Below are 72,089 nucleotides of genomic sequence, written 5' to 3' on the forward strand. Positions count from 1 at the left end.
TTTTATTTACTTTTAAACCGTTTTTGATAGCTGCAAGATTTTGGTGGCGCTAGCTACCGCCTAATAGTAGGAGAAGATCCAGTGTTGGTCTAGTAGAGTCTTACTATCACTTATTTATTTATCCCACTGATCTCTACACTATTTATCCATACCGTTTTGGTTTTCCCGCTCGCGTTGGTCAACCGGCGGACTCTTGGGACTCCAATTGCAGACGGCAGCGCCAAATCTCCCCTAACGGGTGTTGGGTTTCTCCAAAAGTAATAAAAAATAGACAAAACAATACCCGCGCCGTCGTCATGGCAACCGCTTGGTTATGGGAGGAGGTGTGAGAAGTGTGGTCCCTCCTCTCCCCCTCTCTCACCCTCTGCGACAAAAGCGACAAAAGGATGCGAGTTCGTTCGGAGTTCGGAGCAGCCTCCGAACTCCGAACGAATTTGCATCCTATTGTCGCTGATACTGAGAGAAAAGGGAACTGCTTCCATTGCCGCCGTCTCGTTCTTCTACAATACAATGTGTTTACCTTTTTTTTGCGAATGTCCAACGCTCCGAAACGATTGCACTTGACTTTGCGTCGCTCGATTGATATCAGCTTGGCAACAGTGCATGTTCAGTGACAGCCAGTTCTCATAAAATGGTCGCTCAATGAATGCAAAGTACGCCCAGCCGCTGCTGTTTAGCGGCTTAAGATGGGCGCACATCGCCAGTCTGAGCACAAGTCCAAACTTCTTTTGGAAGTTCTCTTTTTATTAGGCACGCTCTTTATACAAAAAAAGAAAAAAAAGTGCACTGCACGGCACAGCAAAGTAACAAAATCTACACGAAACTACTATTCAAGTATTCACAGACCTGCAATAACACATTTAACTTTGCGGTAGTTAGCGACAGTGATTCGATCGCCACGGTCTCTCGCAGGTTCCTTCTGCAGCGAGCTGCTCCACGCACGAGCTGCGGTGCTATAACACCGATACCGCCCACACCGCTCATTTTAAGATACATGCGCTGTCCCTTGTGACCTTTTACAATAACTCTACCATAAAGAAACATGCACCAGCAAGTTTTCGGCAATCCGAAACTGTATAACCAAAAGTATAGCAGCCCGTCTTTGCCTTTCGTCACTCGACCGGGAACTCAAAGAACTTGGCAGAGATGTTGCCACTGGAATTAGAGCACCACTGAGTCGAGCAATAGACAAGGTTTCGTTTCCTCCGTGTTTTGGTAGAAGAAATAGACCGATAACTAGTAGGTCAACGCCACTGCCCGCTGCTGCAAACGAAAACCACCACCGCACCGTTGGCACACGCGCCGTCAAGCAGCCGACGCGCAACTGTCCTCAACGGTCAAAATACAAAAGAAAAAAAAAAAAAAAAAACGGCCAATGAGAGCAAAGTATGAGGGCAGAACTTTAGCTAACCAAAATATTTGTTTCATTTTACCAGGATAATTTTTGAAATCTGTAAGCAGCAACAATAACATGTATCTCATCCTATTAAATAAACTTTCCGGCGTAAACCGGAAAGACTTAAAAGAATACCAACGAATAAGAGATGGCGCTCAAATAGCTAAACGGAAGTCGCTCGAAGTGTCCGCCGGTTGCGTTGGTCTTCTCGCGGCCTCGCGCCTCGCTTTGACGTCCTCGGTGTTGAACCTCAAGATAAAAAGGCCGATCTGTTTCCGAAATGGTGAGTTCCTCCGCGTGTAAATATTGGTTTTGTACGTGAGGTACGGGTCCACCTTTCTGAAACTCGCGTTCCCATAGGGGTGAAACAAAACCACGGAGTCTTGCAGCCGAGATGTTTTGTATTTAATGACAACGGTCACACTTGTCAGTTCCCGTTCGCGTTTGACGTTCTTACGAAACCTGATTTAAGCCCTTGTGTTGTATTTCGTCGCAAGCCAACTGATAGCGCGGCCCGTCACTCAGAGAGCTCAAGAGAGCGCCTCTCGCGTATTCATGCCGCTAGAGGCTCAGCTGGCGCTAGTGTGCTGTTGCAAATTGAAGCAGACAGCAAGCAGTCAGAAATTGACTTCCGGTAATGCATTTGTATGGGTAAAAGCGAGTGCATTTTCTCTCTGCGCTCGATTATAAGAGCAAATATCACGAATAATTTGTACGTACTAGGCACATTGGAACGTTTCTCAGTCACGCAGACGACATAATTGGTCAGTTACAGCATTTTTATTTGAAATTCGTGGCATTAAAAACGGTGTTAAAACCGCTTCGTACGTGTATTTATGTGCACTGTCGGACACTGTTAGCGCGAGCACGGCGATGACGCTTTCCAGCATTGGGGATATACGTGCCAAACGAACGAACGACATGTGGAAAACCAAGAGAGACGGCAAAAACTACGCAGTAACACTGGGTAAGCAACTCCTTGTGCTTGTAGACGATCAAAATAAGTTGAAAGTCACGTAATATAGTCCGATTTGCAATAAATAAGTACTGCTTTATTTTTTCTACTCATGAATATGTGCGAAGATGCGTGTTCTGTGTTCAAATCATCACCCGCACGCTCCAAATCTTTGCAAATAGGGAGAAGCCAGAGGACAGGTGCGCGACAAAAACTGCCCAACATAGGAAATAATAAGGAAACACACCTTTCGTAGCCCACATACTTTATTCTTTACGTTTCGAACGTTTCTTTTAACCGCTCGTAGAGATACACGACGGGGTCATTTTCATATAGTGAGAGGACAGGCATATTAGCAATGTATAAGCACCAACGGAATGCTGGCTAACTTTGAACACACTCTACATTCCTTTCGATCGTTATTTTGCTTAGAATCATCGCTCGTTTCTACATACCTGCCATGGAACAGAGGTTTGGGACTGAAATATAGCGAAGTTTAGAATCGTTCAGTGGTAAAGGAAAAATGCTGTAACTAAAGCAATTACATTTTCACAATATCAATAAAGGTACATACTACCCAATACAAACGAAGTAACAAAAGTTATTAATGTTATTTTCCGGCCCCGAGACAAAATTCACGCGGGTTTTCCCATAGGAATACACAGGAAGACTGGAAAAGTAGACTGCATGCTGTCTGCTTCAATTTGCAACCGGAAGTCCCATAGACACTAGCGCCAGCTGAGCCTCTAGCGTTTATTGTAATAACTCTATGCCCGAAGCCCGCGCGCGCGAAGTCTTCTCCGGCAGTCATTCGAGTCGCTCTTCAGCAGAAGAGTGTTATTGCGCAAACTCCATCGCTCGCCGCAAGGCGCTGCTGTCAGCCCAGTCATAACAGAGCCGTATATGGGGAGAGTTTGGTCAGTCTATGATCTCGCGGCCGTAACGCTCTCCTCCCAAGTGAGCCAATCAGCACGCCGCGTAGAGCGAGAGGCAAGAGTGCATGCGCGTGAACTCCCGGCTGCTCCCACCTGAGTGGGGAGGGCCACCATCTTCGATCATTCTCCCGGCGGAATGCGTGGGGTCGGCATCTAAATCTCGATTATTGCCTTTTATATCGCTGGCTCTGGCAAGAAAGTGACATTCTGTTATTCCTCGGTGGGTTAAAAAGCTAATGTAGCTAAAGTAGCCAGAAAACACACCTCCTTATATCGAAAGGTTGCGATTCCTCCGCGTAATAGCGAGGCAAAACTTAGAATATTCCCCGACCTGCAGCCGCGAGCGGCGGCCATGAGAAACACGGCGTGACGTCAATGGGGGAATCTTGTAGAAAGATAGCAAGTTGTGCGAATATCTGCTCGATAAAAGGTAACTTTTCTATAAATCTTGTTCCAACATATATATAAATATGTCAAAAACCTGGTTTCATCGACAAAACTTTTATTATACGGAGGTTTAGTGGCGCCATCTATCCTAGGTCCACAAAACCGTCAGCACTCTCTGCTATCGCGAACAGCCGCCAGAAGCCAAAGGGGGAGGGGGACAGGGCCGGACGGGTATGACCGGACCCGGATGAGACTTTCCTCCTTTCACCATAATATTTGCACGGCGCCTAACAGCACGTGGTCACGCGGTCGTGAGCGGATGAGTTCTTGCTGCTCACTGATGGCTCTAAAGAGAGAACTTTTCCGGAACCCCGCGCCTGCCCCATCAACGTCACTGCGCGACCCGGAAGACGACATACGAGTTGAGAGGCGGCAAAATCCAGGATCTTTTTCATTTTTTAAAATGAAAACTAGGGTATCCAGGCAAAATCCGTTTTCTGTAGTTCACTTCAGAAGTGTCAGCCATCAACTTCCATAATAATTTAAGCAGAGCCCTGAAATTGTTGCACAGCTCCTTTAAGAAAGGGTTATTGATGCGGTCTGCAAATTTCCAGTCAAATCGAAGTCTATCAGAAATCGGTGGAGTTCCCCTTTGACCATAGCTATCTGTTTTTCTTCCATCCCCTCTGCCGCCCCCGCTCCGTTCTTTCCTTCCAAATTGCTCCCCGCAACCCGAGTCCTCTACAGCCAACGAGCCCTCGCCGCTCAAACCGACCATCTCTTCTCCTCGTCCTCAGTTCTACCCGTCGCCCAAATGTAAACACCAGCCAAGTCAACTTTGCTCGACAGCCCCGGCAGCCGACTTCTTCGCCGCAGCTGTAACCTTACGCCTCACCTCACAAACTAGCTCCGCTCTCGCCCTCGCCTCTGCTGGCTGACATCGCCTCTTCGCCTCAGTATCCTCCAAGCCAATGTTCCTAGTTGCTTTTGCCCATCCTACTGACTCAGACAGACAGTTCCTTTTCTGTAAAAAAAAACAGTTATATTTAACTTTAAACTTGTTCCTTCTTCCTGGGCCCTCACACTATCCATGCGTTGGCAGGTCGGCAGAAAGGATTGCCACAACAGCGATGCCACCGTGTCGTTTTTTCAACCCTAACAGAAGATAAGACTTTTGTTCCAGGATGCTTCAGATGGTCCACTATTCTCGAAAATTCCAAATGCAACTGCCTGCATGATCTTCAACGAGGTAACCTACAAGGAAAGTATGTATCGTCCTTTCATGCAGCAGCGTGGGCAAAGTTTCATGTTGAAGACCCCACCTTCAGACATAAGAATATCAGCTCATTCCACCGTGACGTCATGCGATCACTGTTGACAGGAGCACCCTTATTGAATAGGAGCGTGGTGACGTTTTGATGGGATTTAAGGTAACATTGAATTTATTTAGAGGTTGAAGTCTTTTCGCATAACTCGTCCGACAGACATAATGTCAGGGAAGGGACCGCAGTCAATCCTTGATGGAACGTTTCTTGAGCCCACTGAAGACTCCTCTTCGTCTGGAATCACTACCTTCAAGGCGAAGTGCAAAGTTTCCGGGCGAGTAATTTCGGGAACAAAAACTTCCGCTTCAAACTTCATCTTAGTTGGCGTCTGAAACAAATTTGAAAAATGTATTGCAGTACCAGTATTTCAGTATTTGTATTTCTGCCGTCCCTAAAATTTCTGTATTTGTATTTCTAAAGAGTTTTAGGGGCGACGCTCCTTAGGGTTTAGCCTTGTCCATCTGTTTGGCATCCGTGCTCACATCGATTGCACTGCCTCCAAAATCAACCCACTTAGAAAAAAAAAAAAAAAAAAAGAAAAAGAACTTAGGATTGGTTGTTTACGAGGCAGACATCTTAACCACTACGGTACACTCTTTTTTTTTCCTTTATTGAACCACTACGCTACACTCCAACGTTGCATGTAGCCGCTCAACGAGGAGAGGGCGCTGCGGTCAAATGTGTGTATAATCGCGTTAAACTTTGCATGCATTGGCTCAACGTTTATAGACGAGAGGGCGCTGCAGTCAAATGCTCAACTGCGTATATAACCACAATCCATATTACACATTCTCTTTCTGACATGGACCGCCGATTTAAGCGGTCGAGATGCGTAAAATAAAATCAGTATCATCAGCACCACCAGAGCTTCGCCCCAATCAACATCATTCACCACGTGGAGATGCGGCCTCTTTTTGCATATTTTTATGTGTATTTCTGACATGTATCGCAATACGATTTTACAGATATATTTTAGTATCAGTATTTTAGCTACTATTCTCATGAATCCTAGTATTTGTATTTCCAAATACATTTTTGAGTATTTCTGCCCAACCTTGCCTTATCTCGGCCAGGGATGTCTTTTGCTGCATCTGTGGCGGACTGCGGCTCCACGGCGATGGGCACGACCGGTCTCTGTTCCACCGGAGCCGGGCCAATGGCAAGAACGGTGACGTCAGCAGGCCCCGGCGCGTGGACGACCCGGCGGAACATCGAGACGCCATCCGGTGCTTCGGCACTCTGCTGGCCCAGGCCCTGTGTTTGCTGCCGCCGCCCTGGCAGCAGCTGGACTTCAAGGGGCGGCTGCTTCGGCCCCGGCAACTTGCCACCGAGACCGCCAACGTTGCCCACTGAAGACCAGGTCGGACCCAATGGACTCCAAGACCTGATCGACGTGGACATGGACTATTGACCTTGATCTGCTGTGGCCTGTAGACCGCTGGGCAGGGACGACGACTTCGAGCCCCTTCGGGCTCGGGTAAGCCTGCTGTTCCTTTTTTTTTATGAGTGTCGGTGGATTTGTTTTTGTATGTCCGGTAGGCCAACCAAGTGTTTTAAGGAGGGGGCGATGTGGGGACCATTGGTGGCCCTTCCCCGATGACCGGTATAACGGCCGTGGTTCGGAACGCTCTGCTCGGCTGCCGTGAGCCCCAACCTGTTAGTGAAGCGTAGGAGAGCCGCCTGGGCCTAGGGGGCTTTCCTCTTCACTCTCTGCAGGAGGAACCATTTTCCATCCCCCCCGCTCATCCAGGAACGTAGTTATTTTGGGTGAGGATGACACCCGCGGGAGGAGGAGGTTGACGCGTGATTAGGGAACGCAGTCTCCTCTTTCGGAAGCGATGGAGATCGGACGTGTGGAGAAGGAGTTTCTTGGCTCGCGATGGACAAAAGCACTGCACGGGCCCGGGCCAGCCCGAATGCCAGAGCCCAGGCCGGGCTCGGGATCGAACAAAACAATTTTTGGGCCGAGTTGGCCCGGACCATGACTGGGTCAGTTATGTGCCGCAAATTCTATTTTGTTAATAACAAAAAGTGTGCTCATTGATCTTTTAGGTTCAATTAAAAACAAATAAGCAAAATGCAAAATCACTACGACACCGTTAGAAAAATAAAAGACGTCTTGCACTTGGAAAGCTTTTACGTGGATTGAAGGAAACGTATATGATTCCACCAGGGTAGTGGGCGTGTCCAGTCAAGAAAACGAGGGACTTCAGTCGCAGGGTACAACATGAATTGTTTTTCCACTGACTTTCAAAATAAAAAAAAAACATGAGTGATTTTGGAATTTGTGGAGGGGGCATGCCACCAAAGATAAGCTAACTACCCTAGAGAATTCTATGCCTATAGAGTGTAGACCGCATATAACGTATGTCGCGGGAGTCGCGAAAATCCGCACTATAAGCAGTACCACGCTATAACCAAAACATCAGTTTTTCAGGCCAAAATACATGCCATCAGACAAATTACCTTTGTAAAAGAATTTATTTTATGCTAGATGAAAAATAAAGCTTAGTTTGAGGAAAGTCTTTATTTCACCAGGCTAGTACACTTCTCAAGTGTGTCACACATTTTGAAAGAAATGAACGACTTTTGCCTGGCACAGCCTTTTAATGGCGTCGTGGGTTGCGTACGGACGTTGCGAGCGTTCAGGATTGCTAACCCTAACCACTTTTCTCTGGCGATGAAAACGCGTGAAAATTCGCATCCTTTATACGGTACGCGCCAATAATACCTTCAACTTGAGCACAGGCATGAAATGCTCCAAATAAGAAAGCCGGGCGATGTTCGAAAACACAAATGCTTAGAAAGCACCACTGTAGTCGAAGTAAACAAACACGGACGTTTCTGCCGTCTTGAGAGTGCCGCCACAACATCGCCGCATGAGTAGGTGGATCTTCCCTTCTAGTACGTGCTGCTTTATCATAGCGACACACAACGTAAATTCACAGTCAAGGATAGCTAGCGCTTTTACGCGGAACGATGAGCTTCTACCACGCCGTCTACGTCGACGATCAAAACCGACGCCATGTTTGCGGATAGAAGCAGCCGGCCGGCCGGCCTGCGATCGGCATGCAATGCGTGCGAACACTTCTCCTCGACCTGCGATTGGTCTGTCGTTGCAGTTGTTTCCAACCAACGCAGCGGGGGGACGCACGCACGTGAACGACACGTGCATGCGTCCCTCCGTCGCTATGGCAACTGAAGCCTCTCTCTTCGCTTCTCCCCGCTTCTTCGAGCAACCTCCTTGCCCCGTAAGTGCCGCTTGCGGTTCGCGCCGTTATCTAGTGTCGCACAATGAAGCGTGCTTTCTGCGTCGGTCAGTTGGCACGGTTGCCGGGCTGTTTCGAAAACCGCACTATAACCGGTATTTCCCTTCGCGCGCCTGCATTTTAAGTGGTATGTAATTACATGGAGTTCTATGGGAGGCGAACCGGTGGTTTAAAAAAGCCGCGCTATACCCGGTCCTCCACTATAAGCGGTTACGTTGTAAGTGGTCTATACTGTACCACCTTTTGAAGATACACAAGCGTGATTGCGATTGTTTCTTCATAAAAATACATGTGGAAAGGAAAGTTCTCTATGAAACGAATTGAACAACGAAAAGTTCGATCTCTCTTCAAGAAATGCATACAGTAAAAAATATTGCCCACCTTTTTTTTTTGTCAGAATCACTTACGATGTGCATATTTCGCCCATATTCTCGAAAATACATTGTCGAAGTCAGGATATTTATCAAGTCGAAAAAAAAAAACTCTGTTAAAGTTTAAAATACATTTAAATCAAATATGCTCGCTTTATGCTTAGTGTTTTGGGCTCATGTATGTAACCTGTCTGGCCCAAGCTAGGCTCAGGCTTACATTTAAAAAATATTTTTTCAGGCTCGGGCAGTGTCCCTTCCGGGCCGCGCCGGGCCCGGGCCGGGCCTCTACCGTGCTGCGTCGGGCCGGGCCTGGAAATTTCGGCCCGTGCAGCGCTCTACTCTGGACTACGCTGTCGGAACGGTGTAGACAGGGTGAGCCTTTCATTTAACCTTTTCGGCGCTGGGGTTTGGGACAGTGTTTTTTTTTATAATAAACACTGTTGGACCCAGTCCTATTGTGGTACGTGTTGCTTCTTTTTAGAGAAGCGATCCTTTGTGCGGCTGACTTTCGGACCCGCCCATAGCGGTGTTCTCGGAGAGAAAGCTGCGGGGTGTGGGAGTAGGCTTGGCGCCTCCCGATTAGAGACGCCGCTGAAGTCGTCGGTTACCACCACCTGGACCATCTCATGTGTATGAAAACAAGTCTGTCAAGCAGACGACACGGAAGACTTGTTTCGTCGCGTGGTTACTAGCGGGATGCCGGGGTTAAACCATCTTCGTGCAGCATGGCAGACGAGAAAACCCGACTAACCTGGACACGCGCTAATAGTGGCAAAAAATTTTTTTTTGTTCTTTTTTTTTTTTTGTAGCGGCGGCGATAATGGACGAAGTAGAAATTTAAAATTGTTTTGCTGGCAAACTTATTTTGCCTTGATACTAGTACGCCGTAACGAGGGACTTGTCTCTTCGCTGAAGATGTGAAATTTAGCCAGTGCAGTGCAACTGCTAACCTGGGTTTTTTAACGTGAATTGCGTAGTAGCGATTACACGAGCGCGTGCCGTGACGAAACTCGTCCAGATTGGAACGGATACAAACCCATAAGATTCTGCAATGCAAGCCTTCTCTCTACGCTGCGGACTGAGGCCCATTAGACCACTCGGCCACCGATCCCCCTTCCGAAATCTCAGCAAGGTGTCGCCTGTAAAGTTACCGCTGTAAAGCAATTGTTGTCGATGGCTCTGGAGTAGAGTGCCTCAATGTTGCTTGCTGGCTTCGCCTCGCAAGAGTGGTGACATCCTTTGGGAGGGCAAGTGCCCCCTTTTCCCTACTGCGGCCACCAGTATGCCTCCTCCCTTCTGACAGACGCCGAAAGCAAACGCATACTTGATGGAATTTGTAACGCTGCGTGTTCTTGAGGTTACCCGGTGCCTTTTCTCGAGTGGTAATGTTCAATGACAATAACAGCGTAATGCGCTCATAAAAGACTGAAGACAAGATGGAGACTCCGTAAGCAGACGGAAGAGTTATTACCACTCTGTGAGGGCCACCCAGCAATATTTAGGCGTTCTACTGTGGAGCCACTACTGCCTTTTTAGCCTACACTGTTAGCAAGTCCCGTGTATATGGTAAACATTTGGGGTGAAAAGCACGCTGCTTACACAAATTACCATAAATTTACACGTTGAGTAATAGACAATTCGTTCAAAAATCATGCGAGGTTGTAAGAGACGTGTTTTGGTTTGGGCATACACGCCTAACCGTGTAGTCGACCTGGAAAACACGCGTCACCCCCAGCGACGACCGCAGCATTGCCGGCTATCGAAGCACCGGAATGCTTGGGGACACAGCTAGAAATGACCGTGGAGACAAATGCCACGAAAAGAAGCATGTCTCGGAGACAGACATGCACCAAAAGCAATTATGCCATGTAGCGGGGCAAAGCTCGCGCTCACCGAGCTTCTCGCCTCGCTGGCATTGATTATGGTCGATGGCACTGCGGCTTCCCTCATGTCGCCCATGTTTGTATTTATTTTAGGGTTCTGATAATAGTTTCCTATGCACCACAAATAAAGTTATGGGTCTAATTACTCGTTCTAAACAGTTAAAATGGATATAAAAAGCGTGTCCTCGATCTGAACACATGACATTGCAGTTGGTTTCGGTTTGGCTTTAACCCTTCAACTGCAAGCAAAATGGCCTTGTAACACCAGGAGGGGGGGAAGGTGCCGCCGCTTGCCATGCACCCTCCTCACAATTTAAGGCGCTCCGTAATGGTTGCCATATTAAAACTTTATACCAGTGTTGCTGCATCTGTAGGTCATCTTTAAAGGGGCACTGACACCCCAAAGGTCGTATTCTTTTTTATTGTCTAAAACGATGCAAGTTGTAGTCATAGACACGCAAAAAAAAAAAAACGCATCGCGAAAAAAAATTTTCCCGTGCGCGCGCGCCCTTTTATTTTTGGCGTTTATATCTCCCGCACTCACCTCCTTGCTTCTTTTGATTGGCGACGTCAAAAATCAGGAAATTTAGAAGCTTTGTAGGCGACATTTCTATAACATTTAATAACGGCAATCGTAAAACATGTTTTTTAATGCAATCGCGAACGCACAATGGCCTTTCTTTTTGAAATACCGAAAATCAGATTTCGGTGTGATGTCGCTTCCTGGATTTGTATCCTCCCTCGGAAAACTTGGCGACGCTTGAGCAAAGGATTATCGGCGAGTCGGGGAAGAAACCGGTTTTTTCCTGCGCCGGCACCCTTCTATCCCTCCCGCCTGCTCACCTCCTCCCCGCTTCAGGTCGCGGTAGCAACGGCGCTTTGCTTCATGGCGTGGAGCGGAGGTCCGAAAGAAAGTCGAGTCGCAGCAGACCGCAAAATTTGACTCACTGCACTGGCGCAGATCGCGCGGGAACTTCGAATTCAGCATTTGGAAATTGTTTTTTTTTTAAATTCAGAAATACTGAATTTCCAAGTTTTGAATTTCGAGGGTAATGTCATGGCATCATTTTCAATCGTTTCGGATAATAAAATAAATTATGATTTTGATGTGTCGGTGCCCCTTTAAGTTAGAGCTGACAGAGAAAATCTGATCACGGCAAACGCTGATGTGCGCTGGAAGGTAGAGCCGGTTTGCTCTCGTTGTTTTTGTTTGGCCGGGGAAAATCTGGCAACAACGCATGGCGCCGCCAGTGTTTTGCTTTGACGGGACGTGAGGAAGTTAGGAGCTTCGCAGTTTGCGAGCACATAGCGAAGACGTGACCGGAGAAGGGCCCCTGTGATGTTTCCGGAAGACGGAAAGCATCATTCGTAATCGTCGTGTGTGCTTTGAAATCGAAGGGAGTCGCAGGGTTCACGAGTGCGCAACCACAAGCCAAGGTTCACGACAGCGTTGCGTTGACTTCGGCGATCTCGTTCTGTTTGGTGCAACACGGCGATGCGACAAAGAGCCGAAACGTTCGTGGTATGTGATGCGGTGCTTGGAGGTAGAAACCTACACTAACACGCAGCTCAAATTGTTTGTTGTGGGGTTGAGGTTCAACGGGTTCAGTCCTGTCGTCATCAGCTGGTCTGGGAGGACACAGCGAGCGCTTTTAAAAGTAAATCTTCCTTTGTTCCGTTTCAAAATGGGGAAGATTCCTGACACATAGCGTGAGTAAAAAGCTGCGGGCGTTTTCAACAAAATTCCGTCGTTTTAATTGAACAATAGACTTCGGATTGTTGTCCTAAATCTACCGTTTTTATGCTTCGTGTTGTTGGACTGCGTTTGTACAGCGACGTGTTTGCACAGCAACGCACACCACTCGAGTAGATGATTTGGTCCTGCAAACGACTGGTTATACAGAATTTCAAGGAAACGTAAATTGCCACCGATATTTTCCTGTAAATCTCGTGTGAGCTTGTTGCGCTCATCATGCGGTGTGAATAAATTAGGGCAAGATTTTCTACTTGCCCACAGATGCATGAACTAAGACCATTTCTTTGTAGTGAACATAGTGCTTTTTTTTATTTTGGGAAGAGACGTTGGTGCATTTATTATGGTACAGTCACTTGAGAGTTGAGAAATTGGGGAGAGCGAGCAAGCTTTCCCAACTTTGTCCCTCTTCTCTCTGACACTGCCCCTTGTTTTAGTTTCAGTAGGCATGCCTACTAGCAGGTACAAACTGCTCTAAAACTGGTAAAAGACTGGTAAGACTGGAAGTCAGGACGGTGCGGACTCCGTGCTTCGCGATTTTTGCAAGGTGACTGGGTAAATGCTTTTGCGAGGTATGGAGAATATGCAAGATTTTGTTGTCAAAGTGTTGACGATGTCCAATGTGTACTGAGGGCAAAAACTAAGAGCGTTTTGCCTTGCTTTTACAATCGAAACCAGAGCAGCAAAATAACTGCCTTGCGTACACCAAAATGACGGAAGCAATAAGTTTGAACAGGTCCAGTACGTCGCCGCGGATGTAGGCGAGAAGGTGCACACTGTTTAAACGCTTGCAGTATCCACGAGTGCTACCAGAAAAACGGCGTCAACAGAGGAGGAGCTCGCGATTCAGCATAATGCAGTGCTACGGGCTCGTGAATTTTCAACGTTCGGGGAAATGGCGGTATAAAAATATTTAAAAATGCATCAGAGCCTCATTAGTGGTCACGAATAACACTGGTCCTAAACTCCCAAGCCCCGCCACTCCACTCGACACCGACACGACATACGACAACAAACTGCATCAAAACGCCCCAAAAGTGAAGGCGTCTGCTCCCGTACGCATACTGCAACTAACGGAAGTGAAGTGTTGGGCTGATGTCCTTCGCAAGAATATATAAAAAAATGCTTTGTGCAAGGATAATTTCCATTGATTATTGAATACATAATGATAAAATCTCAATAATTTGTTTCTCTGTCTGATTCAAGCTAGTCGGACCGCTCATAACACTGGTCGAGCATGAAAATAACGAAACTTTGAACTTTTTCGTGGCCGGTTTAAGATTTATCGTTAATACGTCGTTATTTTTCGCAACGAACTGACGTTGTAGATTTTGCCTCTATACTTTTTAAATGTAAACAGTTCTTACATACGGCTGTTAATTGTGCCATGTTTTGTGTCTTCTGCAAACCTGTAACAGTCAACGACCAAAGACCTCACCCGCACATGTCAAGCTTATATACGTCGCGGGGAGAAATGAATATCGAGTAGGAAGTGTCCGGCGCAGTGTCGTTTATAGTGTTTGTGTATATATCCATGTCAGTGCTGTGTAATATGTGGTGCTCGTGCTGTCTGCGATGCGATGTATCTAGGGTTGTGATCGTTCGCAGCATACAAACAGACGCGCTTATGTTTTTTATAGGCTGCTATAAATCTCCCTAGGTGGCGCAAGTTACCGCCCGACTCCAAATAGTTTTGCGCGAGTTATTTATCTATGTAAGTTCAGCATTCGTTTTTCGGTCTAGCACTTCCGTCGTAGCTAGCTACCGACGCCACTGACCGCTAACGACGCACGTACGTACCTTTGCACGTAGCTATGTCCGCCGCTTAAAGACAGTTTACTGTGTGTAAAAGACATTGAACGAGAACAAACGCGTCCTGTGTGCTTTCAATTCGGCTGGAAGGCGCGCGGCTCGCTGGGCTCGTCTCTTGCATGTTCTCGGCTGCTGGCCACCATGTTTCATAAGGAACACACTCGAAACGTGTTTCGCGGAAGGCAGACACAGTGTAGCGTGTTAAGTTTACACGGCACCTCTTGTGTAGACGAATAACACAGATGGCTGCGTGTAAAACGGACATGTTTTGACGTGTCCACTATGGGCGAACGGTTTACACGTCTGGGTGTATTTTTTTTGCTAACAGTGTAGTTGTCACGTTGTCGAGGACTGGAGCTATCAACCGGCAGAAGTAGACACCTAAGGTTATTCCTCTAGCTAGAAGGCACCACAATTTATTAATCTCATACATGATGTGTCTCTTTAACAGTCGGCCAAGGCAGTGCGGAATGACGAAGAAAAGAAGATTCACACTGCAGACATCGAAATCTCAACTACTTCTAAGAAAAAGAAAACGCTGGGATGACTGACACCCGACGACTGAAATGCAGCTATAATTCGTTTCATCTTCATGCACCTCAGTTCCTAACCAAGTTTTAATACTCATCCTGTTTTTGGAATAAGGCATGCCAAATTCACCTGAACAGGATTGCGATCACAGCATAATATAGCATGGGTTGAAGTGGACGATATATCTCATGTAGAGATTCGCTAGGTTGGCTCTGAACATGACCTGGTTGGGGTGATCAGTGCATAGTCATCTCATTCAAATCTAAAGCTTAAATTTACTCTTTCATGCATCACTTGACATACCTGTTTCTTTTTTCTTTTTTTTTATAATTTGGCACCCAATTTCAGTATTGCTTAACATGCGTAGTGAAAGGTACAAATAAGTATTGCCGCTTTCTGTTCTTTACTGTTTATTAACCGTCGTCTTTCGAAACCTTGCAGGACAAACTAGGCAGGAATTTTGACGCAGATGCGAACGACACTTCGCTGCTTTGCAAAGGTTGCCTGTCACCCGCCTAGTCCCCTTTCAGCGGTGCAAGGCCTTCACACAAATGCCACAAAGCCAGATCAAATGAGATGACTACAGTTGAGCCAGCTGCGCGCAAACTTTTCATTGTCTGCCTTACATTACTTTGCCGGCCAACCGCCCCTTCCCCCTCTTTCTGAGCCTATTGGAGGCTTTCATACATTTATTTATGGAAACTGTATAATCCTACTAGGTATGTCTTAACGCGGAGCAACTGAATAGTGTCTCTTACTTTTGTTTTATTATGTCAAAATGTCTGGAGGTGGAGTCTTATGTCTAAAACACTTAAACATGTGCCATATGTTTGTTTGTTTCATTCTATATTGAAAAATAGTGTGAATAACACACAGACATTAGAAAGTTGGGCATAGTTGGTCTTAATCCATATTGAAAAACAGCACGAATAACACACAGACAAAGAGAACACACAGGACGAGGCACTGCCTCATCCTGTGTGTTCTCTTCTCTTTGTCCGTGTGTTATTCGCGCTGTTTTTCAATATGGATTAGCCTCGTCCTGTGTGTTCTCTTCTCTTTGTCCGTGTGTTATTCGCACTGTTTTTCAATATGGATTATGACCTACTAGCCCAACTTTCTATTACAGCAGGTTTGATTTATTGTTTGCTCAAGTAAAGGCAGTTATATACACATTTCTTCCTGCCATGCTTACTGCCGCAGATGCTGAAAACACTGGCGACAACTTATGACCGGCAGCACAGCGGCCAGTCCCCTTACAGTGATGATCTTTGACATTTTATTGAAAATGTGTTGACTTCTTGTTGACTTTGATTCTTTTTTTTGACATTCTGTTGTCACGGTAAACAGAAAGTTTTTTCCTTTTGTGCTGAAACTTTTCTGGTGATTTTCTTCAGTCCGAGTCAAACGAAAAGCTGTTGGCTTTCTAATTAACTTTACGCTGATTTTTTTCTGCTGACTTCCTATTGACAGTGTCATCAGAATGGCTGGAGTTACGTTTACTCCGTATTGAAAATGTGCCGTTCACTCCCTGTAGCCAGTCTCTGGACTTTTTATTTGAACATAGTATATCTTGACTAGCTATGTCAAAAGTTTCTTTCTAAATAGTCTCCGACAAGGTGACAACGGCAGGAAGCAACGTCAGTGTTGCCGCCTCCAGCGCGAGCATCCTACCCTTGACAACGCGTTGGCGTTCGTGCACCTTGAATGCGCGCATGCAGTGAAAGCACGATGAAAGGCGTGGGGCGTGTGCTGGAGGCCAGGCGTTCGAAAGGCATGCCCTGCCATTAGGACTTTGTAAGTGACTAGTGACTTTAATGACCATATTAAAGGGGTACGGAAATGAAAATTGAAACATACAAATTTCGTTCTGAAATGGAGTCCAGCTAATGGATAATGAACGTGAATGATAATCCCACATCTGTATTTTGAATATACCTCGGCATACCTCCGTTTGCTGTTGGTGGCATTGTGGCGGCATCAATGTGCTACAACCGAGCCGTTCGAAGTACCCGTGGGGTGACGAGCGTTTCACGTGTGAGATCAGTCGTGCGCGTCGTGTTCGTGTGGCCCATTCTCAGAAGGCTAGCCACTCGCTCAAAACTCGGACAAAAATTGCTTCCTTCTAAGCTTACAGTGAGGTGGAAGCTATAAGCTTGGCAAATCAATCAGCCGCCTCCCTTTCATCACCTGCCGTATTCTCTGCGCGTGGGTCTGCGCGAGGGAGCGTGATAATGTGGCGAAAGTGTAGGTGGGGGTAATGATGCCGTAGCTTCTACGGCACTGTCAGCTTAGGGGTGAACGGGGAAGGGAAAGCAACTTTTGTCTGAGTTTTGAGCGACGGGCTAATTGGGAGAATGGGCCACACGAACACAACGGTAATTTTTACACGACGCGCACGACGTTCGTCACCCCACAGGTACTTCGAACGACTCGGATGTAACGCGTTGACGCCACTACAACGCCACCAACGGCAATGCTTGTAACCACTCCGGCCTTTCTACATCACAAATGCTGTGAATATATATTTATGTATTTTGTGCCGGATATTTAATAATGCATCGCGTCCTCCGTTTGGGACGAAAAATATAGCCAGTCGTTCAAAATACAAACGTGCGATTATCATGTACGGTTACTATCCGTCATGTTTCACTCATTTACGAACGAAATTTGTATATTTCAATTTTCGTTTCTGTGCCCCTTTAAAGTAGTAAACTGGTAAAGAAAACCAATATAACTATTTTAAAGTGGAGCAACTGCCTTTACTCCCTTCGTCCCGAGTGGTGCTAAGCAGGGAAGCAATAACATTTGTTCTAGGAGCTGTTTTTAAGGATGTTGTTTTTGCGACTGTGCCAAATTATTATTAGTTGTACCAATACCTTTTAGAAAGAGATAAAGACCACAAACTTTATAACACTGTTTTCCCTTTGACAGACTCCCGAAAAGGATATCGGACACTTGGAACCTTAATAAGTGCTGAGGTGGTCACCGGCAAAATGATTAGCTTCAATATATAGGCTATATAAGGCTCTGGAGCAGTTAACGAGACTGTGTATCTGGTGTTGAGTGCTTCTTGGTTTTGTGTTTGTTTCTAATGTGTATTTGTGGGATATGTAAAGTGCGTTCAGATGTCACAGGGACATTGTTTCCTAACAAAATCCAAAATATATATTTAGGAAATTATCGAGTCTCTTCTTTTTTAATGTTATTCTGCCATAGAATGCATGCCTTTTACCCTTGTTGGTGTTAGACTGGTGGCAGCTGATAAAAACTGTTTGCTCTACTGATGTCTAACCCCTGGTTAGCTCATTTCGTAGAGTTCTCCACTGAAAATGGAGAGGTCCCGGGTTCGATACCCGGACCAGGCGAATTTTTTCGGTCGCGCACCAGTCACCTAGTTGTGCTTGGAGATTTGTGTTTGTCCTTTGACCCTCTTCTTTCCTTCTCCAGGGATTATTTTCACCAGTTTTAATCAGGAAGTAAGTGAGTTGTCAAAATAAACTCTGGGAAACCTCAACAAAGTTTTAAACAAGTTTCAATACGATTCCAAAAAACGCTTAACAGAAGTTCAGAAGAATTTAACTACAGATTTTTGTCAGGGTCATCAGCAGTCACAAGTTGCTTCACGAGCAACCCCGGTCGTAAGCAGTCAAGTGTGTGAACTGCCAAAATTGGTTCCTTTATGACAGTACTCTCATATTGGGCCTACCAAAACTATCTACAGACGTGTTTGAAGCGCACACATATGTGCGCTTCGAACACGTTTGCATTCAGTTTGGTAGGCCTAATATGAGAAAGCACGAGAAAGAAACGTGCCTCGGACGGTGTTTGTGCACTGCCTTTTGCTTCTTGTATGAGTAGTGTGACTGGAACTTTACGGAGCGAGTCAAGAAAACGTCAGCAGATGGTTAGTCTGCTAACGTAAGTGAACAACGGAGTTTGTCTGCTATAAAGCGTCATTCGCAGACAAAAAGAAAACAAGGGAATACTTTCAAGTCTTTGGTTAACGGACCGAAATAAAGGCAGCCGTCTGCTAAAAGCCGAGTGCCACGATGAAGTGATACGGGACGTGAGCTAAAACTATAATGGCCTGCTATACTTCCCTTTCGGTGCAATCGACAGCGAGTGCTCTCTATGCAAATCTCAAGCTCTGCTGCAGTATATAGCTGAAATTCTCGTTTGTATGTAGCACACTTGGGACAAATGCATCAATTACCGCGAAACCCCTCTCACCGTTTGTGAGTTAGAAGTTCTCACCAGAAAGACTCATGAATCAACTAAAGATGTATCATTGGTCGATAACTCTCGCACACCAAAACGCTGGGATGTCGCATCCAATCACTGACTGGGAACGTGATCGCTCTCACCAGGGACAAAACACCGACCTTTAAAACTCGTTTTGAAAAGAAAGGACGTTATCTTGTGGCCTAGCTGGCGAAAAAGGCCTCAACAAGATCTGTAATAAGTGCCATGTTCCAGCCTGAACGATACCCTCAGGGTTCGGGACAATGTTACAGAGGTGGTGGAGAGAAGGTGTTGAAAATGCGTAAACAAAACCACAAACAAACTAATGAAGGATTAGAAAAGTGTTCAGCGATGGCGGTCTTGGAAATGAGACGTCTTTAAAGTGAAGCTGAAGCGTTTTTGTAGTTGAGGAAACACACTTAAATCGTCTTAATTTGGTCTTTAGGAACCCCAATGTCGAAAGTATTTTTTAATTTCGTTGTTTTCGAAGTACCGCTCAAGCCCCCCCTTCTCGGAGTGTGCTGTCATAAAAAGGGTTTTCAAAATCTCCTCTCTCGCGCATCTTCAGCGCCTATCGGAGTTATGCATGCACATTTTTGTTATTTTTACGAAAAGGTCAGTAAAAGACATCACGACTGGTGCCAGTGCCGGGTAGTGGTGAGATTGCAATTGCACGCGCTGCCTCACGATCGACACAAGCTTGCAGGCCGAAAGATACTCCTATGATGTAACGACTGGTCGGAGGTTTTTCGTGTTTCCTCGCGTTTAGTTATATCTTTGGGGAAAACAAACAGAAAATTCAGATTTGCGGGTTAGAACTACGCTAGAATCAACCCCTATCTAACTTTTTGGAAGAATTGTTCCAGCTTCCCTTTAATGGGGACGGAGGAGAGGGGATTGCCACTCTAAGCTTGTGCTTAGTCGGAAGAGAAAAAAAAACAAAAAAACATTGTAGAAGGGATGGTATATTTACACTGGTGATCAATGGTGATAAATTTATACTTGTGATCAATTAACTAAATTATAATGTTTTGTAGTCAACTTCTGTATAATCAAAAGGACTCTTTAACCATTAGAATCTCGGGGAAACTCGTCAACGTGAACCAAGTATCTCAGCTAAAACCAATTCTTCCTCAGTGAGCCCCGCTTATGAATTTTTGGCAAAACGCGAGATTGACTGATGGATCTACACTGAATATCATTTTATGTATGATAGCATCAGTCACATGGATGCAGCACTGACGGAACCGGCACACATTTCCCTTCTGCACTGCAGATGCGTGTTTTCTCGTTTGTTACCTTCTTTTTCTCGTCTCTACGTCGTAATTCGCAATCATTTAGTGCGCAGATTAATCAAGTAATGAATAGCCAACTAGACCAATTCCCAGCAATGGTACCCTTCAGTTTTCGTTTTGCTCATTGAATGCGATGATATTTGAGGTCAGGTAAAGTAACCTTGAGTTGGGGACTGTTTATTAACACTTATTGTTATAAACTTTGCAGGCTGAACTATCTGCAAATCCTCTTAACGCAAGTGTGAACAACCCTTCGCTGCCTGGGAAAGAGGGCCAGCCATCAGCCAGGTCAACCTATGGCAGTGCCAGATCTTTTGACTACATTTTTCCCCTGATGAATGGGATCGACTAGTCGGATCAAATAGGGAATGGCCACACCTCAGCTAACTACATGCAACATTTCCATTACCTTCCCTACTTTTGGTGGCCGACACGGCATGTCCATTTTGTTGATCTGTAATTCTCAAAACCTATGGCAGTGATACACCGTATAGTTTTTGCTTTTCAAGCATGCCTGCCTTTTTTCAGCACTACGAAGCAGGAGCGTTCTACTTAAACCACGCTCTTTGATCATACCCAGTTGTGTCTTCCTCGATTCGTGTGGGTCTCTATGGACGTAGTCCTTTACCACATGTCTAAAGGTGAAGTAAAACCTTCGAAGCACCTGCTTAATAGAGAATGATCGCTTTTATGTTTGGTTTTCAAACATAAAGAGAGAAATTAACTTTTTCAAGATATATTTAGTATCTAGTTAGGATGCTTGTTTTTTTTTGTGATGTGATTATTTTAGCTTTTGAATATTACACCGCAATACGAATGTAAACCCCTGAATTTCTCTACATTATCTGCACGATGTGTCGCTGTTTGCTTGTTCCTTGAGTTTGTGCTGGTTGGGCTTCTCTGTTGGTGTACTATATACGAAAAGAGAGCAACTAAGCAAAATTTAATCTCCATGCCTAATAAAAATTGTCCACGCAGCGTTCGACTACGAATGGCAGAGAACGGACTGCGAGAACAAGGGGGCGGAGCTCTCCTTCCTAGGAGCCGAATTGCAGAAGCAACCATGGAAGATGGACCAGGATAGGAGGACAGATGGCGGTGAGACTTCTGCCCCCAATCTTATGGTGCCCACAGAACTAAGAATACCAGGTATGAGAAGACGCACACTGGACAATACTCATCCAGCTTCATACTTTCTTAGTACACTCTCAAGGATTCGTGAGCGGTCCCACACGGATAGGAAACTTTTCTAGGCTAGGCTTCCCAGGAGGTTGAAAATGTGAGGAGTCTGATGTGGTACACAAGGGTTCCCTCACGTGGACAGTTCATTAAGTTTTAATTAGCAGCCCGCACCAGACAGAAAAGTTGTACTACAACAAAATTCAAAGTTATTTTTCTTAGGAAAGGTTGAAGGGGGGGGGGGGGGGATGAAGGGGTTATATTCCAAAGTACGAGAACTGCGACTCAAGTGAAAGTAAACAAACAAACTGGGTTCTACTGAAGGAACATTCACTTTGAGCACACAATCTCAATAGTTACATATTATTTGATATCAATGAAATGTACTGTGCCTCCTTGGTTATTTATATTACAAAACTGTCTTTTTTCCTTTAGTTTCGGTTGACCGAGTTGCTCTCACAAATACTATGAATTCTTTTTGACACGTGAAATAGCCCAAAAAATGTTTGGCTGTTCCAAATGACTGAAGCTTTTCTCACAACAATATTTGTGTCGCCGAAGTTTAGCTTTAGACTGGCAAATATCAATGTCGATTTAAAACATTGTTTTCTCTGTTTCAGATTATTTTACTAGCCTTTTGAATGCTATATTGTTTAATCTAATACCGTATTTGCACGAATATAACGCGACCACGAATATAACGCGAGGGCAGGTTTTGATGCTTCCCAAAAGAAAAAAAAAATATTATTACTATCATAACGCGAACCGAAGCAGCATCAATTTCTCGCACTCGGGGGCATAGCAGAAGTGAAAAGTCAATGGAAATAAAAGAATTATCAGTTTATGTTTTGACTGCACTCATCCTCACTGCTCAGGTCCTTCCGTTTACAATTTGCTTGGCCACTACGCAGCTTGTTTGGTAGTTACTTTTTCTTCCGTGCGAGCTCCTCGGCAGCCCACAATCCAAAAAGGCACAAAGCAGAAGCACCAACACACAAACACTAAAGGACTAGACCACCCTGGAGCAGAAACTAAACAATGCTCAGGCAGGAAAAAGACTGCTGAACCGATACACCATCACACTTCTTGTTCTGGTGCCTCTGCATAAACAAATGCCTCGTGTTGCACGATTGCGTAAACGCGGTCGGTGGTCTTGGCTTGGCTTGTGTTGACTTGACTTGGCCCGGCTTGGCTTGGCTTGAGTTGGCCAGCGCCCGCACTCCTGCATGGCGGGCGTGCGCTGAGTTTCTGCGGCGTGCGTGCGTTGTACAAACACAAAAGCGATAAAAATGCTTTTTTTATGTTTTCTATTCGCCCCTTCACGTAGCCCAATAGCTAATACATTCCCTTCCACACCCCCCCTTCTTTTCCCACCGGATCTTTTGCATTGAGCCGGAAGAATGGCTTTCTCCTCTGGCTTTCTCTAGACTCGCGTGCCTCGACTCCGGATATAACGCGAGGTGTGTTTTGGAGCACGTAATTTCGAAAAAAAAACTTGCGTTATATTCGTGAAAATACGGTAATCTGCACCCTAAAAGAAGCCAGTGTGACTACTTTCCTGTACAGCACTCGGAGAGCCAATCCCCACAACTTACAGGGGCAACTCGGCGAATGACAATGGCGAAACACAGGTTTAGACCAAAATACGCTGTCACAGTTGTGACATCAAGCATTGCAAAACGTCACGCTTGCATTGGTCAATGTCACAACTCAGACTGCGTATTTTAGTCTAAACATATGTTTCGGCACCGTCATTTGCTGAGCTGCCTCCGTAAGTTGCGGTGATTGGCTCTCCGAGTGTTGTGCGAGAAAGAAGATGCACGGGCTTTTCTTAGAGTGTGTGGTTGTAAGGAAGACTCTTCCAGTGTAACTTAATATACAGACGCAAACATTAAGAATGTCAACACGCTATCACCAAGAGCTCCGTACTGCCAGCGTTATGCAGATGCAGTAGGGAGTTTTAGTAGGCCGTTTCTGCAGCCCGCTAAGCACCCGCATAGCGCTCCGTAATCTGCCGCATGACCTTGAACTGTGTAAACAATGTTGCCGGCGCGCATGCGCAGTGGCGGTGTTTTCTTTACGGATACCGTAGCGGAGGAGAAAAACAATGTTTTACAACTCTCTAGTGTTCTAGGTGTTACCGTAAAAAAGTAATGGAACACGTTACTTGTTACTTGCAAAATAGAGGAACGCGTTATTGTTACCGTTATTGACAGAAAGTAATGCACATTGCTTTTGCATTACTTTTTATTTATAAATTGACAATAACAGCGTTTTTTGTTTTCTTTTTTTTGTGAGAGCATTTTTTGACAGTGGGATAACGGGAGCGGGTGTTGAGGTTTTTCTAAAGTGGAACTTTTTGCTTGGGGAACGGACAGCAAAATTTTGAAAATATGTAGAATGAGTACAATAATTAATGATTTGGATCATATTCTACGTTCCAGCTTAACTCCAGACGCAGCTAATGGGACCAGTAAAGCAGTGGCAAAATCGCAAGTCGCTGGGTCTTGTTTGTTTATGATTGATTCAGCGATGATAGAACACGTCCAGAGACACGGCGAGTGCCATGATGGCGCCCTTTTCACTCTTTCTCATTGGCCCCGTGAGCTTGTAACGTCAGCTGCGTATGGACTTAAAGGGGCCCTGCATTCCTCATTAAGCCTTTTTTGAGGTTTTCACGTCTCTTGTGGTTCGGGCAACCCAGCGGGCGCGGAGAGAGTAACTAAAGATGAGTGCGTTCTATTTTAACTGGACGTCGTGGAGGTCTTCTCCACCTACAGGGGTGCCCCATGGTGCTGAGCACGCTCAACATGTGACGACATCGTGACGTTTCAGGTCCTGGTTAGCTTCTGCCTTACGACTAATGAAAGCCGCTAAAAGCTTTATTATTATTTTTTTTGTCGAAATATAAAATATAAGTGGCGCAAACTGTTTCGATTATTTATGAAAGTAGTTTTTGTTCAGTATCTTAGATCAGAAGAGAAACAAAGGCAGTTTATAAAGTATGGAAACAACAAATGACCTGTCGACATAACCGCCACCATACGGTGGAAAAGGCGGCGCATACTGGGAAGGTGCAGTGGAATCGGGTGCCGACGCGTGCGGCGCACTGCTGTGAAGCGGCAAGCGTAGAAATGTCCTGCATGTAAGTGGCGGCGCTACAGAACTGTCCTTTACCTTGTGTTTGCGGTCGCTTGTGGCCAATGAAGTGTCATGCCGCCGCCTGCTTCATCCAGCCGATCCAGCACATGCTTTAGTGGCGCCCTATTGAGCCGTAGGCACGGAGTGCGGCGGCCGTGAGAGCTCGTTCAGCTCACTACCCCTCCTCTAGTTCACGGCCACCCAAGCCAGGACCAGGGACGTCATGAAGGAAGTTACTATGTTCAGTGTGCTCATGTTTGGTGCAAATTAAAAACCAGTCAAGAGGTCGTTGCAGGGCCCCTTTAAAGGGATACTTCAACAAAATTTGAAATATATCCGTCGTGTTCAAAAATACGTTGAATATAATCCACAATATCCGTAAATGACAATCGCACATTTGTATTTTGAGCCTGTTGGCTCTATTTTTTGTTATAAATGGCCCATTCTGGCAAGCGCTCGGAGAAGGCCCAGCTTAGAGCACGTGACATCCGACGCAATCGTGACGTAGGTCGTCTCGGGATGAGCAAAGCTACCGCGAGGCTGACGTCGAGAGGATGGCCTAGTCGTCCCAGCCACCGAAGCAGCTGCTTTTGTAAGAATTTTGAGTGATGGGTTAATCTCTTATAATCTTGTAGAGGGACAATAGCGACTTCTGGGACACACAAAAGGAATTCTCGGGAAGAAGTGAGTTCCTCCTTCCCCTCTTCTCTCGTCGTGGCCGGAGGCGAGACAATAACCGTCACTACCTCTCAAGGGTCCTAGATGGGCATTACAAACGAGGCGTTAGCGACAGCCACCAGGCGCTCTTTGCTAATCGTTTAATTTGTTTTAAAATTCCTTTTCGTGATTTTTTTAACAAGATATCGGTGTGTTTGATGTGATACTGCTCCTTTGAACACATATAGACCATAAAATAAGCGCTGAAATTTCGTTGTAGTACCCCTCCAAGGTAAAACCAAATATAGAAAGGCGCAAAAAATATAAGTACTTTTTTCAGGTTTTCGGAAGAATATGTATCGGGTAACGTCACTACGTTATCCGTTACTTGAAATAAGTAACGTAAATATGTTACCTGTTAGTGTTTTGGAAAAGTAACGATTACATTGCAAGGTTACTGAAAAAAGAAAGGTGTTAACGGTAACGACGTTACTTTTAACACGTTACCGCCAAGTATGGAAGGGAACTGAAGCCGCGGCCCCCCCCCAGCTTGAGTTCCCTTCCGTACTTGGTTAGCAGAACGCAGAAGCCACCACAGCTTTTGCACCATGGAGCTGCCAGATTAGTCTTTAATGATCGCCTGTAGACCTTTACAAGCATTACGAATGAACCTTTTTAACATCTGAAATGAAAAAATACCTTATTTAGACAGCACTGGCATGACGTAGGCATTCATTACTATGTTCATCTAGGTACTCAAAATTCATGTTCAAAGCGATAAAAACAGCTCCGACCTTTCTTGCTTTGTCGTGTCATCCCAACAGACTGGATCGAAGCATACTATGGCGACAAAGTGGATACCTTTGACTGTGACAGCTGCAGGGGCGACACCTTTCCCCCCACCAACTGGTCGGGCCCACAGAAGCCGCAAATGCACCGACAACTGGACAAGCACCCGTGCGGCTTCTGTCCTCACTCAAGCGATTCCGCAACGGCTGTCGGCATCCACGAGAGGACACACACTAACGAGAGGCCCTTCAGTTGCGGTGTTTGCGAGAAAACGTTTGCGCGTAAGGATTGCTTGACAGCTCACGTTAGAATTCACACCGGAGAGAAGCCGTTCAAGTGCAACACGTGCAGCAAGGTGTTTACTCTGAAACGCACCTTGGCAGATCACGAAAGAATTCATACAGGAGAGAAGCCGTTCAAGTGCAACACGTGCAGCAAGGCGTTTACTCTGAAATGCACCTTGGCGGATCACGAAAGAATTCATACAGGAGAGAAGCCATTCAAGTGCAACACGTGCAGCAGGGCGTTTACTGAGAAAGGCACCTTGGCAGATCATGAGATAACTCACACGGGAGAGAAACCGTACAGGTGCGAGACCTGCGGTAAAGCGTTTACGGCTAAGAGCGGTTTGCACAGTCATCAAAAGATACATCACAAGTGACCAAAACCCTCACGTGCATCATAGTTGTGGAGCGGGTTTAAACGAAATACTCGAGAACCGACTTGTGTTCATTTCGTTTGGCGATAGACCTGCAGGGGTTCTACTTGCGAGCAGTGCAGGTTTTGCATGGTTAAAAATTTTTCAGCCTGTCGTTTATTGTGTAAACACAAATAAAGATATGATTTACCTTAAAAGTGACCAGGGTTCTTTATTGTATACGAAAAATAAAAATACCGGAAGCATAGTATTTTTTATTCATTTAGTCATTAATCAAGGTGCTGCAACTGCAGTCTCTGGGTTGTCTGTAGGATCATTTATGTCCTACAGACAACCCACCTACAGTCGGCCTACTCATACACAAAGGGTATGAAATAATAAAATAACTAAGGTTTTTCAATAGCAATAATCTTGGACCATGTAAAAGTTAAGAAAGTAAGAAAAACCGAGTAATGTGGAGAGGCCAACACATTCTTAAGATATAAACAAAATGATATTGAAAACTGATTAACACACCGATCTGGAAACTAACGCTTTGCGCATAGTACTGGAATAGAGTATACAAGGCTCGAAGAATTTTTAACGCAATGTTATTTCCTATTTTATTTCTTAATAAATATTCTTCGTCCTTTTTTTTTCTTTTCGACCGGTTTGAATTGCTGAATTGCGATAACATTATTATAGGCACGTAGCCAAGATTTTGTTTCGGGGGTGAAGGGGTGGGGTGGGAAGGGCTTGCTTATGACAATGCTCTATGAGGGGGAGGGAGCAGAGGAGGTCCCAGCAAAATGGAAGATTCGGGGGGGAGGCCGGGCCCCATGGCCCCCCACCCCCTGGCTGCGTGCCTGCATCATTCAATGTGCTTGCTACATGATATACTTGTATGTATGGCTTTCTTTTGCATAATTTTACTCTTTTTTTTCACATTCACTAAGACAGTCCTTGATCATTTAGGATATTCATACTTTTAGTGCTATTCATTTGGTATTCATCAAGTTTCACTTGTATTCGTCAGGCCTTTCTTTGCTCGAAGTTCCTCTTCTAGTTGATGGGTCAAATATATTTGTTTTACTAAAGGCATAATTTACTTCATTGTGTATATCCATGGATGTAAAAACTGTATAGGCATAATCCATTTAAATACGTCTTAATCTACGCTGACTGTACATTGGTTTTCACTATTGTGTGGTGCGGCAGAGTTGCTGCGGGTGGAGTTATATTTCCAAGTGTATAAAATATTTGTTTTCACATATACAGGGTGTCTGCTCAAAAACGGGCAAAATTGCTACTGCAAAAAACTAAACATCACAGAAAAAAGCTTGATGCCATAGTGGTCTGTGTCAAAGGAAAATTGTTGGTGTTCAATATAATTGGATAATTAATAAGTACCTAAATTTTTTTATACCGTATTTATTAGAATATAAGTCTACCTTTTTTTTTTTTTCGAAAATGCCAAAAGTTAAGAGGTCGACTTATAATCGTGACCAAAGAATTTCGACCTGCATATGCGAACAAATTTTGCGACTCTACCGAGGGCTTGGAGCTATCGAGTCACTGAGCTGGCACTGCCATAGAGCCGCGCCGCTTCTTGCTTCAAAAAGCTTTTGATGCACGAACACAACCGATAGAGCAGCAACCGACAGCCCCCCCCCCCCCCCCCCCCCCCCCCCCACTGTGGCCGCCGCTCGCGCATATCGCTTGGGCGTCGGATTTCGCCATCGCGCCTGTAGCGTTCCCCTCGCTAAGCAAGGGGGAAGGGGAGGGAGAGGAACATAATGGGCAACGCACCTTGCCTACATTCCTCTCCTTCGCAAATGCGCACAAAAAAAGAAAAAAAATGGAGGTTACTTTAGCTTGTTGCTCGCGGCGCCTCGCGGCGTTGCTAGCTTCTTTGAATTTGGTCTTTCGTCGGTTCGCCCGTCTCCACCCTTCTTGTCGTCATTTTACAACAGTGTCAGTGAGGTATTGCTGCGAATTTGCGAGGATGTCTACCAAGCTGACGAAGCTTCGGACGACGATGACGTGTCCGGAAGTTCTGACAATGATTAAGTTTTTGGCATCGCCCTGTGATTTAGCTGAGAGGGCTGTAAATAAAGGTTTGTTTCTTTCTTTTGTCCTAATTTCCCCTGTTTCTAAAAAAAAAAAACACCTATATTTGAATTATAATCTTTTATTCTCGGTAGGTTCAATAAGTTGGGGTCGACCTATTTTCGTGTTTCGTGGTTGACCTATTTTCGGGTAAAACGGTAATAGTTTTAAAGGTGTGGTTTCAATTATAATTTTTCTCGGCATCTTCGAAAACTACTAATCACACACACATTACAATGGTATAAGGCCCGCGCAGCATTTTACGGCGTTCCGAGAAAATGCTCATATGGAACACGTTTCTTGGTTTCGGTTTCTTATCGGGGCGCATCTCCGCGTGGGCAATCTCGCCCCCCCCCTCGCAACGTGCGTCCGTTGCTACGCATTGCACGTGAGGTGCGTCTTAACTCTGCCACCGATGTCAAAAAGGCAGACCTCACTTGACAGTCCGGAGGCTTTCCTATATAGACTTCTCTATGTGCGATGCATGGCGCCACACACGTGCATCCTATGGTGAATTCCACTTGTAGATCCGGATCGCTTTCCAAATTCTGCAAAAGAGGCAAAATTCTGCTCCGTGGGACCCGCTCCTAAACGACGAGGGGAAGAGGAACTCGTGTTTTTGGAGCGACCTCCCCCACCCAACCCCCCCCCCCCCCCCCCCCCTCCCCGCCTGAACTTAACAAGCCCACCATCGCCTCAGCCGACTGATCTTTCCGACGACCAGTGACAGCTGTCAGTGCTTAGCTGCAGAAATAAAACACACGACACAGGCCGGGCAAAATTATACGTACCACCCAAGGAGCCCATGTCAAAAACAATGAGAAAGACGTCCGCGTTCGCCACGGTCGCATTCCTTTCGGCTGCCTCGAACCGGTGGGGCACGCACACCGATTGCCATTGGTAAAGTTAAAATTTCTGGTACGACTTTATTAAACACGGAGGTAACAAACCATCACTTGCACGGTTGTCGCCTAATCAGTTTTTGGTTTATTGCACGAAAAAATGCGGGGGCATGCAGTGTAAAAAAGTAAACAATCGGTGGCGGCAAAATGAACCGGCCTAACCTTGGATCCACCTCCTTCAGATTTTCGGCCTTTCTTTTTCTCATTGTTCCTCTCACGATCACAGATGACAGCGCTTGTGATTTGCCCCGCTTTAGTCCCGGCTTTGCATTTGTTATCTACGCAAGGTAGATAGGCTCGGGCCGTCACAATCCCGCATAAAACGACCGACGCATCCAAGTAGATCCAGCTCGACCGACTCAATGCTGTTGGCGGTGCGGCTGGTCGGCTCACCCCCCCCCCCCCCCCCCCCCCCCCCCCCCTGACCTCTTCACGCATGTGCCACGGCCAAATTAAAGGATATGATATGGTGCGTTCTGCCAACTTCAGCAAAGTTCCCTGAAATCCCACGGAGCAAGTTCTGCGGGGTTGGAGACGCTGCATGGAGCGGGCGCTGCCAGAGATGTTCGAGTGAAAGATGACCAACTCGAGCCAGATCTGCGAGCAGAATATGCGAGCTCCAAATGGAGCGGTTTTGGAGCGCTCGAGATCTGCGAGCGGAATTCACCATTAGACACGAGGGCGGGATTGTTTGCGAGGAGATGCGCTCCGATAAAAAACCGACACCATTTCTTCGGAACGCCGTAAAATGCTGCGCATGCCTTTTACCATTGTAACGTATGTAGTAGTTTTCGATGATGCTCACTAAGATTCTATTAGTAACCATGCCTTTAAAATCAGTCATTAACAATTTAATTACTTGGAATTACCCAATTATGCTGGCAGTAGTTTTTCGTGATGGCACGTGCAAAGGGCCTAAGCTGGCGGGGTGATGGTAGCTACGAGCCCATTGGAACACTCGTATCTCGATTTTTCACCGCATGCCCGCGCACCCACCCACATCCACGTAGAGATCGTGGTCGGGCGATGAAGGGGAAGTGGTTAGCTTCAAGGTGCATGCCACGATGTAGGGTATTGGGCTTTCTGGCACCAGTGGGACCCAAGCAGTGGTGCAGCCATTACAGAAGATAGTAACAAAATAGTGTCACTCTTCAGATCGTCAAAAATTAACGGGTTAGTGAGATTCGTTACCGTCGTACGAACGTCAAGATATACCGTTACAGTAATTTTCAAAACCTAAGGAACTTTATTTTTGCGTTAATTTGAATTGCATTATTATTTGGCAGCGAAAGGGCGATGAGATGAACTTAGACAACAGTTCAGCTACTACAGAGCAGTGTTGCGGAATGGGCACCCCCATTCCATTCCAATTCCCTTCCGGGGAGTTAGAGCCTTCGATAATTCAATTCCTTTCAACTCCTAGGAATGGGGACACTGGGCCCATTCCCACTCCTGGAACGGCTGAATCGTTCCATTCCATTCCTCTAATTCCTGAACGTAAAAATTGGCACTTGACAGCTGCATTGCTTTGCAGGGTTGGGCAGAAATAGTCAGAAATGTATTTGAAAATACAAATGTTGGGTTAGATGAAAATAGTAGCTAAAATACTGATACTCAAATATATCTGTTCAAATGTATCGCGATACTTATCGGAAATACATTTTCAAAAAAGTCTTTGGAAAATCAAATACAGGAACACAATTTAAGGAGGGCAGAAATATAAATACTGATAATGCAATACATTTTTCAAAATTTTTTGAGACGCCAACTGAGATGAGACTAAGCTTGAAGTGGAAGTTTTTTTTTTGTTTTTTTATCCCGAAATTACTTTCTCGCAGGCTTGGCGCTTCGCCTTAAAGGTATGGTTCCGGACGAAGAGAAGTCTTCAATGGGTTAAAAAAAAAAGTTTCATCAAGGATTGACCGCGGTTCCTTCCCTGGCATCCTGTCTGTCTAACCGGTGATGCGAAGTAAGGGCGCCCCTGTCAACACTGATCACAATACGTCACGGCGGAATGAACTAGTATTCTTGTATTTGTAGGTGTTACCTTGAACACGAAACTTTACCCACGCTGCTGTATGAAAGGACAATACATACTTTCGTTGTAGGTGACCTCGTTGAAGACCATGCAGGGAGTTGCATTTGGAATTTTCGAGAATAGGAGCACATGTCTTCTGTTACGGTTGAAAAATCGATACGGTGGCATCCCTGTTGTGACGGTCCCTACCTGCCGACCTTCCCCCTCCAACGCATGAATGGCAGTCTTCAAGTTTCGGCTAGCATCATCCAAACAGAGAGAGACCTGTGGATCGCGACTTGAGATGGCCGGCACAGGTGTGAGCTCTTCGAGAAACAGCGCGCTCGAGACGAGTCGCAGGAGTACGAAGTCTGGGTCGGCACAGCGAGGCCACGTCTGGCCTCCTTCCTGGGTATCGGATCACCAGAGCAGCGGGTCAAGTTGACGTCGACTGAGGATGACGTACCCTTGAGCCGTGCAACAGGCGCAAACACATTCGGATTTGTGTTGAACTTCACGGGTGAAAGGCGCCACCGCCACCCCCCTTCCCTCCCCCTTTGTCTGTGCTTTGACGCTTGTTTTTGTATTGCATATATATATATATATATATATATATATATATATATATATATATATATATATATATATATATATATATATATATATATATATATATATATATATATATATATTTATATTATATATTTATTTCTTTTTTATTTTTTGCATATAAGTCTGTTAGGGCTCCACACGGGTCTGCAGCTTCCCGATCATTTTATTTCTGAACTGACTCGCTGACTAACGCGGTAGAGCTAACCTAAAAAAATGAAATGAATAAAAAAAATATATAAAGAACCGGGGCCATTCCATTCCCATTCCATTCCGGGCAAAAGGCATCTAATTCCATTCCCATTTCATATCCCCTCAATGTTGCAACTATTCCATTCCCATTCCATTCCGGGGTCGCGAAAATGTGGAATGATTCCGGAATCATTCCAACTCCGGAGTGGCAACTCCGCAACACTGCTACAGAGTAAGTCGACGAAACAGTGCACGCGCTGTTGGGCACGCGCAGAGTGGAGATCGCGAGCCTATTCGCCAATTCTTTGAATACGTTTGTTCGGAATGAGTGCTCTTAAAACGGTGTTGTTAAACGTGTGCAACGAAGCAGTTCTGACATGAAGATATTGATAAAAAGCGGAAAAGTATTTAAAAGGACAAAGTAACTAGGTATATGCGGTGGAGAAATGTTAGGGCCGAGTTTAGTGTAATGAACAGTAAAAAAGGCGACGCTCGTATGGGTGAAAAAAAAAGTATATTTCTAATAATGATAAGTCAAATCCACGCTGTAGGCAAAGCAAAATAATAATCGAAACATTAGGCTAACGACTGTGACATAAAACGGCAATGATAGTATACGAAGGTCAAGGAAAGAGTATGTGTCGAGGTGAGCGGCCTAGTTTCCAGGAGTCCTCCCCCATCTTCAAATTCTCCGACACTTGCGGAAAGTGTTTCTCGGCAGCTCGCTCGGTGGTTCCCTTCCTTTGCCCGCCCAGGCTCGGTGGGGGGACGTAGTAGCCCCGGTACTTGACTGCCCTGCCCAAGCCCCGGGTTACTCCCAAAGCAATGGGCCACAGACGGCCGTGTCTGTGGTGGCCAGTCATAAATATTACGAGGCACGCTTTTTTGTTACTCTGCCCAAAATCAAACTGAACACAAAAACATACAAAGAGACCTTAGAACCTAGCAGGGTTGTTTCACTGGAAACAGCGGGGAATGTTTTGGCTTTGGAAGGCCAACTGTTTTCAAGGCCATAGGGTAGATCCGCAGGGCAATGGCCGTCCGGGAGAGGGAAATTTCTGCACTTGGTGTGCGACCCTGGGTTTGAGTCTGAGGAACAAAGGGCAGTGTGAGAAGACGCTGAGGAAACCGACGCATCGTGTCGTCGAGCGGGGCGACGAGACCATTGTCGACGGCCCCATGCCACGTACAGCTCGGAGTTCTATCGGGTGTGTGCGTGCCACCTCGAGAAGTGGGTGCGAGGCAGACATGTATGTAAAGCATTAAAAGTAACGAGTTAGTTCTACCTAGTTACTATTTTTGGTAACGAGTAACGTATTTAGTGACTTTTCTTAGAAAAGGAACGAGTAACATACCTACTTCTGAGGACAAGTAACAAGTAACCGTATCTCGTTACTTTTGTGGAGTAACGTGTACAACACCGCTTAAACGGCCTTGTTTTTATTCTAACCTCAGTATGCGTCTATTGCGAGAACAGTAGGTGGGCAACCTGAAAAACAACTTCACCGTATGACAGTACAGCAACGTATATCGCTGGACACGTCAGTCGAACAGTTTGGCTGACGTGTCCAGCAATAAATAAACCTTGCTGTACTCAACTTTACAGCTGGGAATGTCCTTCACCCAGCGAACGCAATAAGGTTTGTTGGTTGAACCTTCTAGAACAGGGAACGCACCGAATGTAAACCCCGAGGTTGCGAACACGGGAAAGCACAGAACCCATTACCCGCTGTCCTGAAGGCGCAGTTCCCGAAGACCCACCACCAGCTCTTCTTGAAGCACAACGCTTCCGTTCCTTCGAACGTGTCAATAGAATGACTCTTCAGCGTCGCCGGAGATGTATTTTCAAGGAAGTAGAGAAACATAACTGATGAAAACTTTAAGAGGCAGCTACTGGTTACATGCAACGACTACTTAAAAAAAAAAAAGAAGAATGAACAAAAAACATGAAACCAAAAAAAGTTGTGTATTTGACCGTCAAAGTAACTCGTTACTTTTGAGGTAACTTACGCGCTCCTTTTTAGAGTCGGTAACGAGTAACGTATTTAGTCACTTTTTCAACGAGTAACGGTATATAGTAGTGATGGGACGAATCCCTGGAGATACGGATTCGGACAGATTCGGAAATTTCCGAACTTCCCGCGACAAATAGTCGGAGATTCGTTGCTGGTTGCAGACGGTAGCGTGAACCTTGTCGTAAACCTCACAAATGCGGTTAGTTGTGTTTTTTTAGGTACTGTTACTGCATATAACCAGATTTCGTCTGGTTTATTTCAACGTGTGGTATATACTGTACCGTAATTCTAAACCCTGGCACGCGCCCAGGTCCAGCGGGTCCAGCCGATCTGATTGATCAGTGTGGTTGATGGAGGCCTAACCAATGCACGGTCTTGGTGTCTGTGCGGTTTCGCGGTGATCGTTAAAATGTAGTGAAATGCTGTGTATTATACGTAATGTGGCACAACGCACAATAAATATATATTCAGGCAAGAAAGTGATTCATCTCCTTCTCTTGAGCTGCGTATGTCTACTAGCTGTAAGGCGCGAGAGCAAGATGAACTTCGACCGTATACAGGCATCGGTGCGTTTCTCCGTTCTCGGCAGCAAGTCGGCCATGAAACGTTACGCGTTTCATTTGATGAAAAAGAAACAACACAGGGGTGTCCAACGCAACTTTACTGTTCGGAAACAAACACTGCAACTAAATCGGATATCAATAACTAGGCAAGATACTCACTTGTGCGTATCTTTCCTGGTACGTAACAGCACGTATGTCATCAATCTCTTGCAGCGATGAAAACAAGCGCTTGTATTTCCACGTGCACTAAGCATGCCTATTTTGGTCGTAATCTGGAACCGAAACCAATTTTCCCGCAAAACAGTTCTCGACAAATATCTAAAATAATATAAACAAAGCGGAAACATTTTATTTATTACTACTATTATATTATATTACAACATTATTTTGTGCACTCTGTAAAATATAGTGAATTTAATATGAAAAGTTGAAACACCAACGTGATCTGGCAACCATGGAAACGCTTCGAATCTTTCCCAACTTTTCCGAATCGCTTGAGATTCGGCTACTCTTCCGAATCTTTCCGAATCTTCAGATTCGGCTCCAAATCCCGATTTGGATAAAGATTCGTCCCATCACTAGTATTTAGTTATTTTTTTTGGGTAACGTGTACAGTAACACCTCTTTATAACAAAATGGGTTATAACAAACTAATGGATGTAACAAAGCAATCATAATTCCTCTTGCTTTCTAATAGTCGGAAGAAATGGACAGTGGCTATAACAAACTAATGGTTATAACGAAATAATTACGACCGCTCCTTCAACTTTGTTATTAACAAGGTTTTACTGTAGATGTCTGGTGCGAGGCCAGGGAGCCCCGCCCAAAAGAGTGAGCCAGCCAAATACCGGAACTGCTCCACCTTGGATGGACCGCGCAAAGAGACGTCGTCTACCATCGACCCACCAGATGAGAATTTTGGCACTCGCCGTAACTTTTTGGAATTAGCATATTTTGAGTCGGTTAATCGTAGTAAATTTATCAGTTTGAAAAATGTGTCTGTGAACACAGATTTGTGACCCATGTTTTTGTAAGATTTATATTTAATATTACAAAAATGATTTGTGCAAGGTGTATGCAGTGTAACTTTCCGACTACCACCAAATTAAAATTTCTTTCTGCTTTTGTCTTAATTCTCCGTCTATGTCTTTTCATTGGTCAGACTTTCTACCAGTGCAGGGCGTTAAAGATAAGGATAAAGAGACGTGGGCGGAATCCGAGCAGCATATTATTAAACTTTTCCAAACAAAAAAAGAAACCGTGCTGTCATTGTTAAATTTTGTTCTTTTGAAAAAAAAAAAAAAAAGAAGACGCCGTGATGTCATCCGCACATAAACTGAAGGGCTCTGCATCTGCTGTAAGTGAAGACTTTGCGCCAGAAATTCGGCTTGCTCGTAGGAAACTGTTAGACTTTGGTAAAGCTCAGGAGGGCTCTTTTAAACTACGGTACGATAAGCTGTGTATTGGTGACCGTACATTTATTTATGATCGAGCTTCGCAAAAGGTAAAACAGAAGAGCTGGGACCAAGCACGTTCCTCTGCTGAGAGTACTGCAGAATGAAATAAGGCAGCAGCTACAAAAGTAAATAGCCGTGAAAAGCAAATTCGAATTTCGGTTGTGAACTGCCACAGCTTTAAAAGTAAAGACTGAATTATGTTGCCTTATTCAAGGAACTGGCGTATTTTCATGATTATATAGCAACTCTGCTATTTAAATAGCCAACAGCAAAAATAATTTTGGCGATTTGTGAAGAGAAATAAGAAGGCTGACACTACCATACCGGCACTCCTTTTCGAAGGCGCTGATGTCACTGACGACACTGCGAAAGTGAACTGTTAAATGAGTACTTTAAATTCATTTTCAACGTCAAGATTCCAGCTGGAGAGACGTCACGTTTGGTAAATCTAGGATATGATCCAATGTCGTCGCCTATAATTAAATACAAAAGAATCGAAAAGCCGCTGCTTAATTTTGACACGTCGAAAGCAACCGGGCCTGACGGCATTCCTGCTGTCGTGCTTGAAAGCTGCGGATATATCCTGTTGTGCTATCTACACATCATTTTTACAAAAAGCTCATCTGAGCACAAGCTTCCAGAGGATTGGAAAACTATAAATGTGGTGCCCATCCACAAAAGCGGTAGCAAAAATGTTTCTAGTAATTTTTTTTACATACCATCGTTGACATCGATGGTATGTAAAATTCTAGAGCATATTGTTTAAAGCAGCGTAATTGCACATATAGAGAAGCAGGACTACTTTACAAAGGAGCAATATGGTTTCCGGTCCGGTGCATCATCTACAACATTGTTAGCTGAATTTGATCATGAAATCGCACTTGCAATTGAGTCCGGAAAGAGGTAGATTGTATTTTTTTTTATATGTCTAAGGCATCTGACAAAGTGGATCATTTTCTGTTACTGAGTAAGTTAGAGTGTTTTAATATAATTTTCAATGTTTTAGCCTGGATTGGTAACTACTTGAGTGATAGAAAACAATGTGTGCTTTTGAATGGTTGTTCATCCAATAGTGTGACTGTGACATCTGGTGTTCCCCAGGGTTTGGTATTGAGACCTCTGCTCTTACTGACATATATTAATGATATCTGTTCAACTACTTCATCACGCTGTAAGCTTTTTTGCTTGTGATTGCTTCATATACAAAACCATTGAGGATGACGAAGATTATTTAAACTACAACTAGACTTGGACCGTGTGTCAAATTGGTTCAGCGATTGGCAAATGGAGCTGAATATAACAAAAATGTAAAATAGCTAGATTTTTTAGAAAAAAAGCAAGATAGAGAAAGTAGGGGCTATGCCATTGCCAATCAACAACTTGATAAAACAGATGCGATTCGTTATCTCGGTGTTAGGTTTTAAAGCGACTTACTATAAAATAGTCGTATTAATTTTATAATGAATTATAAAATTAGGTTTTTTAGGTCGTAATTTTCGTCACTGACCAAAAGAACTGAAGAAAACTTTAATTTTCTTTTGTTTGTTAAGTTCTGGAATATGTTTGCAAAGTCTGGGAACCTTAAACTAAAAGACTATGGGATAAATTAGAACAAGTTAAAAAGTCAGTGCGCCAGATTTGTCTTGAATAAATATACATTCAAAGCAAGCGTCACGGCTATGAAAGAACATATACACTGGCAACTGCTCCTATGCAGAGAGCAACTGCTCCCATGCAGACAGAAAATGCGATGTTATCCCGTTTGTTGCCTTCTTTTTTTTTCTAGTTTTTGTGTCATAATTCATAATCATTTACTCTGCAGTTTGATCAAGTAATGAATAGCCAACCATACCAATTCCCAGCACTGGTATCTTTCAGTTTTAGTTTTGCTCATCAAATTTGAGGACGTTTGAGCGCAGGTAAAGTAACTTTGTGTTGGCGACTGTTTATTAACCCTCATCCTTCTAAACTTTGCAGGCTGAAATATCCGGAAATCCTCTTAAAGCAAGTGTGAGCGATCCTTCGCTGCCTGGGAAAGAGTGCCAGCCACCAGCCAGACCAACCTATGGGAGAGCCAGACCTTTGGACTACATTTTCCCCCAGATAAATGGGACCAACCAGTCGGATCAAATAGGGAATGGCCACAGCTCAGCCAGCTACATGCAACATTTCCATTCCCATCCCTACCTTTGTTCGCCGACACACCATGTCCATTTTGTTCACGTGTAATTCTCAAAACCTATGGCGGTGATACTTTGTAGGGTGTTTGCTTTTGTAGCATGACTGCCTTTTTCAGCACTAAAAAGCAGGAGCGCTGAGACTAAACCACGCTCCTTGATTATATCCAGATGTGTCTTTCATGATTTGTGTGGTTCTGTATCAAAGTAATCTTTTACCGTATGTTTAAAGGTGAAGTAAAACCTTTGAAGCACGTATTAATAGAGAAGGATTGCTTTTATGTTTGATTCACATGCATTTTTTACAATTGACGTTTTCGGGATGCTCACTATCCAGTTATGATGCGCGTGTTTTTTCGTGATATAATTATTTTACATTTGGGATTACACCACAATACGAATGTAAACTGAATTCCTCTACTTTATCTCCATGATGCATCCCCTGTTTGCTAGTTCCTTGAGTTCGTTCTGGTTGGGCTTCTGTATTGGTGTGGTATAAATAAAAAGAAAGGAACTAAAGAAAATTTCATCTTCACTCCTTACAGAAATTTCCCAGGCAGCATTCGACTACGAATGGCACGGAACGAACTGTGAGGACACGGGGGTGGCGCTCTCGTTCCAAGGAGCCGAATCGCAGTGGCAACCATTGAAGATGGACCAGGAGGGGAGGGCAGATGGCAGTGAGACTTCTGCCCCCAATCTTATGGTGCCCACAAAAATAACAGCACCAGGTATGAAAAGACACAAATGGGACAATACTCATCCAGCTTCACAGCTTCTTAAAACACCCTTAGTATTTGTGAACGGTCCCACACGGATAGAAAAACTTTTTGTATGCTAGGTTTTCCAGAAGGTGGAAAATCTGAGGAGCCTGATATGGTACACAAAGTTTCTCCCACATGGAAACGTCTTTCAGGTTTAGTTAGCGCCCTGCAACAAGCAGATGAGCATACCACATTGAAATAGTTCTTTTCCTTAGGAAGAGGGGGAAAGGGGGAATAAAGGAGTTACAGTCCGAAGTCCAAAAATGACAACTCGGATGAAAGCAAACAATCAAGCTGGGCTCTACTGAAAGAATGTTTAGTCTGAGCACTTGAAGTTTAGCTTCAGATTGGCACTTGAAGAAGTCCGAGCACTGTCACACACACTATAAATTATTTTTAACGGATGAAATAGCCCAAAAAATTTCGCTGTTTCATGTGATTGAAGATTTTCTCCTAACGTTATTTGTGCCGCCGAAGTTGAGCTTTACTGGCAAATGTCCATACCAATACAGATTTGAAACAGCGTTTTTCGCTGTTTCGAATAGCTTGTTAAATACTTGTCGTGTACCTTAGCCAATTTTTATATTTTCTAAGGTACAAAACAATTGTTCTACAAGCCTTTTGGATGCAATTTTGTGCAATCTAGTAATCTGTGGGTCTGTGGAAGACCCTTCCAGCGTTACTTAATACACAGCGCTCGGTACTTGCCGAGTTTTGCAGCCGCAGTGTTTTAGGCATTACCGATAAAAGTAACGATATACATTACTTGTTACTGTCAAAATGAAGGAACGCGTTACCGACCTATGTTAGTTAAAAATAAAAGGAACGCACTACTGTCACCGACAGAAAGTAAAGCACGTTACTTTCGCAGCATTTCTTATTTATAAAGCAGCGATAACAGTGTTTCTTTGTGTGTGTGTGTGTGTCTGTCTCTTTTTTTCTTTTTTTTGCGACAGCGTTTCTTGACACTGGGATAACTGGTGCGGGCGTTGGGATTTTTCTAAAGTGGAACATTTTGCGTAGGGAAAGGGCAGGAAAAATGTTTGAAAATATGTAGAATCAGTGCAATAATTAATGACTTGGATCACATGCTACATTTCAGCTTAACTCCACATGCAGCCAGCTCTCGGAGCTAATGGGACTAATCAAGCAGCGTCAAAAGCGCAAGTCACTGGGCCTTTTTTGTTTTTAAAATGAAGTATAAAAACGCGGAAAAAAATATGTACTTTTTTTCTGGTTTTCAGAAGCATACCAAGTAACATAATTACGTTACCCGTTACTTAAAATAAGGAGCCTAAGTACATTACTTGTTACTGTCTTGGAAAAGTAACAACTACGTTATTACGTTACTGAAAAAGTAACGCCTTACCGGTATACGACGTTACTTGTAACATCTTACCACCAACGCTGTGCAGCAGCGACCACGGCGGCTTGAGTTTCCTTCTACACTTGTTCAGCAGAACGTGCAAGCCACCACAGCTGCCGCACCATGCCAGAGTCGAGTCTTTAACGATCGCCTGTAGACCTTTACAAGCATTGCGATTGAGCCTTAACATCTGAAACGAATGAATACCTACTTTAAACTGCAATGCATATAATGTAGGTATACAGGGCCATGATCATCGAGGTACTCGAAATTCATGTTCAGAACTATAAAAAAAGCTCTGACCTTTCTTTTTTTGTCGTGTCATCCAACAGGTTGGATCGAAGCATACCATAAGGATGAAGTGGATATCTTTGACCGTGACAGCCGCAGGGGTGACACCTCTCCCCAGACCAAGTGGTCGGACCCACTCAAGCCGCAAACGCACCGACAATCGGACAAGCACCAGTGCAGCTTCTGTCCTCACTCAAGCTATTCCGCAACGGCTGTAGCCATCCACGAGAAGACTCACATTGGCGAGAGGTCCTCAAGTTGCGGCGTCTGCAGGAAAACGTTCACGAATAAGAGTAACTTGGTAGCTCACGTTAGAATTCACACCGGAGAGAAGCCGTTCAAGTGCAACACGTGCAGCAGGGCTTTTACTCAGAAATGCAACTTGGTGGATCATGAAAAAATTCATACAGGTGAGAAGCCGTTCAAGTGCAACACGTGCAGCAGGGCGTTTATTCAGAAAAGCAAATTGGCGAATCATGAGAGGACTCACACCAGAGAGAAGCCGTACAGGTGTGAGACCTGCAGCAGAGCGTTTGCGTCTAATAGCTATTTACACAATCATCGGAAGATACATAGCAAGTGATTGAAGCCATCACGTGTGTTATAGCTGTGGAGGGGTTTAAACGAAATACTCTAGCTCCTACGTGTGTTCACTTCGTTTTGCGATAGACCTGCAAAGGTTCTGCGCGTGAGCAGTGCAGGTTTTTGCTTGGCTCAAAATTTTTCAGCTTGTTATTTATTGTGTAATCACAAATAAAAATGTCAATTTTCCTTAGAAGAAGAGAGCAAGGTTCTTTTTTTGTACAAAAAAGGAAAACTACTGGAAGCACTTTTTTTGTTATTAATTTAGAGTTCTTAATCACATGCTACACCTGCAGTCTCTGGGTTGTCTGTAGGTTCACTTATGTTGCTTACAGGTTGGCCTGCTAATAAACAAAAATATACGAAAAATTAAAATAACTTAGGTCTTTCAATAGCAACAGGCTTTAATTATGTAAAAGTTTAAAAGGTATAAGAAAGACCGAGTAATGCCAACACAATTCTAAGATACAAGAAAAATTATATAATGAAAACTAATTGACACACCAAGCTGGAAACAATGCTTTGCGCATAGTAGTACTGGAACACAATATACAACACTCGAAGTATTAGGAATGCAATGTCTTGTTTCCTTATACTATTACTGAAATTTTCCGTGCTAAATTTAGCGGAAGAAATTCCTCGCTAAATTTAGCGGGAAAATGTTTCCGGCTAAATTTAGCGGAAAATTTTTCCCGTTAAATTTAGCGGGAAATTTTCCCCTAAATGGAAGGCAAGCAGGAGAGGAGGAGGGGAGGGTACTGATAAGGAGGAGGTGCATACCCTCCCCTTTGTACCTTCCCCTCGTTCTCCTCAAGAGCTGCGCTTTAATTCGGCGTTACAGGGGATTGTAAATGTCTCATTTTTTTCATTATCCTTTTATTGATTTGTATGCCTTTGTGGGCTTTACTGTAGAAAAGAGGAGTGTAAAAAGAAACAAGATATGGAAATACAGGGTGAGCTCCCAAAACGGATTCTGAAGAGGTAGGAGACTGGTAAATAACTTAATCGTCCCCACTCAATGTACAGAAATAGTAATGAAGAACGAACCTCCTCTATGGTTAGCTTTTTTGGACATAAATGAAGTATACGAAAATGTAAGCCAGGAAAAGTTCTGGGGTCAGCTGAGGGACTACAACTTAGATGCAAATTTGGTTAGGTTTCTTCCTCAGGTGTACACAGACAATAAAGTAGTTACAACATTGGAAGCAGAAACTACACAACCCGCAGCAATAAAAACGGCTCAGGCAGGGCTGTCTACTGTCATCTCTTCTCTTCATGATACATCTCAGTGAAATTGAAAATAAATTAACTTAGGTTCTGACGTGAGTTATATGGAAGTAGGGAGAAATGTAATAGAGGTAATGCCAGGACTGATGTATGCGGACGACACTCATGGCAGTTGTCCAGGAATGTTACAGGAACGAGCTGGAATATATGGAGAGGAAGGGGACACATGGGGCGTGAGTTTTAGCAATGACAAGTCTGCAGTAATGGTGTTTATTGACGAGAAGAGGGAACCCCTGAGAATACAAGACATTGTAATAAACCATGTAGAAAAATACAAATATCTGGGAGTTTCGCTCAGTGAGGGAAGAAAACATGAGGAGAGTATAATTAGAAAAGGAAAAAAAAATTCATATGTTATGAAATAAAGACACTGTAGAACTAAATAGTGGTCAGCGGTATATGAAAAGGAGTGATGGTACCAGGACCATATTTCGGCAATACGGTAGTGTGCATGAAATCAAAGGTTCAATCAGGATTGGAGGTTTGACAAGCGTAGGCAGATTGGAACTGGGAGCACATGGAACGACACCAAATGAGGGGAAGTATACAGGGGGACATGTGTTGGTCGTCTTTTGAGAGTAGGGAGGCAATTAGTAAGTTGAAATTTTAACAAAGGTGGACCGAAATGGGTGTGGGAATGGGTCATGAAAAGATTTTACACAAAATGGACAAACCGAACCCGAAAGCTTACGTTAAACTACCTACACACTTTTGATGGGGCTGAGCAGACTACCCCGGTAAAGAAGGGAGTGAAAGAGGCAGAAAGGAAAATGTGGGAGGTAAGAATACACGAAAAAATCAGTCACAAAAACAGGACAGAAGAAAGGGAAATGTGTTTGACAATTCAACGGGAATTTCTTTACGGTTCGAGGCCTGAACGTGAGTGTTGAGGACGAAGACGTTTAGGGATAAATTTCAGGAGAAAGACACTTTATGGCCCGCCTACCATAATGAGGACGAGACGCTAGAGCACTTGGTTTTGGAGTGCACGGGGCTTCGCCCTGCCCTTCCTGAAGGAATAACGGATTTGACCTAGCTCTGGGTTTTGCTGCGAAAATGAAATGACGGAAGAGAAAAGGGGGGGGGGGGGGGGGGGTTAGAGTCACAAAGAGGTGATTTGAAGATTGGTGGAAACTATAAAAAAAAAACTTGAATGATACACAACTAAATAGCACAGCTGGGAACAGGCGGAAAAGAGGAAAATTGGGACTCCCTCTCGCGTGGCTCCGGCCCAAAGTCTCAACCCTGTCTCCCAGCTGGTCACGATGCTAGGGCAATGCCGACGAGGTTTGACCAGAGGAAAATTGCCGACTTCCTCCCCGGGGTGCAGGTGTTAATTTTTTGCGGATCCCCCAATGGTCATCCTGGGGCGCTATGTTGCATGTTTTGGATTCAGATTCAAAAGGCGTTTTTATTGCCACAAATATAGGGTGAGGGTGAGGGGAGTATGCCGAGTGACATCTTCGTCTGGGCATGTGGCGCTAGGAAAGAGTATGAAGGAGAAAAGAATCTACACATATACGTCCAGCTTCGCTTCTAGCACGAAGTTTAGGAGACTAAGCTGGCCGTTTTCTTTGTCTGATGGCTTCTTTGGGTGAACCCAGTCATCCAGGTTCTGGGCATATATGGGTTTGAACTTGGTCCGAATTTGTTGATAGTAGGGGCATTCCCATAAGAGATGAGTCATGCCTCCTTTTATGTTGTTCGTGCATTTGCTGCACGTGCTGGAGCGTCTTCCTTTGCTCCAAGCGGCCATGCGTGCCGGAGAGCGGGTATCGCCTGCCATGATGCGGGTGAGGAGGACCTTGTCCCTTCTTCCGATCCCTCTCGGTAGAAGGTCGGGCGTCTGGGGCAGGCGTTCCCACAATCTTGTCCTGTACCTCTCCTTGATTAGGATCCTCTCCTCGTCAGGATCATACTCTTCGTCATCACATAACGTCTTCCCATTACCGAAGAGTATGAAGAGTATCCGTGGTCGTGTGGTTGTGAGGATGTGGGTGCTCCCCTTCGCTCGCGGAAAGAAACGAGCGCCGCGCGAGCGAGTTGATGCACCTTTTCGTTGCCGGGGATCCCTGCATGGCCCGGGAGCCAGGAGACTAGGCAGAAGGAAGTGACGTCAACAATGCAGCAAATGCAGATTGTATGTTGATTTCATTTTCTTCTGTCAACATCCAATCTGCATTTGCTCTAGTCGTTGACGTCACTTCCTTCTCCCAAGTCTCCTGGGAGTCCAAAACGTGCAACATAGCCCCCCTGGTGATATCCAACACTGCATGGTGATAGTGAGGGTGATCACTCTTTCATATCTTTAGACTTAGGCTAGGGGGCGCTAGCTACTGCCCGTTACATCCATCCATCCAGAAATTGTCTGGCAGCTGACCAGTCAGAAAATTTTCATAAAGCTCTGTTTTCTGTCTGTTTAATTTTTCTGTTACTTAACATATATTTTCAGTTTATCACTAACATATATTTATGTAAATTCACAAGTTCTGTTAAACCAATCGCAGTTAAAATTCGGTACAAAAAATATGCAAAATAACAATTTCCGTTATATCAAGTTCAGAAAAATGTGAGGGAAGATAATTTCTGCAATATTACACGTTTCGTTGAAGCAATTGATTATATGCGAAATGTAGAGCGCCATTTAGTAGCGCGACGAGTGCTACGTCCGCCATCTTGGTAGCGGCGAGAAAATGAAACCAGTGACCCGACCGGCAAAGTCCCGACGTAAACAAGCGAACGCGCTTCGTGCGAGAGATGCGATGCCAACAAGGAAGATAGAAGAGTAGGAGAGGGCATGACGCAGCCTCCACAAGCCATGCTCCCTTGACGCCTCGCCTCTTTCTCATTTTTCCCCTTTCCTCACTTATCAGGCCAACGTGACCACATCACGTGACCGTAGCTAGCCTTCGATCTGCTGATAAAACCTACCGGACGGAGCACGCGCAAGCCTGCAAGGAATCCTCTACAATCAACCATCCATCTCGCACGTGAAATGTCACGAGCACCAATGCACCCCAAGGTTCTGCCCTCGCGCCCATTCTCTTTAATATTGCATTCATCCAACTCGCATGGAAATTGGCACAACACAAACACCTCAAGTTTCTAATCTACGCTGACGATGTGACGCTCTGGGCCACCCATCTGGACCACACTCAACATCAAGATATACTTCAACGAGGGCTGAACACTCTCCACCAGTACACCCAAGCCATTGGCCTGGAATTATCCCCATCTAAATCTTGCTACATGCGCGTCTGCAATAATGCTGCCGGCAAGAAGCTAGGGAAAGACGACCTGGATCTGAAGGTGGGTCAACAAACACTCCCCAAAGTTGAAACTATGAGAATTCTCGGCCTCCGAATCCACAAGACCGGCAGTGCCAAAGAGTGGCTCGTATCCATAAAGAAATCAGCCCACTCTATGCTCCACCTTATCAACCGCATCTCCCAGAGACGTGGAGGTGCTTGTTCTGCGATTGCCACGTACCTCGTGAAGGCCATTTTACAGCCTAGGATAATCTACCAAGCACAATTTCAGAACCTGACAGAGACGCAATGGAACTCGCTGGAAACTGTCGACCGGGCAGCGATGCGCAGCATTACCGGCCTCCCGATGCATACGCCTATTAAGCTGTTACAGTAGCATGCTCACCTGAATACACTACGACAATTATGTGATCAACGCACACAAGCCCGGGTTGCCAAACATCAACTGTACGCTTCAGAATGTCATAAGGAAACGTCATACATTGAGAAGATACAGCAGCTTCCCCCCTGGAGTTTCTCCTGCCTTACCACCAATAAGACCTCCCGCCGTAAGGCACGTCAAAATCCCAAGGCCTATAATCCAAACCCTTCTTCTCCGGATCACTGTATCCTGTACACGGATGCTGCATGTACGCAAAACGGAGGAGCTACTGCAATCGTCAGTCGCACTCATCCCCACCTTGACGACCAGAAGAAGTTTGCTACATCGGACGCATCTCCTTTGCTGCTTGAGCTACAAGCCATCTATGAAGCGCTTCTCGCAGCCTCCAAAGATCACTCCATTAATCAAATGACCATCTTCACTGACTCCGCACAGGCCATTAGGCACCTGAAACAGACCAAACAAGCCATGAACATTGTTCAAAAGATCCATCGTTTACGACACCATTTCGCGGTCATGGTCGTCATCGACTGGGTGCAGGGCCACGGCCCTGCAGAGGGCAACACAGCGGCTCATGAGGCGGCCAAACGGGCAGCCCAATCAGAGGACCTGCAGAGCCACACCTTCCCCATGGACATCGTGGCGACACTTCTGGCCACTAAGACCAGGATCCGGGCAAGCACGCGAGCTCTCATACCACCGTGCACCGCCCGGGTTCCCCCTGGTCTGTCCCGGCTCCAGGAGGGGTTGCTCCGGCGCATTCGCACTGGATGCGCTATCACACCGGCAGTCCTCTCATCCTGGCGAGGAGACCACAGCCGCATCCCTCCCGCCTGCCCCCACTGCCCCGCTCCGGCGGAATGGGTGGATGTTCGCCATCTCATCTGGACCTGCCCGGGGATACGGACGGATCGGGAGCACTACGTCCTCCAGGCGGGGATACGGTGGGACGATCCGGAGGCCTACAAGACCTGGACGACCAACAACGCCTGCGCTCGAAGCCTTCTAGACTTCGTCCTTACCGCCGGCCTCCCCGCTTTCCTTTAATTCCTTTCCCACTTAGGCCTGCGGGCCTTTCCTCTGGGCAATAAACAACAACAACAACACTGACCAATGGGCCTTTGGATGGATGGAAGGATGAATATGGCTGAGCCCTTTGGATCGGGCGGTAGCTTACGCCACCTAGCCATTTTGTTTTACCATTTAAGTTTAGAATATTTAAATGTGAAATCTATATTCACTCCGCACTGCAAAGAAAGTGAGGCTATGAAACCCCCTTGCCATCAGTGAATAAGAAAATATCTAGTTTTTTCTCGATTTCTGCCACCATTCACTTAATCTTTGCTTGGTAATCTCTACAGTCTTGAAATCCACTCTCCCTTCGCTGTCTCTAAAACCCAATGACTTTATTAAATCTATGTTGTCTTCGGTAGGCATAGGGTAAAGCTCTTTACAGTAGAGTAACAAGTGCTCAGCCGTCTCGTCCTCCTCTCCACAAGCAGTGCACACTGCATTCATTTCCTGGTACTTCACTCTGTACGTTCTGGTTCGCAGAACACCCGTCCTCGCCTCAAACAGCAATGAGCTACCCCTAGATTTGTCATAAATGCTTCCTTTGGCAATAACTGTTTTGTTTAATCTATAGCTTTCCAGAGCCGTCTTTGTCTGCATTCCCTCTAGCCACCGATCTCTTTCTGTGGCCTTAAAGGGATACTGAACCAAAGAATTTAGTGCCCATAATAAGTGGCGCACGTTCTTTCCACCAGCCAGCAGCCGCCGGTGTGCGCGGGTACACGCAACAAAAATGACGTCACGGACCTCCATTCGCGGTTGAGATGACAGTGAAATGCATGGGCTTCGGACTAAAGGTAGAATAAAGACAGGCTTTTCATCTCTACAAGTGAAAGCTACGTGCTTGTTAGACCAATTCATCGCTTACTTTTTACACCAGGCACCACTGTGTAGATGAAAAACTTGTCTTTATTCTCCTTTGGTCCGAAGCCCATACATTTCACTGTCATCTCAACCACGAATGGAGGTCACTGACGTCATTTTTGTTGCCTGTGCTCGCGCACACCGGCGGCTGCTGGCTCGTGGAAAGAACGTGCGCCACTTATTATGGACACCAAATTCCTTGGTTCAGTATCCCTTCTTTCTTCTTAACTGAGGCTTGCTCTTCCGTATCTTCGCTATAGCCCAAAAACTTTCCTCTTAATTTCCTAGTGCGCTGTCTCCACTTTGTGTCTACACTCCTCGTGTATAAATACCTAAAAACCTTTCGTGCCCATTGCTCCCCATCCATTTGCCTCAACCTATCCTCAAATTCTATTTTGCTCACCGCTTCCCTGCTCTCAAATGACGCCCATCCCATGTCTCCTTGTACTCCCTGGTTTGGCGTTTTGCAATGTGCCCCCAAAGCCAGTCTACCTACTCCGCGCTGTTTTATTTCTAGTCTCGCATGCACTTCGGATTTCATGCATAGCACTGCGTTTCCAAAAAGCCAGGCGCCATGACCCCTTTCCAAATCTCCCTCACCACATCATACCTGTTGTAATTCCAAAGTGCTCTATTTTTCATTACAGCTGCATTTCTGTTGCCCTTGCCTATTATATACTTTTCATGCTCTCTGAGATATTCTGCACCGTCACATATCCATACTCCTAGATACTTGTATTTACTAGCTCTCAACTTTTCCGTAAATGTTGAGCGCCATCTATCGGCAAGCAGGAGAGGCGTTTTTGATGGCCTGCCTTGCTTCCGGTTCTGCCCTCTCCAAGCTATGTTGGCTGTCTGAACGCGGTCGGGAAATGCGCTCACTGCTCATCGTCTTTTTTCCTCTATCCAACACAAGCGACGAGCAGATTTGTTTTCAATTAATGCGTTAACTACGAACGACTTCGTCCGTTTGTACTTTTTGTTTCCGAATGAATGGACGACTGACTTCGCCGTGGCACCCGTTGTGACTGACGACACCGTTGAAGCTCTCTTCGACCTATGAGAAAGTATAAACGGTTACATTAAACTAGGATTCATGTCATATGCAGTACCGGCAGTAAATTCAGAAAATATTTGAGACGAAGTTACAGTTAAGGAAAGCCTTTTTTTGAATTGTAAGCTATTTGTTTAATTTGCTCGAAAAGTTTAATTGGCAAGATGTATTCTCATAAATGTGAAAGCTTACTCTAAACCAACGTTACTAAAACACTCAGTTGGGAAACTCGCCGTCGAAACTTGGGCCGCTGGCGTCCACCGAGACCGAGCTAAATGCGACAACAGCGCCACTCTTTGTCACTTGTGTGTACTGTGGTCACCTTGAGCTTTTTGAAAGCCTGTTTTTGCGTAAAAACAAACAGAAAAGACTCTTTTTGTATGAAATTTATTGGAGTTTAGTACAAAAAGAGGGTCGCGTTATGTTTTTAAAATCTTTAGTTTGCAGGGTTTTGCGGCACAATTAATATTGTTTTCATACAACCATGCCTCAGCGCTCTTTCAGGTAGCGCGTCCTAACCTAGGTGCTTTTTACTTCGGCAGGTCGATGCGGCGCGTCCGCCGGGGAGACGGAGGTGGCACCCCTGTAACCTCTTCCGCTGTATCTGTTCTTAAAGCCAAAATAGAGGTCACGTACAGTTCCTCGAGTGGCCGCTGCGGGAGAAATGGTGGCATTGTGTTCGTCATTAGTTCGGTGCTCGGAGACAGATTGGGGCCACTTTTTCAAAGCTGTCTCTATGGGAGTTTCCCAACAGAGTGTTTTAGTAACGTTGCTCTAAACCGTCCGAAAAACACCGGCGCCTGAACGTACAAATGTAATTCTCATCAAAGGTGCATTTTAGTGGTGGGTTTCACCTTATGAAATTTCAACGCGTAGTTCCATTTATATTTTAAAATAAGACCAATAAACTTGGCCGGGTCAACGGCGGACTTGTTCAGCGACTATACAAAATATCGTTTGCGAGCGCCGCTGACCCTGGCGAGTTTGTTGGTCTCGTTTTTTACTGGAAAAAAGCACCACTTTGAAATTTCACAAGGTCAAATTCACTACTAAAATACATGTTTAGTAAATATCTAAGATTAATACGTACAGGCACGTATTAATCGTGTGACTGTAGGTCCTGAAGAAAAAACACAAAATCGGCCACACCTGTTTTCGTTTTGTTTTTTTTTTTCTTTATTTTTAGTTTAGCGCCTGTAGACAATGTTGCAAACTTATTTTTTTGTTTACTCGATACATACACGAGGACAACACATCAAGATGATTGTTTCCTCTTTCTTATCTAACCACAGACCAGCGAATGCGGTCGTGGTAGCGATAGGTCTGCCCCCATTTCACTTTCTGGGTGTGCACGTAGGAACAAACTGTGCAGCATAACCACTTTACCTCAATGATTTATAATTATTTGAAAACTGTGGGTTATTCCAATGTTTACAACAACCAAAAAGCAGACAGGCAGTATGCGTAGCAACGCGAGACCGTCGCATTGGTAAACAAAAAAGTGTGCCAGTGAAACGCACTATCCCAGAAACGCCAACTCCGAGGTGCTCGCTCTGCGTGGCACATGAGCGACACGACAGCATACCTAACCAATCTGCTGACTTGTATTCACACACAAATAAAAAAAACGAAGAAACAAAAACATGAACCTTCCTTGAAGTTGCAACTGCAAACGCGGGAGTGCTTCGAAGCCTGCTTTTACGAGCCGTCCGCATTGTATCGCTGGATCGCCCGAATCCAGAGCTGCCGCTTCGTCGAGTGCGAAGCCGGAGCTTCGCACTCGACGAAGCGGCTGTCGTGTCTGCAGCCAACAACGAAACAGCGCTAAGGCCTGTCGGAGAGCTTCGAAACGCGAGACCACCGCTGCCTCCTGCAGCCCCGAGCCGGACGTACCACGCCACCAAAAACGGCGGACGCCTGTCTGCTGCTGCCGCGCATGCGAATCCCGGAGAAAAGCTCACCGGAGAAAAGCTCACCGGAGAAAAGCTCACCGGAGATAAGCTCACAGGAGAAAAGCTCACCGCAAAACCGGCGGATCCGGAGAAAAGCTCACCGGCCATTGAGCGTATGCGCAGAAAGGCTCACCGATATTTTTTCTTCTTTTTATGTGGAGGCTGTTGGATCGTGCGTAACATATATCAATTTATTATCATTAAAATTCGTCAGCTTTGTAAAAAATAAAATTTCCTCTTTTGTAATATTTGTTAAGCTTAATGGGTATATTGCTCACAAATTAATAATCGCGGGTCAGTGTTTTTTGTGGCTTACTCTCTAGGCAACGAAAGCCTAACTAAAATGTTTGTGAACTTGAAGAACAGGAAGGAGTTAAAAAGAAGGTAATGATGACTGCCTAAAACCGAAAAATCAAAGGTGTAAATGCCGAAAATTCAAAGGTGCACGCGCAACACCGCGGTGCCTGAAATTCTCTTTGAAGCTTTCGTTAACATTTGAAAACAGGATAAAACTGTCAATAGGATATCGAGGCTTCTTTCTTCCACGGACATGCACGTTTTCTAGCCGTTCGTGCTGGTGTTTCCACAAGTTTCCTTTGTGTGATAGTGCCCTTCTACGGTGAGCCACTCATGACCTTCAGAGCGGCACACTGTCACCGTTGTTACCCGCGACCTATATACGAAGTAGTCTTCTGTAAGGTAGCGAAGTGGGTGAGTTGGTAAACGTTATGCATGATAAAAACTGCTCAAACGACGACGACGGAGTGAAGACAACAAACAAGACCGGACGAACCTGTTCTCGCAACTAAAGTTTTGTTAGTGAAATTAACATAAAGAATGCAGCGTAGCCGACACTGATTACATTAACAAACATCTACTTATCTATTAGGCACTACACAATATTTGGACCTCAAGCGATTCACACACCGCTATTCATATTAGCTCGCAAAAAACAAACCTCTTTATGTGACAGAGCTACCGACGGCGCACCCTCAGCTGTCAATAAACTGTTGCCTTTTTTACCGGTGTACGATGTTCTGATTTTATACTTGCGGCTTCATTAATTTACAGAATGGGTGATTACTAATTTCTGAGGAATTAGTAAATATGCCCAATGAACCTCAAGAATATTACAAAAACGAGGAGATATTTTTAGTGAAGTAACGAATGCGAATTGTGTTAAATTTCCACGTTTTACGCAGAATCAAGCTAAACTAAAAAAATATTGGTGAGCTTTTCTCCGCCTCTGCCGGTTTTGCGGTGAGCTTTTCTCCGGTGAGCTTATCTCCGGTGAGCTTTTCTCCGGTGAGCTTTTCTCCGCCGCCCCGCGCATGCGCCGTGGAAACCCCGGAAAAGGCCCATTGCCGGAGAGACCTACGGTCACGTTGGCCACAACATCGTTTAAACTTTTTACGACTAGGCTTCACCACTATTGCAATGTGCCCCCTCCTAACCTCCTTGGATGCCAATGCATTGCTGCGTTTCACTGGGGATGCAGCGATTAACCTTCGCTTCGTGCGTGGCGGGAACGCAAACGTAGACGGGGTTCACAATATTTTCTTATTTTTATTTGTTGCTGAGACGCATCTTTTGACAAAAACAATCGGTGACAACACGAGGAAACATTCAGACGTTATCGCGCGACGTGAAGCCATTTACAACTACTGAACGGGGTCACTGGGCCCTAATCGTTTCACGAAATGGTACAAACTTGTTTCAAAAGTTTTGTTTTTTTATGCGCGTTTTACTGACGGCCTGCGTTATTATTCCCCCCCCCCCCCCCCCCCCTCTGGTGTGCGAACAGCTAGCTCAATACATGCGGACGAGACTATGGCTGTTAAAGGGACCCCAAAGGTCTTATATTATTTTATTGTGTAAAACGATGCAAGTTGCAGTCATAGACACGCAAAAAAACCGTATCGCAAAAAAAAAAAAAAAAATTTCCTGCGCGCGCGCGCGCCTTTTTATTTTTGGTGTTTGATTCTCCCGCCTCCCGCCTCTCGCCTCCTCGCTTCTTTTGATTCGTGACGTCAAGAATCATGAAATTTAGAAGCTTTGTAGGTGACATTTCTGTGACATTTAATAACGGCAATCGTATAACATGTTTTTTTTTTTTTTTTAACGCAATTGCGAACGCACTACGGCCCTTCTTTTTGACATACCAAAAATCGGAGTCCGTTGTGGTGCCGTCTCCTGGATTTGTATCCTCCCACGGAAAACAGGCGACACCGCTCAAAACCGGTCCGACGGCGCTCGCTCCTTTCCTCCTCGCTTTGGATCGCGCTGGCAACAGCAGGGAGTCGTGAAAGAAAGTGAACTCTCAGGACTCCTCAATATTTAACGTCAACGCACCGGCGCGGATCGCGCGGGAACTTCGAATTCGGCATTTGGAAATTGTTTTCTTACTTCACAAATACTGAATTCCCAAATTTTGAATTTTGAGGATAATGTCCCGGCATCGTTTTGAATCGTTTCGGATAATAAAAAAATATACATATATAATTTTGATGTGTCAGTGCCCCTTTAAGCGAGGCAAAAAGAACACAGTTTTATTAATCACCTCCACCAGCCATATTTGAAAATGCATATAGTTAACAGTGAACCACAAAAGTTGAAAGCACAAGAGAGCCCTCATTTTATCTTTATATTAAAAAAAAAAAGTGAAAGCCGTTTACAGCTCCCTGTAACGCCGAATTAGAGCGCAGCTCTTGAGGAGCAGGAGGGAAGGGTACTGGGGGGGGGGGGGGTCAAGTGACCTTGGGTGGGGGTCACGTGACCTAGGTGGGTCACGTGACGATGACGATGCCGATGACGTCATCAGTAACGATGACGATGCGGACACCGATGACGTCATCAGTGATGATGACAATGGCGATGCGGATGCCGGTGACGTCATCAGTGATGATGACGATGCGGATGCCGGTGACGTCATCAGTGATGATGACGATGACGATGTGAATGCCGGTGACGTCATCAGTGACATCACTGATGACGTCATTAGTGATGACAATGACGATGCGGATGCCGGTGACGTCATCAGTGATGATGACGATGACGATGCGGATGCCGGTGACGTCATCAGTGACGTCACTGATGACGTCATCAGTGATGATGGCAATGACGATGCGGATGCCGGTGACGTCATCAGCGATGATGACGATGACGATCCGGATGCCGGTGGCGTCATTAGTGATGATGACGATGACGATGCGGATGCCGGTGACGTCATTAGTGATTATGACGATGCGGATGCCAGTGACGTCATCAGTGACGTCACTGATGACGTCATCAGTGATGATGACAATGACGATGCGGACGCCGGTGACGTCATTAGTGATGATGACGATGACAATGCGGATGCCGGTGACGTTATCAGTGACGTCACTGATGACGTCATCGGGGGTCACGTGTCCCCGGGGTCACGTGACCTGGGGAGCCACGTGACTTTGGATGTCACGTGACCCTGGGGAAGGGGTCACGTGACCTTGGGAGTCACGTGACCCCCGATGACCCTTGGGGAGGGGTCACGTGACCTTGGGGTGACCTTGGGGTCACGTGACCTTGGGATGACCTTGGGGGTCAAGTGACCTTGGGATGACCTTGGTTACGCCGACGGCGACGGCGACGCCGCTCAAGCCGGGAACGGGCCCCTAAGAGCTGCGCTCTAAAATAAAAAAAAATAATTATTTTGGAAAGCCACAAAGCCATCTCATTGATTTGCAGCAATTTCATAACTCTTGATTTGGCGTCGGTAGGCTTATAAAACACCTCTTAAACTAAACAGGAGAGTCTGTTGATAAAATATTCTTCAATATTCAAAGCGCAGTCATGAAGAATAAAAAACAAAACAGACACGAACGACGCGTCTGTTTGCTCAACACTCACAGAGGCGGGATTTTGCTACAATTTTTTTGTCAAACGCCACGTTCGATTACATCGAACGTAAAGTTCTACTTCGGTTCATGGCAGTGACTAAAACAAATACCACCTGTCGGCGGCGGTGAAAACTTGCGTTGCTGACGTTGAGTGGAGCAATACGGGCAATGCCAACTTCATTTCACACACAATCTCCATTTTTTTTTTGCTGCAGTTGAGGTAAAAATTTTGTTTAGTGCAAAGAAGCTTGGGGATAGTTTTGAGAAAGTCAAAGCAGTTATTCTGCCAGGGTTGACGCAACATCCGACAACTGAGCATTAGGTCAATGCTATCTGAAACAAATTTGAGTTCTTTCTAACGCCCGAAGAAAAATGTTGCCCACGACAGTTTCCTTTAGAACAACACAGCACTTTCCACCCAAAAATACTTTAGCCAATAATAAAACAAAAAACAAACAAAACAACAAAAAATGAAAGCCGCTTACAACTCCCTGTAACGCCGAATTAGAGCGCAGCTCTTGAGGAGGAGGAGGGAAGGGCACTGGGGGGGGGGGGTTAAACTAACCAGGGGGGGTCACGTTACCTTGGGGGTCACGTGACCCCCAATGCCGATGATGTCATCACTGACGTCACTGATGACGTCATCAGTGACGATGACGATGCGGGTACCGATGACGTCATTAGTGACCTCACTGCTGACTTCACCAGTGATGATGACGATGACGATGCGAATGTCGGTGACGTCATCAGTGACGTCGCTGATGACGTCATCAGTGATGATGACGATGACGATGCGGATGCCGGTGACGACATCAGTGACGTCACTGATGACGTCATCAGTGATGATGACGATGACAATGCGGATGTCGGTGACGACATCAGTGATGATGACGATGACGATGTGGATGCCGGTGACGTCATCAGTGATGATGACGATGACGATGTGGATGCCGGTGACGTCATCAGTGATGATGACGATGACGATGTGGATGCCGGTGACGTCATCAGTGATGATGACGATGACGATGCGGATGCCGGTGACGTCATCTGTGATGATGACGATGACGATGTGGATGCCGGTGACGTCATCAGTGATGATGACGATGACGATGTGGATGCCGGTGACGTCATCAGTGATGATGACGATGACGATGCGGATGCCGGTGACGTCATCAGTGATGACGATGACGATGTGGATGCCGGTGACGTCATCAGTGATGATGACGATGACGATGTGGATGCCGGTGACGTCATCAGTGATGATGACGATGACGATGTGGATGCCGGTGACGTCATCAGTGGCGATGACGTCATCGGGGGGTCACGCGACATCGGCGGGGGTCACGTGACCTCGAGGAGGGGGCCACGTGACCCCCACGAGGTCACGTGACCTTGGTGGGGGGCTCGCGCGGTGCATTATGGGACATTTCCCATGATGCATCGCGCGGTTACGCCGACGCCGACGGCGACGGCGACGGCGACGCCGACGCCGACGGCGACGCCGCTCAAGCCGGAAACGGGCCCCTAAGAGCTGCGCTCTAAAAAAAACCTTGAGTTGCATGTATTGTCGTGGAGCAGTTTATCGCTAAACAGTACGACTTCATGCGGATACGCGTCGATAAAAGATTTGAAAGTGTCCTCAGATGAAAGGCATGACGGTCTAGTCCCTTGTGCACGTTGGGTGATCGGAAGGCAGAAGACTATAACGTTTCCGTACTAAACTCCGTGGCACTGCGTCCATGCCCTGGAAGTGCTGAGAAATCGAAACTCAAGATACTTGACGCTACAAAAATACAAAAACGGCGGCGAGCACAGTGCTGCCAGACCACCAAGCAGTTTCGCATATCGTCTATTACTGTGAAAGCCCAAGAGCACCGTTACGTAATTTTACATTTTCTCTCCTTTCTCTCTTTTACAATTATTAGATGCAATATTCGAAGATGAAACCGAGCGTAGGCAAACTATGATTTCACTGCTGATATATTGCCACGCGACATCTGTGCTACTAGGTACCGGATCTAGTGACGTACGTATAGTAGCGAACGTAATTAGGTGTATCTTAATATAGTTGCTGCTATGTACGCTTTACTACATAGGTGCCTATGTACGCATATGTCGCGTAGAAATATACCGGGTGATTTGTTTCAAATTCAAACATATTTATTACAAAAAAAAAAGTCCGTATGCGGTTTGTGCGGGGGACATTATGTGGGTGGCTAATCTTTGCGACAGTCGGCTAATTAATTAAAATTCGTTAATTAACTTTTTAATTAGTGAAAATAAACATATGGTTCCAATTAGAAACTTAGAGAGCGTCATGAAGAACCACTAAATCAACTCTCTTTAGAACGACTTGAAACTCGGGCGCGCCAGAGTTACCACTCGTGAAGCAGGCGCAAAGCTAGCGGTTGCGGAATGCGATAATGATCTAATTATGTACAGGGGGAACAGCGCACCCGCAAAACAGTCACTCAAGTCTACACACACACAAAAGAAAGAGACACTTACGCAGCGCTGACTGACAACCCTCTCGGGTGTATTTACACTTTTTTATTTTCTTCTTTTTGTATTACAGGCTAAGCTCAGGGAGAATATAACTGGTCTTTTTTCTTTACTTTCGATATGAAGCTATATATAAAGCTACCTAGATTGAAATTAATATAAAGCTAGGTAGTCTAACTTTTTTTTTTTTTGCAATAAGGTAAAAGACGGAGAACTAACACATTTGTCGTTATGTTTTGCGATATTCTCTGCCTCGATAATTTCTCTTGTGAGCTAGTTGTGGTGCTTGCCAAGCGCGGCGCAGTTACTCAGCAGTACTGAGCAGCCACAGTCTCGACAGTGAATGATTAAATGTCCCGAGCTTTTGTTAGTGAATGTGTTCTTAAGCTCACGAAGGCGATAGCTAAGACACTTTCCGGTCTGACCTATGTAGAGTTTTTCACAAAAGAGGGGAAAAGAGTACACCACATTCTGTGTACAAGGGACAAAGGTGTTCTTATGCTTCTGTTTGCAGCCGACAGTTGTAATTGGTGGGGTATTTACTTTTTTTGCACAAGCTGCGGAGTTTGTTAAGAGCTGAGAAGATGACTTCCAAGTTTACTCGGTTAGCTATTTTCTTCAGTCCGTGAAAAAAAATTATGAATATATGGCACAATGATGGGTTTCTTTGTTGTTTCTTTATAATTTGTTCTTATAATTCGTAATTTTTTCTCGCGGATTGAAGAAAATAGCTCACCGAGTAAACTGGGAAGTCATCTTCTCAGGTCCTACCAAACTTCGCAGGCTGACTTCCAGGCGGCGCAGCCTGTACAGCGAGCCACGCGCTCCTCTGTTCGTTTTTCATTTTCCCTCGATAGTACATACGCATCTATGCGGTAAAGTGTATATAGTAGCAAAAAGTATTAAAATTCACCTAATTACCTTTGCTACATACATACTTCACTACCTCTGATGCCCAGTAGCACGGATGTCGCGTGGCAGTATATCAGCAGTGAGGTCATATATTTTGCCTATTCCCTGTTTCATCTTCGAATATTGTATCTAATATTTGTAAAAGAAAGAAACGAGAGAAAATGTAAATTTACGTAACTAAAACAGGATATCTGCTCTTAGGCTTTCACAATAATTGGTTCTATAAAACTTGTAACGTTGCAGAAATTATCTTCCACCTTAGTTTTCTTTGCGTGATTTAACGGAACTTGTGATTTTACATACATTTTCTGTGCTGGGATTTTTTTGTAACTGCTTTTACAGAACTTGTGATTTTACATAAATTGTCGTTTAGTGAGAAACAGAAAATGAATGTCAAATAACAAAAAAAAATTAAAAACATAAAACAGTTTTACAGAAATTTTCTAGCAAAAAAGCTGCCAGACAAATTCTGTTTTTTTTTTTTTGTTTTTTTTTTTACACTTGTTTTTACAGCGTGGCGGAGGACGGCGTACAAATCGTTAAAATAAAAAAAAAAAGTCCAAGACCGAGTGGCGCCTAAATCCTATCGGGTCATCTCTGAGAGCGGCAGAACGCAACGAAGGAACAGACGGCCCCTCCTTACTACCCCCGAGGACTTCAACAAAGGAGAAAGGGACACTACGCGTGTGACCAAGTTTTTTACCAACAGCCGTGACTATTGTTTCAGCCTTACCGGGGGTGCAACGGCAGAGCCTGCTGGTTGGTCTGGCAACCCAGGCACCAATCATATAGCATGTTGAAATACGGTCCTCGTGGGCGCCATTAAATACGTTCGTTGTTCGTTGGAACGTTGCTCGTCTGAGCCTCACCGCTTCGCGACGCTACAGTGATCCTCTTCCCGGCGCCCTCACAACCTCCGGTATAGACAAGTGACTGCTTCGACTCTTCACCCCAGATGATGCATTATTTATTTCAGAGCATGAAAAACAAGCAGGCCTCTCGCTCCGCTACGAATAGACCCTTCCGGAAATTCCTAAAATGCGTCACTCGGACCCCACGTGACCTCGCATGGCTCACGGAATTGGGGGGGCATTCTGATGTACCGCCCGTGTGACAGCACGGACGAGTGCTCAGCCTGAGTTGATAATACTCTGTTTCACCTTATGATGTACCGCAGGAAAGGCTAGAAGCGCGAGCTCCTTGCTCTAGGGCACATCTCGGCTTCAAGCCTTGTCTGCGGTACAACATAAGGTGAAACGGAGTATAGTACCTTCGTGTGTCCACAAAACGACCACGCTCGGCTGTGAAGATTAGAGATCCAAAAGTAAGTTTGTATTTCTCACTTGGAGCGTTGTGAATCACCAATGCTTCGCCCGTATCACTTCATTGACAAGTTTTCATCGACCCGCGACTTATCGACAACATTTCCCCGCTGCTCGTTAAATCGACTACTACTACGACGCCCGATTGGGCGTCGAAGGCATAGTCGTGCGCCCGTCATGCAACGTGAAGGCAACTTCGGCTTCGCTCAGGGAGTTTTAATTTAATCTCAGGCTCGAGTAGGCACCCCACCTGGTGGAACCGCCGATCGTTAAGTAAGGCTTTGCAATGGGGAGAATGTGCCACCGCTGCGTTGATGAGGCTCCTGAAGCCCTCTTCACAAGTCTGCGACATAAATGCCACAAAAAAGTCGATTTCTAAGGCTCTGTCGGGAAAAAGACTCTGCCGATGAAACGATCTGTCACTACCGACAAGACGGATGGCAGTTTTGAAAAGCGCGGATCTTTACTAGCTTCAGCATATAGAGCTCACACAAACTAACCCTCTTGAGCGCCAACTACCATCGACTTCTGATCGTTTCGTTGTCCCTGCTTCAAGGGACTTGCAACTCGCCGACGACAGCACCGACCTGAGCCGCAAGCGTAGCAACGTGTCCTTTTTTTTTTTCTTTTCAGAAGGGTTTTCTTGTCACAATGTTTTCTTTTATAAGATTTACGAGCTTGTTTAGTCCTTTTTTTATTATTTGGGTCAACTAATAGCTCGTGGGGAAGAGGCCACAATGCTGTTCACGTTCGCAGATTACGTATTTGGTCCCTGAGAGATAATCCACAAAAATACGCGAAAACACAAATAATAAAAAGAAAAGCACTCAAGTTATTTTCTTCTCGCAATTTGTTGCTTTTCTTGTCATTACTCTGTGTGTCAGTGGAGGTTCTCTAATAGACCCTTTCCGAAATTCACTCTGGCCACTGTGATCACTATCATCATCATTTGAAAAATGGCATATGTGTCATACCAATGGCGGCTTTCTAATTACTGGTGAAGGAACATGTTGAAGATACTCCTAAGCTGAGGATTCGAGGCCTATATATTCTAGACGTTAGCATGTTGCGAAACCGGAATTGAATGCAAGCGCTGCGTAAGTGTTCATTTCTCTAATTCGAGCCCAGTGCACCTGTTAGTGACACAAAATCGACTTCGAAACCCCTTGACTTTTACAACTTTATCAAGGCGTCTGTCTGGGTTGGCGCTTCGTTCTGACTGGTTGCATCGTTGTGGGAATCGACACTGGAAGAGATGGTCCAGAAAAACCTGTATAGCGAAAAGTTTATTCTCGTCTGCCGTTGACATGCAAAAGTGACGGTGCCCGATAAAATACTGCAGGCTACGGGTTCATTGCCGCCATTCGTATGGCAAAAGTAAACCGCCATTTCAGCCACCAGATGGCACCGAATTTCGGAAAGGGTCTATCCCAGCTTCGTGCGCCTCCAATTTTTGTTGAAGGTTAGTGTTGGCTGTAATATAATACGTTACACCCCCTTTTCTTTGGAACAGCCATAGGTACTCCCAAAGGTGTATCCGTTCAGAAAAAGGGGGGGGGGGGGTGATTTGTAGACACGTGGTGACGTTTTTGTTCAAACCAGTGTTTTATTCAATTGAAGTGTATTGATAGCAAAAAATTACTGAATTATTTGCGAAAGAAAGAGAAAATGAGAGAGCACAGTCTATAAAACCAGATTTCAAAATAATAAACCATATGCAACAAATCTTACAAACTAATAACGCAAAGAAATTACTCCGTAGAAGCTGAACTGTTCTCGAAGTTCATATCCTCGGCCTTTCGCTGTCAAGTTATAATGCAATTCAAATTGGCGCCAAAGTGACGTTCGTTCTCTTTTGAAAGTAACCGTAACGGTATATAGCGACATTTCTAGGACGATAACGAATCTTATTAACCCATTAATTTTTGCTATTTCGTTGATTTTTTTTTTTAACGGGCACATTGGTGCTTGGGCCCCACAGGTGCCAGAAAGCCCGATACCCAATATCGTTGCTCCGCCCCTTGAAGCTGACAGAGCGGTGCGAGCTACACGTTTGCCGGACCAGACAACCGCCTCCATTTCATCGCCTGACAGCGCCCTCTGCGTGGGTATGGCTGGCAGAGTGGGCATGCGGCGAAAGATCGACGTTTGAGTGGTCCAACGGGCTCGTAGCTTCCACCACCCTGCCAGCTTTGGCCCTTTGCACCTGCCATCAAAGAAACATTTTTAGCGTTCAATCTATTTGGGTAAGTAATTTTGAATGAATAAATAGCTAATTACTGATCTTAAAGGCATAATTTAAAATGCCTCATACTATTGTAACGTGGGTGTATTAAATAGTTCACGATGATGCCGAGCAAAACTATAATGGAAACCATGCCTTTAAAACTATTATTTAATATTTTAAGAACTCGGAATTCATTAATTACCCAATTATATTGAACTCTAACAATTTCACTTTGACACAGACCACTACGGCATCAGGCTTCTTTATTGTGCGATGAGTAGTTTTTGCAGTAACGAGTTTGCCCGTTTCCCCGGAAACACGCTCTTTATGTCAAAACAAATATTTTATACATTTTGGAATAGAACTCCACTTGCAGCGATTCTGGCGCATCAGGATGTAGTGACAACCACTGTACAGTCAGCGTAGATTAAGACATATTTAGATGAATTACGCCGATACAGTGTTTAAATACATGATTATACACAGTGGAGTTAATTACGCCTTTAGTAAAACAAATATATATGATCCGTCTACTACAAAAAGAACCTCAAATAAATAAGGGCCTGATGAATCCCAGTGAAATTACATGAATACCAAATAAATAGCACTAAAAGTACGAATATCCTAAATCATCAAAACCGTTTTCATGAACGTGAAAAAACAAACAGAATAATAAAATCACGCAAAAGAAAGACATACATACAAGTATTTCATGTAGCAGGCACATTGATTGATGTCATGGGAATTCAGCAACTGGCACCGGTCAAAATGAAAAAAAGGACGAAGAATATTAAGAAATGAGATAGGAAATAGCACTGCATTTCTAAATCTTGGAGTCATGTATATTCTGTTGCTGTCCTATGAGTAAAGCAATATTTTCCAGCTTGGTGTGTTAAATAGTTTGGAATATAATTTTATTTTTACATCTTAAAATTCTGTTGACCCCTCCGCATTACTAAGTTTTTCTTATAGTTTCTTAACTTTTGCAATATCCAAAATTGCTGCTATTGAAAGTCGTTAGTTATTTTAATAATTTGTGCATTTAATATTCATGGTCATGAGTAGGCCGACTGGTTAGGAAAATAAGTGGCCCTACAGACAACCCAGAGACTCCAGGTGCAGCACGAGATTAATGACTCTAAATGAATAAAAAATACTAGGCTTCATGTAATTATTTTTTCATGTACAAAAAAAAAAAAACAGGGTCACTTCATCTCAGGTAAATTCAATATCTAATCTGTGTTTACATGATACATAATAGGCTGAAATATTTTCGAACCATTCGAAACCTGCACTGCTCGCAAGTAGAACTCCTGCAGGTCTATCGCCAAACGAAACGAACATACGTCGGTGCTCGAGTATTTCGCTTGAATCCCCTCCACAACTATGATGCACGTTGCTGTTTCGATCACTTGCGATGTATCTTCCGATGAGTGTGTAAATTGCTATAAGCCGCAAAGGCTCTACCGCAGGTCTCGCACTTGAACGGCTTCTCTCCGGTGTGAATTCTCTCATGATTCGCCAAGTTGGTTTTCTGAGTGAACGCCCTGCTGCACGTGTTGCACCTGTACGGCTTCTCTCCGGTGTGAGTCCTCACATGAATCGTCAAATCGGATTTCTGAGTAAACGCTCTGCTGCACGTGCTGCACTTAAACGGCTTCTCTCCGGTGTGAATTCTAACGTGATTCGCCAAGGTACGTTTCAGAGTAAACGCCTTGCTGCACGTGTTGCACCTGTACGGCTTCTCTCCTGTATGAATTCTTTCGTGATTCGCCAAGGTACGTTTCAGAGTAAACGCCTTGCTGCACGTGTTGCACCTGTACGGCTTCTCTCCTGTATGAATTCCTTCGTGATTCGCCAAGCTCCATTTATGACTAAACGCCCTGCTGCACGTGTTGCACTTGAACGGCTTCTCTCCGGTGTGAATTCTAACATGAGCTGTCAAGTAATCCGTACGCGCAAACGTTTTCTCGCAAACACCGCAACTGAAGGGCCTCTCTCCAGTGTGTGTCCTCTCGTGGATGGCGACAGCCGTTGCGGAATTGCTTGAGTGAGGACAGAAGCGGCACGGGTGCTTGTCCAGTTGTCGGTGCATTTGCGGCTTCTGTGGGCCCGACAAGCTGGTCTCGGGAGAATTGTCACCCCTGTGGCTGTCACGGTCGATGGTATCCACTTTGTCGCCAGAGTATGCTTCAATCAAGTCTGTTGGGATGACAACAGAGCAAGAAAGGTCGGTGCATTTTTTATTGTTTTAAACATGGTCCAGTATACCTACATTATGCCGGTGCGGCCTACAGTCCGTATTCATTCATTTGAGATGTTAAAAAGGTTCATTCGCAAAGCTAATAAATGTCTACAGGCGATCGTTAAAGACTCGACTCTGGCAGCCCCATGGTGCGGCAGCTGTGGTGGCTTGCACGTTCTGCTAACCAAGTGCGGAAGGGAAGTCAAGCCGCCGCGGCCGCTGCTGCACAGTGTTGGCGGTAACGTGTTACAAGTGACGTTGTTACCGGTAGCGCCTTTCTTCTTTCAGTAACGTAGTGACGTATTCATTACTTTTCTAAATCTACATATTTTCTAAATTTTGCCTGTCTTTTTCCCACTCAAAAATTTCCGCTTTAGAAAAACCCCAACCCCCGCCTGTCATCTTAAAGTCGAAACACGCTGTCGCCAAAATAAACCAAAAGCGCTGTTACCGTCAATTTATAAATAAAAAGTAACGCAAAAGTAACGTGCGTTACTTTCTGTCGGCGACAGTATCGCGTTCTTTTATTTCTCAAGTAACGTAGTCCTTTACTTTTTTACGGTAACGGCTACAACACTGCGGCTGCATAACGCTGCCAGTACGGAGCGCTGGGTGATATGTTGACATTCATGATGATTGCGATTGTGTTAAATAACGCTGGAAGGGTCTTCCACACACTTACAGATGATTAGGTTACACAAAATACCATTCAATAGGCTCGTAGAATAATCGTTGTGTGCCTTAGAAACTTCGAAAATAGCTAAGGTACATAGCGATTATTTTACGAGCGATTTGAAACAGCGAAAAACGCGGTTCTATATCGACAATGATGTGGACATTTGCTACTCTAAAGCTGAACTTCGGCGACACAAATAATGTTGAGCAAAATTTCAATCATTTGAACCAGCGAAACATTTTTGGGCTATTTCATGCGTCGAAAATAATTTATAGCATTTGTTGTGAGAGCTACTCGATGAACCGGAACTAAAGGAGAAAATATAATTTTGTAATAGAAGTAAGCAGCTCAGTATGGTACATTTCTCTGATATCACATATTATGTATGCGGTATAATTTTTCGGTTTGGTGCAGGCCGCTAATTAAAACCTAATGAAGTTTCCACGTGGGGAAATGTTTCTGTACCACATCAGACTCCTCACGCTTTCCATTTTCTGGAAAACTGAGCCTACAAAAAGGTTTTCTATCCGTGTGGGACCGTTCATGAATCTGTGAGGGTGTGGTAAGAGGGTGCGAGGCTGGATGAGTGTTATCCCGTGTGCTTCTTCTCGTACCTGGTGTTGTTAGTTCCGTGGGCACCATAAGATTGGGGGCAGAAGTCGCACCGCCGTCTGTCCTCCCCTCCTGGTCCATCTTCAATGGTTGCCTCTGCAATTCGGCTCCCTGGAACGAGAGCTCCGTTCCCTTGTCCTCGCAGTCCGTTCTCTGCCATTCGGAGTCGAATGCTGCGTGGGCAATTTCTGTTAGGAGTGAAGATCAAATTTTCTTTAGTTCCTTTGTTTTATACTATACCAATACAGAAGCCCAATCAGAACGAACTTAACGAACAAGCAAACATAGACACATCATGCTGAAGAAGTAGACAAATTTAGGGGTTTACATTGATGTTGAGGTGTAATTCAAAAAAAGTAAAATAATCATATCACGATCAAACACGTGCACCATAACTGGATACTGAATACGCCCAAAACGTCGATTGTAAAAATACACGCGAATCAAACATAAAAGCGATCCTTCTCTATTAAGCACGAGATTCAAAGGTTTTACTTCACCTTTAAATACGTGTTAAAGGATTACGTCGATACAGTCCTACACAAATCGACAAAGACACAACTGGGTACGATGAAGGGGAGTGGTTTAGTTACATTGCTCCTGCTCTGTAGTGCTGAAAAAGGCAGGCATGCCACAAAACCAACAACTGCACGGTATATCGCAGCCACAGGTTTTGTGAATTACGCGTTAACTAAACGGACAGAGTTTGTCGGCGACCGCAGGTAGGAAAGGGAATAAAAATGTTGCATGTAGTTGGCTGAGCTGTGGCTATTCCCTATTTGATCCAACTAGTCGGTTCCATTCATCTGGGGGAAAATGTAGCCCACAGGTTTGGCACTGCCAAAGTTGAACTGGCTGGTGGCTGGGCCGTCCTTCCTAGGCAGCTAAGGGTCGATCACATTTGCGTTAAGAGCATTTCCGGTTAGCTCGGCCTGCAAAGTATAAAAGAATGAGTATTAATAAACAGTCGCCAACACAGTTACTTTACCTGCCATCAAATATCGTGACATTCGATGAGCAAATCTAAAACTGAAGGATACCAGTGCCTGGAATTGGTCCAGTTGGCTATTCATTACTTGATTAAACGGCGGAGTAAATGATTACGAATTACGACGCAGAAACGAGAAAAAGAATGCGACAAATGGGAAAACGCGCATTTGCAGTACAGTTCAATAAGGTAAAGGACTGAAGGCCACTTTCGAAATTAAACAGGGCATGGATAACAACACCATTTATCAGTAGGAGGGTACCTGCGAGACATTTCAAACTTAAGAACACGAAAAAATTAAGTCCTTTGGGCCTATACCATTTCCAAGTGTGTATGTTTTACCCAAATACTAATGACATATTTTGATTATAACGAGAGATGTTTCTTTATATATGCAACGTTTAACCACTAGGGAGAAGGAAAATGGTAACCGGTGGCGTCAGTGCTGCATCCACGCGCCTAATGCTATCATTTATAAAATGAAATGCAGTGTAGATTAATCAATCAGACTCACGTTTTGCCAAAAACTAACAGAAGCGGGGCTCACTGAGGAAGAATTGGGTTTAGCTGAGATACTTGGTTGACGTTCACGAGTTCCTTAGAGACCCGTATAGGCTCCTTGCATTGACGTCACATCGCCCACATTTGCACACCAAGTAAAAGGAGGAGAGGGAAGCTGCTTTTGTAAGAATTTTGAGTGACGGGTTAATCTTCTATAATCTTCTGGGAGGAGAATAGCGACGCCTGTGCAAATCCGGAAGGCACAAAGGAGGGTCCTGATAAGAGGGGAGCTCCTTCTCCCCCTCTTCTCTGGAGGGTATCGGAAATGACGTCATGTGCAAGGAGCCTATTGCTAAAGAGCACTTTAGATCACCCAGAAGTTTATTACAAATAGTTACAATTTGGTTGATTGATCACCAGTATAAATTGATTACCATTCATCACCAGTAAATAGTTTACAGTCCCTATTGCAAGAAAATATCTTTTTTATTATTTTTTCAGACTCAAGACGAGCTTAAAGTGGCATTCCCCTTTCCTTCGTCCCCATTAAAGGAAGCCGAAACACTTATTTAAAAAAAATGAGATACAGGTTAATTCTAGCGTAGTTTTATTTAGTAAAACTGAATATTCCGTTCGTTTTCTCCGAAAATGTAACCAAACGCGAGGAAACACGCAAAGGCTCCGACTAGGATCTTTCGGCAGCCAAGCGCGTGTCGCTCGTATGACAGCGCGTGCAATCGCAACCTTGCCAGTCCCCCGCTCTGGCACCAGTCGTGACATATTTTTATTAAGTTCTTAAAAATAGCAAGTGTGCGCGTGCTTAGCTTAGATAGGAACTGAAGATGCGCGAAAGCGGAGATTGAGAAAGCTCCTTTTATGACGGCACGCTCCGAAAAGGATGGCCTTCAGCAGTACTTTCAAAATGATTTTCTGCCACCCGGAATTCCCGGAAGCCAAATTAAGACGATTTAAGTTTGCTTCCTCACGTACAAAACCGCTTCAGCTTCCTTTTACAGGCGTGTCATCTTCAAGACCGCCATAGCTGAACAGTTTTTTAATCCTTCGTTAGTTCGTTCGTGCTTTTGTTTGTGCATTTTCAACACCCTATATCCACCTCCTCTGTAACGTCCTCCCGGACCGTGCTGAGGCAATGGTTCAGGCTGGAACATGGCGATTATTACAGATTTTGTTCAGGCCTGTTTTACCAGCTAGGTTACAAGATAACATCTTTCTTTTCAAAACCAGTTTTAGCGGTCGGTGCTTGGTCCATGGCGAGAGCGATAACATTCTGGGGTACTGATTGAACGTGATGTCCTAGAGTTTTACTGGGCGAGAGTTATCGGCCAATGATATATCTTTAGTTGGTTTCAGAGTTCTTTTGGTGATAACTACTCACTAACACACGGATGGTGACAGGAGTCTCGCGGTAATATTTCTCCCGAGTGTACTACATGCATAGGAGAATTTGTGCTATATGCGGCAGCAGAGCATGAGATTTTCAGAGGGAGCCCTCGTTGTCGATTGCATCAAACGGGAATTATAGATGACCTTTATAGTTTCAGCTGGCGTTTCGTATCACTTCGTCGCGGCACTCGGCTTTCAGCAGATGGCTGCCTTTATTCCGGTCCGGTAACCGGAGACGTGTAAGTATTTACTTGTTTACCGTTTGTCTGCGAAGGACGCTTCGTAGCAGACGAATTATATTGTTCACTTACGTTAGCAGACTAATCATCTCCTGACGTTTTCGTGACTCATTCCGTGAAGTCCCGGTAACACTGCTCGTACACCAAGCAAAAGGCATGCAGTGTGCAAACACCATCTGAGGCGCGTTTCTTTCTCGTGTCTTCTAATATTGGGCCTACCAAAACTGTTTGTGGGCGTGTTGAAAGCATTTGTACATGTGCGCTTCTAACACATCTGCGGAGAGTTTTGGTTGGCCCAATATGAGAGTACTGAGATAAAGGAACCAATTTTGGCAGTTGACACACTTGCAACTGCTTACGACCGGAAGGGCTTGTGAATCATATCTTGTGACTGCCGATGGCCGGCCGCTCCTCTGCCGGTTATATGTAGTCGCCAATGTTTTAAGCACCTGTGGTTTGTAAGCATGGCAGTAAGAAATGTGTAGATCTGCCATTACTTCAGCAAACAATAAACATAACGCGCACATAGCACACATTGTTTCATAGTTTTAGAAATAGGACCACCTCCAGACATTTTGACATAGTAAAACAAAAGTAAGACACTATTCAGTTTGTCCGCATTAAGGCATACTTAGAGGGATTATACAGTTTAAATAAATAAATGGATGAAAGCCTCCGCTAGGCTTTGAGAAGGGGGAGCGGTGAGGGCGGTTGGTCGGTACAGTAAGGTAAGACAGACAATGAAAAGTTCGCGCGCAGCAGGCTCAACTGTAGCCGTCTCATTTGATCTGGCCCTGTCGCATTTGTTTAAAGACAAAATGGAGCACAAAGGCTTTGCACCGCCGAAGGGGGATTCGGCTGGTGACAGGCCACCTTTGCAAAGCAGCGAAGTGCCGTTCACATCTGTGTCGAAATCCTTGCCTAGTTTGATCTGCAAGATTCAGAAAGACGACGATTAATAAACAGTAAAGAACGGAAAGCGACAATAGTTGTTTGTACCCTTCAATACCCATATTCAGCAATACTGAAACTGGGTGCGAAATTTGGAAACCTATGTCAAATGAGGCATAAAGAGTACAATTAAGCTTTACATTTGAATTATATGATTATGCACTCATCACCCCAAACAGGTTATGTTAAGAGACCGCCCAGCGAATCGGTAAACGAGATTTACCGTCCAATTCAACCGATGCTATTTTATGCTGTGATTGAAATCCTGTTCATGTGATTTTGACACGCCTTATTTCGAAAACGGGATCAGTATTTAAACTTGGTTAGGGGCTGAGGCGTATAAAGATGGGACCAATCAGGTCTCAGATTAATGAAGGTGCACAGAGTACAGCTGCATGTGCGTCTCCGGGTGTCAGCCATCCCAGCTTTTCTAATTCTTGGAAGTAGTTGAGATTTCGAATGTCTGCAGTGTCAATCTTCTTTCCTTCGTCATTCTGCACTGCCTTGGCCGACTGTTAAAGAGACACATCACGTATGAGATTAATATATTGTAGTGTTTTCAAGCTGAGGAACAACCTTAGGTGTCTACATCTGCCGGTTTATAGCTCCACTCCTGAACAAGACAGCAAGGCTGAAGAGGCAGCGGTGGCTCCAGAGTAGAATGCCTGAATGTTGCTGGACGGCCCTTGCAGAGTGGCGGTAACACTTGCGTCTGCTAACGGAGCCGCCACCTTGTCTTCAATCTTTTATGAGGTCATCACGCTGTTATTTTCATTGAACATTGCAACTTGTGAAAAGGCACCGGGTAACCCAAAGAACACACAGCGTTAGTTTCAAATTTGAGTGGTAGGTTTGTTGGTCAACAAACATTCCTGCACAAAAATAGTTAAGATGTTGGAAGATCAGCTGTTATTTGCAAAGAGGAGGAAGCATGTTGCGTAGGCAAGGGTTGGGAGGGGAGAGTGGTTGTTGAGGGTCCGAGACCCTCTAACATCTTGACGAGCCCCCCCTGCAACAATCCTGCTATGAAGCGCGGAGAGCGAACAGACACGTCGCAACTGTGGCCCAGTAAATGCGGGATTAGCGCCGAAGAGTGGCCTTTTTTTTTTTGTGTCCCGAAGCTCAAGGAGATTTGCCGTATTTAAAGAAACGGTTTGTCCCAGCTTCTCCCCAACGTATAGGAACTCTCACGCACCACACGAGGTGTAGAAACTGCTGCCTCCTCCAAAGGGGTCAACGAAAGGCAGCAGCCGCTCTGAAGCCCATTCGGTGCTCCCGTAGTTTGTGCTGTACTTGAAGGATAGTGTGCTAAAGGGCAACGCAAAGATGACCACTTTGCATTGCCTTTCCTCCCAAAACTCAGAATATGCAGGTCTGTGATGATTCGAATATCGTTCGAGAAGCTTAATAATTCCCCCAACGAAATTGAAAAAAGAAAAGGAAAACTGATCTGGGAGGTATTTAAAGAACTTGGCATTTAAAGTACTATTTCAAGTAGAATTAGAAAACTTGTACTTTACTTTAAGTAGATTTTCTAAACACGAACTTTTACTTTACTACAATATTTTTTTCTGGTAATTTCTGAAGAAAGTAAAATTCCCGACTTTAAAGTACATTCCCCAAATATGGAAACAAATAATGGCGTATCGTCATGTGAAAACGCGCTATTGTCTTTCGAGACGTCATCTGGCAATCACTCTGGGTGAGATAACGGCAGCTATAAGACCGATAAAATTAAGTGCCTTGTGATAAATAGTTTGTCAGCGAGAGTAAAACAACTACTTCGTGGCGACTTGACTTTACGCAATATTTGCCGCTGTTTCCTAAAAAAATAAAATAATAATAATATGATGCTCCTTCAATTATCTTTGGAGCAGTGCATACCAGATAAAATATAGTAAGAAAAATACGGTATGAAAAGGCGTCATAAAAGATTGTGTTAAAAATTATTTGTACTTTAAAAGAATTTTTATTTATAGTACTTTACTTCAAGCACATCGCACCCGGTGTACTTACGATACTTGAAGTACATAACCTCCGATTGACTTTGTACTTCACTTGAAATACTTTTTCGATATACTTTACGCAACGCTGTAAACAAGCAAACACTGTCTGCAAAATCAAGCTCGGGCAGCGCTAAACCTCAGAGCAG

General features: G+C 44.8%; 2 protein-coding genes across 2 annotated transcripts in view; one reads left to right on the forward strand and one right to left on the reverse strand.

Annotated features, from left to right (window-relative positions):
- The first annotated feature begins 20,788 nt into the window (after positions 1–20,788).
- On the forward strand, positions 20,789–26,584 carry LOC120840426 (zinc finger protein 525-like). The gene is made up of 3 exons (XM_040210950.1): positions 20,789–20,798; positions 21,136–21,306; positions 25,959–26,584. The coding sequence occupies exons 1-3, from the start codon at positions 20,789–20,791 to the stop codon at positions 26,582–26,584; spliced, it is 807 nt and encodes a 268-aa protein (XP_040066884.1).
- Positions 26,585–63,699: 37,115 nt separating this feature from the next.
- Positions 63,700–72,089, reverse strand: part of LOC115330285 (zinc finger protein 525-like) — a 16,992-nt gene continuing 8,602 nt past the window's right edge. Inside the window, exons 2-4 of the mRNA XM_040210951.2 lie at positions 65,857–65,965; positions 64,055–64,523; positions 63,700–63,886 (exon numbers count right to left, since the gene is read on the reverse strand). Of these exons, the coding sequence (XP_040066885.1) occupies positions 63,730–63,886; positions 64,055–64,523; positions 65,857–65,965 (735 nt within the window). The 3' untranslated portion in view covers positions 63,700–63,729. The remainder of the gene's footprint in view (positions 63,887–64,054; positions 64,524–65,856; positions 65,966–72,089) is intronic.

The sequence above is a fragment of the Ixodes scapularis genome, unplaced genomic scaffold (genome assembly GCF_016920785.2).
Source record: "Ixodes scapularis isolate PalLabHiFi unplaced genomic scaffold, ASM1692078v2 PGA_scaffold4__175_contigs__length_147842914, whole genome shotgun sequence".
In the NCBI taxonomy this organism is placed as follows: domain Eukaryota; kingdom Metazoa; phylum Arthropoda; class Arachnida; order Ixodida; family Ixodidae; genus Ixodes; species Ixodes scapularis.

Bases quoted from the DNA above. Each gene is read 5' to 3' on its own strand.
- LOC120840426 (XM_040210950.1), top strand. The intron at 21,307-25,958 runs GTATGAGAAGAC...TCATCCCAACAG, and splicing joins CACAGAACTAAGAATACCAG to ACTGGATCGAAGCATACTAT.